The sequence below is a fragment of the Nansenia antarctica genome (genome assembly GCF_963989245.1).
Source record: "Nansenia antarctica genome assembly, chromosome: 7".
Taxonomy (NCBI): domain Eukaryota; kingdom Metazoa; phylum Chordata; class Actinopteri; order Argentiniformes; family Microstomatidae; genus Nansenia; species Nansenia antarctica.
In genome coordinates this window covers 46,471,547-46,543,492 of record NC_137677.1, presented here as the reverse complement: position 1 = coordinate 46,543,492, position 71,946 = coordinate 46,471,547, and the positions used below count along the sequence as shown (strand labels likewise).

Here is a 71,946-nt window from a genome sequence, read left to right as displayed (position 1 = left end):
CATTGATACAGTACAGGTACCAAACAACGAAATTTGGGAGGGGGGGCTCCCCTGGTGCTAGGAAAGAAAAAAACTAAAAAACAAGAAGGGAAAGGAGCTGGTTTACATAAATAAAGGCTATGTACACTATCCACTATACTATACAAATAAAACAGGCAGCAAGTGAACAGTCAGTTCTTGAGGTTGATGTGTTGGGTGCAGGAGGGATAGGCAGGAGTAAATACCTGAGCGACTTTGAAACGGGCCAAATTGTTACGGCCAGACGACTTTCAGAGCATCTCTGAAACAGCAAAGCGTGTGGGGTGCTCCCAGTCAGCAGTGGTGAGTATCTACCGACAGTGGTCCGGGGAGGGACAAACCACAAACTGGCGACAGGGCTTTGGGTGCCCAAGGCTCATCGATCATATTAGGCAGGCGGTCATCATGTTTTGTCTCGTCAGTGTGATGTCACATCCACGTCAGAACCAGAACACGTAGAACTCTTGCATGCCTGTTCATCTCAAGTCTATTCTGCAGCAGGGCACAGGCTAAACTCTGCATTTACAAAATCAATCTAATCTTAATCTTAATCGTAATCTCATCCTAATCGTAATCTTAAATCTAAACTCCACATTTACAAAATCAATCTAATCTTCATCGTAATCTTAATCTTAATCTCATCGTAATCTTAAATCTATATTTACAAAAATCCAGCTGATCAATTGCCTCCCTTCACCACCGTAGCGGGTATTGTGGGTAATGATTATACGGTGTAGAATGTTCAGTGTGAACTGTGACCATGAGAAGGTGAGGAGGGAAGGTGAGGACGCTTGCCCCTCGTCTTCACTTCCCCTCCTGAGTGACATGACTTTGACTCTACCTTGCCCAGGGCCTGTGTAGCAGAGAAGGAGAGCAGCATGGCTATTAGTGTGTGTGTGTGTGTTTGGGTGGGGTGGGGGCTGGTGGAGGGGGGCACTGTTTGAGCGTTCTGTATGTGATGCAGAGTAACACTGAGTGATGATGTCATTTTAAGACAACAGCTCCAGGGTGCTCTGGTCAACACTCACGGCTACATGCCCAGAGACCGTGCGTGTGTGTGTGTGTGTGTGTGTGTGTGTGTGTGTGTGTGTGTGTGTGTGTGTGTGTGTCTGTGTCTGTGTCTGTGTGTGTGAGTCAGAGAGAGAGAGAGAGAGAAAGATGGTTGAGATGTCATTCTTAGGCAACTCTGTCAATTCAAAACAAGTTTTAGGTTGGAGGGGGTGGGGGAAAGAAAAACAACATAGTTATTTATGTGCAAGGAACACTGCATCTGAAGTAGAGGAACACTGCATCTGAAGTAGAGGAACACTGCATCTGAAGTAGAGGAACACTGCATCTGAAGTAGAGGAACACTGCATCTGAAGTAGAGGAACACTGCATCTGAAGTAGAGGAACACTGCATCTGAAGTAGAGGAACACTGCATCTGAAGTAGAGGAACACTGAGTGATGATGATGTCACTGCCTTGAACCAACAACAGCCCCAGAGCATTCTGGACTGCAGACCTACGGCTTCATGCCCAAAGAGTGTGTGGCTGTACGTGTGCCTGTGATCACACACACACACACACACACACACACCTCACACTGACACCTCTCACAATTCGATATAAATATCTACTGTAAACTGTGCTTTTTTTCACCTCTAACCATTTCCATAATTCATGGTGAAGCGTCAGTGACAGCAGTATTGAGCTGAGGACAAAGACTCTCTGCGCTGCAGGCTTCACACAGACACACACACACACACACACACACATACACACACACACACACACACATACTGGATGAGTGATAGTGTTTAACACACACACACACACACACACACACGTAAGAGAGTGAATGTTAATGCTACTGTTTAGATCAGATACTGCACTGCAGATTGGATTGTTGAGCTCTCTGGGAGAAGTTATCTCTGGAGAGAGCTGTACAGTACTAAAGCCCTGCTCCCCAGGGCTGGGTTAAACACTAGCTGGTCTCTGGTGTGTTAGATTTGGGAGTCTCAGGGCTTATCACCATATAAGAGCTAATTCAGGGGCATGGTCTGAGGAGGTTCTCTCTCTCTCTCTGTTTTTTCTCTGTTTCTTTATCTCTCCTTGTACCGTAGTTAGCATGACTAAATGCAGTTAGTCTCAGAGAGAGGGAGAGAGAGAGACACACAAACACACACATGCACACACACACTCAGTTACAGAGACAGAAACACTGCAGGAGGCTGCATCTGACAGCGATACTGCTCATGAAATGAACAACAGCATCATATATCACTAGGTGTTAGGTGTTACGCCCCAGACAATTTTTACGGTATCCTGGCCCCAGTCTAAGCTGTCTCAGCCTTCACCTCAAACTACGACAGGGAGGATAATCAGAACTGTGAGGACGCCGTTAACTCAGCTTTGAGGAAGAAGACAGCCAGAGGTATGCTGCTTCAAATCCCATATACCAAGCTTTGTCCATCAAGTAGATAGAGACGCGTAACCAAAAGGATAATTGTGTAAAATGTTCAGCTAATGGATAATAATAATAATATAATCATAATAATAATAACTTTTATTTGTATAGCACCTATCCTGCAAACGTTGCAGCTCAAAGTGCTTTAATCATTATATAATCATCATTTAATTATTTAGTCATTTAAAGGCAATATAAAACATTCATATTATAAGATAGCTAAGGTAGTGCTGTGATGATTGACGCAAGGTAAAGCCAATGGCTATGCCTCATCTGTTTTCATCCGTTTTCACCACTCTTTCTCTTACAGGCTGAATGAAGGCCAAGTCTGACACACCGGTCCATCAGACCTTTCACACATGACCGTGAACAAGACGAGCGAGCGAGTGAGTGAATGAGTGAGCGAATGGGCGACTGAGTGAGTGAACGAATGAGTGTTTGAGGTGCCCTTCAGGTGAAATTCATGAGCAACAATGTTTAAGGTTAAATGAATGCAGTTGCCATAGGTGATTGCTGCCAGGGGAAACTGGCCTTTAGAAAGACGACTGTTTGTTGCAGCCAACCGGAGATTAGCTGATTAGCATATTTCCAATGATTGTTCTCATTAGAGTGGAAATGCCACGGTCACTATGGTCTCTGTCTCTAAGAGCATCTGAACACACACACACACACACACACACACACACACACACACACACACACACTATATGCTGTCCTATATATCTTTCTATGCTGCAACATGTATCTAGCCATGTGAGGACTTTGTGTCTAATTACACAGTGCAGTGAATCTGCCTCTCACTCTGTGTCTCCAGGAAATACCTTTGATCCCGAGACCCCCCTGCGTACATCATCCAGTATATTGACAGATAAATTGAGGGGAATGATCCTGATGGATTACTAATGAGGGCAAATTGCAGCCTTTTACTCACTCACACGTGCAAGTGCACTCGCACACGCACATGCGCACACACACACACACACACACACACACACACACAAACACACACACACACAAACGCACACACACCACACACACACGCACACAATCTTTCTTTCTCTCTCTCTCTCTCTCTCTCTCTCTCTCTCTCTCTCTCTCTCTCTCTCTCTCTCTCTCTCTCCCTCCCTCCCTCTCTCTCTTCCCTCTCCTCATGGTCGTGTAGTTATTGTCAGTAGCAGTAGAGGCAGACGTGGTGACTGAGAGAGAGGCTGCCTCGTCTTCTCCCCTCCCCCACACTGCAGAATGACCTTCACTAGCTCAGCGGGAGGATGGAGGAGGCAGGGAGCGCTGGGGAAACCGCCACACATAAACCTCTGCACATGTACAGAGCCTGACAGATGAGTTGGGTCATTGCAACAGCGTTATACTCTCGAGACTCTGTGTGTATAATGCTACTGGACAGCATTCCCTAGTTCTATAGCAGCCATGTTGGCTCTCCTGTCCTACACCATAATGGTGTAGCCCTCTTTGACCCTGTTTGACCATGTGACCAGCTCGGACCAATAGGATGAAGAACCTGAAGTTGTTAGAAAAGCCTCCTTTAAAAACACTGCTGGGAATGTCTTCAGTGACTCATTTTTACTGAAGCTCTAAAGACCTCAAATGAAAAGATTTTTTTTGTTGGGGGGGGGGGGGGGTTAGATTATGTAAATGTTGAATACATTCAGTTTCCCTGAGCCACAGCAGTTCTGAAGATGGTGACTAACTCCACATGCTTTCTCTCTCTGCTCTCTCTCTCTGCTCTCTCTCTCTCTCTCTGCTCTCTCTCTCTCTCTGCTCTCTCTCTCTCTCTCTCTCTCTGCTCTCTCTCTCTCTCTTTCTCTCTCTCTCTCTCTCTCTCTCTCTCTCTCTCTCTGCTCTCTCTCTCTCTCTCTCTCTTTCTCTCTCTCTCTCTCTCTCTCTCTCTCGCTCTCTCTCTCTCTCTATATATATATATATATATATATATTTATAATCTGTAGCTAATTAGCATTTCAAAAATACTATCTGTATGACTCATACAGAGGTTCTACTGAGTTTGTCACTGGCTTGTTATAACACTCACGTGTGTGCGTCTTGCCCTGCGGTGGCTATGGGCACGGGGCTCAGCCCACCCAAACCTGTGTCTTGTCCACACTTATCCTGTGCAGCAAAGAGAACTGCCCCCCTCCTACATGTAAGCAATGGTCAGCCCCCAAACACCTGCCCGTTCACTCCACTCTTCCACCTCTGCTGGCACCACGGCCTCTACAGGAACGCAGCAGTCGCGCTACCCGGTCACAACTTTTCACCGTCCTGGCACCCCGCTGGTGGAATGAGCTTCCTACTGCTGTCAGGACTGCAGTCATTCCCTATCTTCCGCCATAGACTGAAGACTGAAGATCTCTTCAGGCTCCACCTTAACTGTCCCTCTTGAAACCTCTCTGTCCCCTCTACTCCCCTGAGAGAGAGAGAGAGAGAGAGAGAGAGAGAGAGAGAGAGAGAGAGAGAGAGAGAGAGAGAGAGAGAGAGAGAGATGGAGGGGTGGACTATGTGTATCTTGTGAGAAGGTGTAGTAGTGTGTGGTTTATGTAGAGGTTTTTAAACCTAATTTCCAGGCAGAATATTATTTTCTAATACAGATTTCAAATCAACACAATTACAGTGACAACCCATGAATAACTTAAGCAGCCATAGCTGTGAAAGAATTGATAAGAAAACCCTGCTGATTCCACCTGCTCTCTTCAAGACCTTGTCCAAGTGATTATGTAAAGGTTCTAGACACACACACACACACACACACACACACACACACACACACACACACACATACACACACACACACACACACACACACACACACACACACACACACAGAAAGAGAGAAAGAGAGAGACAGACAGAGAAAGAAAGAAAGAAAGAAAGAAAGAAAGAAAAGCAGTGTCCCTGTGACATATGAAAAGCTTATTCCTAATACAGGCAGCAGGGAAACCCATGGAATATCTGTTTCAGCTATTACCATAATAATTGGCACTTGACTGCACAGAGGCTACGCCTGGCGGGATGGAGAAGAATACTAACACTCCACAACACTCTGTAGGAGAGGAGAAGAATACAGAAACAAGGCTTCTGGCAGTGGTTTGTGCCAGGTGGTATACCGAGCGGCCTAATACATTTCACAACAGACTATGTCTCGGAGATTCCTATAGTGCCGTGGCATCGCTGTCGGAAAATGGAACTCAGCTGCTCTGAACGGTTCCTTTAATGTGCCCTTTGATTGGTGGAGGCAACCTCTACTGTCGCCATGGTTCTCTCTATCATCCTGGCCTCATTAAAACATGCAGCTTGTTAAAGCCAGTCATGTTAACTGATGAGTCATTACCAGTCGGAGGGAGGGTACAGTAAGCACACCTTCTCCTTCACTGATTCCTCAGTTTAACGTTCCACAGGAGTCCCACTGTGCCAAGGCTGTGTCTGCTGAATCTGGCTCATTATTGCACTACAGGGGGGGAAGGCATTGCATACACATACACACGCCCACACGCACGCACGCAGGCACACACACACACACACACACACACACACACACTTATACTGTAGGTCTGGCTCTCTGTGAGGGAGATTTTAACAGGTCTTTATTTCAATTTAAATATTCCGAGCTAAAAATAAACTGTATGAAGATCGTGGTTGAGTTGCAGTTGAAACCGATGTCAGAGCTGTGGCTCTTGGTCAGGGGAGAGAGAGAGCGAGAGATTGAGAGACAGAACGCGTGTGAGGGTGAGAGAACATTAATATACTTTCTCTATGCTTCAGGTCTAAAAGGAGAGACTAAGCAGTGACAAGCAGGCTAGACAGGCTGACAGGCACGCGCGCACACACACACACACACACACACACACACACACACACACACACACACACAAACACACTTCTTCACATCCATCAGGCTGGCAGAGTGTGGCAGGACTAAAATGAGCTTGGGCCAGTGGCATAAACAGCCTATTGTTTATCTGAACCTGTGTGTGTGTGTGTGTGTGTGGGGGGGGGGGAGCGGATGGATGTGGTTGTGTGTGGGTGTGTCAGTGTGTGTGTCTGTTTATCTGTATCAGACAGGAGCAGATACACTCCACAGTGACACACGAGGGACAGCAGAGTCACAGATAACACGGTATGATGATGACAAATGCCCTGCTGTTTAAACTATCCCTCCATAAGCTGCCATTCATTTGGTTTTCAGTATAATGGTGAAGTGCGGTGTGAAACACGCAGGTCCGCCATGTGACAGAGGGGGGGGATACAGTCCCTTCAGTAACACAGCAAATGGAACGTGTGATGTGTTCGTCAGTAGTCATCAGCAGAGACGACAGACTAACAACAGGTACAAGTGGCACTGATGGCTTCACCCAGGTCACGGCTCGACATGCCCCTCCGTCTCCATGCACAGCTTGGGAGTAGTGGGAGTATACTGCAAGGGAGGCTGGTGGAGGCAACACATACACGTGTTTGATACCATTCCTCATTCCGTTTCATACATTACAATGAGCCCGTCCTCGAATGTGTACCTCCACCAGCCTCCACTGGTGTACTGTGTTTAAGCAGTGGTGGATTGTGTATCTTGTGTGTATATTGTGCACATGGGTAGTGTATTGTGGTGTCTAGGTGGTTTTAACTTATGTATGCTGCATACACTGGTGTGACCAGTGATGGTAAGTTTACTGTATGTACACATACATCACTATTCTGTTGCAATATTATAGAATTTAAATAGGCCAAATGGCCTACTGTGATGTCACAAAACCTCGTAACAACGGTGTCATAAATGACAATGACAATAAAACACGTCAAGGTTCCAGAACTATGGTTTTTGAGTCAGTCATTGCCAAAGTCGTACAAGGGTTCCACACTGGCCATCAATGGACTCTTCTCTGTTGTCCATCTTAAACCCAGAGACACATAGGTAGATATAGACAACTAAAGATTAGTTCTAGGCGATATTTAATCACAAATGGATTACCCCGAGGAACCCGAACAGGAGTATGAAGAGGAGGAGGAGCAGCAGATAGGAGAGAATGAAAGAGAAGTGATGGAGGCCCAAGAAGAGGGGGAAGGAGAGGAAGCATTGGAGGAGGTGGAAGAAGAGGACGAGCCAAAATATGGCTGGGCTTATCTCCCGGACTTGTGTCTTCGCCAGGTGTTCAGGTGTCTGAGGGACAAGGACCGGGCACGGGCCACCTTGGTCTGCCGCCACTGGTGCCACACCATGCGTTCCCCGTCCCTCTGGAGGGCCCGGACCTTCAGTTTCTCCGGCCGCATCTCCACGAGGGGCCGCTCCGAGCTGGATTCGGCCGTCTGCTACGCCAGTGTTTACGGCCGCTATCTGGAACACCTGGAGGTCCGTTTCTCCCACTCATTCAACTCCCTTATGTCACGACGCCTCCAGCAGACCATGCGGACGTTCCTGGCTGCTCTCCGCAAGACGGGCGGACGCCTGCGCTCTCTCACCATCCCCCACATGGAGCTGGACCATTCGGTCTGGTGCCGGAGCGTCCGGACCGCCTTGGTCCGGAGCCTGACCTTCTACCTGCGGAGGGAGGGCTCTCACCTGGGGCACCTGAGCCTGCGAGGGGCATGTCTCAACCTGCCCCAGGGCCTGGAGGTTCTGGAGGCGGTGGCGGCTGCCCAGCAGCATGTCCATCTGGGTCGGAGGCCCGGGATCGCCACCCTCAACCTGGAGGACTTCTTCTCACGGCCGCTGGCGGTGTACATTAGTCCGGGCTTCACACAGGTCATCAACAAGTGGGTGTGGGTGTGGGTGTGGGTGTGGGTGTGGGTGTGGGTGTGTGTGTGTGTGTGTGTGTGTGTGTTTGTTTGAGTGGCTCCTACATACTCTTGTTTATTAGCTACTCTTTTTTGACTTGTGTGTGTGCAACTGTGCATATGTGCCTGCAAACACACACATACTTTAAAACCTTGATTTGATTTTGGCCAGGTTCCGGGGCCTCTCCACCCTCACCCTCGACTACAGCTGTCTGTCCAACGAGCTCCTCGCCGGCCTGGCCGTGTCGTGCCGTAGCCTCTGCGGCGGCGGCTCCCTCCGCTCCTTCACCTTGCGCTGCCACATCCACGAGCCGCACGTCCAGGTGATCTGGGGCGACTCCTGGTCTCACCTGGCCCGGCACTGCCCAGACATGCAGGTCCAGATCTCTGTGGAACGGATCCTGAACCTGGACCCTCTGGGTGGGATCCTGCTCAGAGAGATCCCTCTGAGGTCACTCAGTCTCACCAGCTGCTACTTCAGCGAACAGGACTGGAGCGCTAAGCCAGCTCTGAGCAGCTTGGTGCCCTGGTACAGCAACTGTCTACAGGTAAGGGGATTGGGAAGGGCTCCATAGAAATAGAATGAGTAGAATACTCATAATGATAATACTGCTAGACTTTGTTAGACTTTGATTGCTGCTTTTATGACAAGGTTTTATGTATTTGTTTTGCTTTTGTTGTTGTTGTTTATTTATTTATTTTAAAAGCGCTTTATAAATGTAAACAATTATAAGCATTATTATTATTCTTAGAATGGACATGGTCCCTCAAACCGACAAGGCATTGTTATATATAGTTGCTAGGGTAACCATTATTGCTGCAGGTGTAGAACACAGAGAGAAGTTAATTCAGAGGCGGGACTAATAGCAAGCCTCATTTTACTGAACATTCCGATGTCAGTTGAGTTGAGTTGGTTGTTAATAAGGCTGTGAGATAAAACTTCCAAATGATGACCACAAGATGGCCGCCACTACACCCACCATGGAATGTTGATTTGAATGAGGATGTTTATTGTACTATATGGTATGCTCTGCTCTGTCAATACACAGTAGCAGTCAGCAGTGGAGTGTTGATAATGCTATAGGGGTGTTATTGAATATGTGAGCTCATTGTAATGAGGAACATGGGTTGTATACCATTCATTGTAATTCATGGAATGGAATGAGGACTGGTGTTTGATACCATTCCTCATTTTGTTCCATGCATTACAATGAGCCCGATTTCTACCTCCACTAGCCTCCCCTGATGTCCCTTTCCTGTTCAGGCTCCTAGGGGTCCTAGAAATGTATTTAATGTAGTGGTGTCCTTGATGTGGTGACCCTAACCCTTCAGAAGCTGACCCTGGACCTGAACAACAGCCATGAGTCGGTGGACGAGGAGCTGCTGGCGCTGGTTCTGATGTGCTCCAAGCTCACCTACCTCAAGGTCTGGGCTTTCCTAGACATCAGCTTCCTGGACCAGCTGCTGCAGAAACGCCTGGACAAGAAGACCATACTCAGAACCATCAAGGTGGGTCAGACCGCAGCTTGACCTGGGGGGTATTCCACCAACGTCGCTAAAGGAAAATCCAGGCTTATTTTTGATGAGTCTGGCGAGACCAGGGTCAGTGGTCTAGCGCCCGCCCTGAACACCCAGCCAGGAATGCCATCATAAGCTGTTAAGCTTGTTAAGTTATATTCTTAATCAATAGCTATATATAATTAATCTAAAAGTCTAACATTTGTTGTACCAATCCCTGATTGCCCCTTTAATGTAAAAACAGGCAAACTCAAACGTGATCTGAATCATTGCAGAATGTCACTGTGGGTTAAAACAACTGAGGACATTTGATGTGTTTGGAATATGTTTTATTGAGCAACGTCTGCCATGGTTTATACACTGCATGTGTATTAATGTAACCAGCCCAGGAGTCAGCTTCCTAAAGTAGTACTTTATCTCTTTTGACAATCCAGAGCCACTTCTCTCCTAGACCAGAGTTGTTAATTTAACCCATTTCGTTGGTTTACGCACAGAAGATTGACCTGCAATTGTTACTCTCTTATTATGGTTTTGTACTACTTGTGAAACTGACCTCAGTGTGGTTTATAAAACGCATGTGTAACAATGTGACCAGTTCAGGGTGGTTTATAAACTGTGTACGTGTGTTCCAGGTGAGGATCTACTACACCAACAACTACGACACACAGGCTGAGGACCAACAGCTGGAGGACATCTATTCTCGTTACAGAGAGCTCATCACCTCGGAGCTCAACTACTCTGCCATGTCTTTCCCCATGGTCTGAACGCACAGAACACACTTCTGCTGCTTCATAGAATCCTCCACATTGCTTTTACAATCCGTCAAAAACTTATTGTATTAAAGTTGCTATAAATATTGCAAAATGAACTCCAGGTGCCTCATTTATAGAAAGTACTTTGGATCAAATTTGATCTTACCCGTGTCGTACGTAGAAAACCACGTCAACGTAGTGATTTATACAATTTCAACGTGAATCAATTTCCGTGGAATTGATCGTACGCACATTACCTACTGGTATGCAGAGTTATTACAGGCATGTGAGCCGCACTGCCTACTGTAATTCATGCAAGTGGCTCGTAATAAAATTAACGATATTGTTATCAGCCAAGAAAATTTGTTTAATTCAAGATTTAAAGGGAATGTTTATGATTGTATTTCAGTCTTTTTTTATATTCCTCCGGAGCTGTCTATCTCCCCTTCAACATGCCTATAGTATAGTGCGTTCCACAACGGACCTTGCCCGGCCACACGCTAAATTATACTGGATTTTCTCTGGTGTCTGGGAGTGAAACATGGGAGTGAAACATTAATGAGAAGAGAGAAAATGGGTTTGAAATGGAAATTACCAACTGCCACTCTTTGAACAATAGCAATAGAATTCTGGGAAACCTGCACCGCTTACCGGTAGGTGGTTTTATATACTGTGTCTAGGTGGTAGATATTGGTACATCTAGGTAGTGGTATATCTAGGTAGTGGTATGTCTAGGTAGTGGTATATCTAGGTTGTGGTTCATGTAGAATAGATAGTGGTATATCTAAATAGTGGTATATCTATGTAGTGGTATGTCTATGTAGTGGTATATCTACATAGTGGTATATCTAGGTAGTGGTTCATGTAGATAGTGGTATATCTAGGTAGTGGTTCATGTAGATAGTGGTATATCTAGGTAGTGGTTCATGTAGATAGTAGTATATATAGGTATTGGCACAGGTGTATTGGATGTAGTGACCTGAGGCACAGGGCCAAATGAGCACTCTTCTCAACGATTGGGTACTTACCATTCATTAATGGAGGACTCTCAAACCTGACCCCCAACTCATCTCATCTTCCACTCCACTAAAAGACAATCAAAAAGAAATCTCATGACCCCACCCCCACCCCCCCTCAAGAGGAGTGTCACTCTATTAGAACTGAAATGGAGTGTCTGGATCCTGTCATGGATGAAATGAGGGAGACTAGGGCACGGTGTGTGTTGGAGGAGGGGAGGGGAGGGGGGATGTGTTTTAAAGGATGCTCAGGTACGTATTTCCCTCTCTCAGCAGTCTCAGCTCCAAAACAGTGAAAAGGTAGTGATACACTCAAATAAAGCCTATACTTCTCAGTCTTAATTCTTCTCAGAGAGATTTGAGACAGATTTACGTTCCACCAGTCAGCATCCACTGTAGGGTTGGCATGGTAAGAGTCTTAAACATTGAGGTGTGTGCGTTTGCATGTGTGTGTGTGTGTGTGTGTGTGTGTGTGTGTGTGTGTGTGTGTGTGGAGACATCTGATATATCCACATGAGGCTGAGGCTGGTGTATTTCTTCAAATACACAACCACCCACCCACACACACACACACACACACACACACACAGAAACACACACACACACACGCACACACAAACACACTCTCTTTTCTACTAAGTTATCTGTGGAAAGCAGCTGACAGAACCAATCCCACTCAGAGTTAGAATAAAAATGGGCTGTCCAAGAGGCGGTTAACCTTATTTTATCCCTCAATCAGTGGCTGAAACGGCTGTGCCAGCGTGCCCCAGGCCAGATGAGGTCTCCAAACCCAGGGGTACAGGGCTATGCTGATGGTGTCCACATGTCCTCCGGAGGGGAGCATGTTGTCAACGAGGTTTTCTTTGATAAGAAGAGACAATTTAACAAGAGAATTTCTGAGATGGCCAGGGCTGGAAGTAAAAGAAACACAATGTGCAGTAGTGGATGAGAGACGTAGCCGAGGCAACCGCAGGTACACATCCAACAACCCCCCACACAACTAGGCTTGAGATGATTGACATGTCCCCTCTGCCTGTGGTCATGAAGCTAGAGACGCTGTAAGAGAAGTGGCGCTAGCAAAGGTTCAGCATATTAACAATAATATGATCATATAATAATATGATATAACAGTGTGCATATTCCACAGAATGTTGATAAAGAACTGAATAACAAAACTGTTGTGAGAAAGGTTATGCCTAGACACGTATTCCACTCATGATGTCATATTCCACAGCGGGAAAGAGGGGGGGGGCTTGGGGGTCTCAAATGTTGAATGGACTACATTCACACTATGACAAGACTGAGTCACCTGAATATGCTTAACAGTGACGACGCAGCAGTGCAGGAGCTTGACATAGCTTCCCTGCTCTTGGACATGAAGGTCCCACGGGGCAACTCACACAGTGGACAACTTTTTGGGCTCAGAGAAGAAGACCAATAGGAAACTGGACACATGTGCTGCGGCCTTGGGAGTCTGGTCGTACTGGCCGGGGCTCAACAACCTATGCTACCGGATCAGAGTGTGTGTGTGTGTGTGTGTGTGTGTGTGTGTGTGTTTGTGTGTGTGTGTGTGTTTGTGTGTGTGTGTGTGTGTCTAGACAACTGTTACCTTCTTCCGATATCAGTGGCAGTATATCAGTGGCAGTGTGATTACTATGATCTCAGATTACGATGGCTCTGTCAGCTCTGTTGATGCTTGACAGTTCACACACTGGGCTGATATGAGTGTGGTTTATATCAGAGAGTATAGGGTCTTCCAAGATTGAGAGAAAACACATTTTGGTGATTTTATTGTGAAAAGCAGGACAGCCACTGGGATCCAGAGGGGTGTGACATCCACCACCTGGTAAACAATTAGTCATTAGTGATTGGTGATTCTCTACTTAACCTGTGTGTACCCAGTGTCCTACCTCTTTGCTCACCTGACTCTCTGCTTGTCCAAGCGCTCAGTCCCTTTCCATTCGGGCTAGAGGTATGTTGTTGTACTATCATTGCTCCTTAAGATGTATTAGGCTAGTTGCTGCTACAACCTTGTATTTTAGCACCACTAGGTATTAGTAGGCTGGTGAGCAATAGTGCTGGTTCCCACCGCCGAGGTACAGTGGATACAGAGGTATGGTGGATTGATGTGGTGCATGCTGACAGAGGTAGCACATGTATATGATATAATAGGATTGCCCTTAATTAAGGCATCCCAGGTAATTGTAATATTTGTGGTTATTGTGACATGCCTTCATGGATGTGCTCTGCCCTTATAGGTCGGTCCAAACACTAGCTGCTGTTTTGCCTCCGGCAAAACCTGCTGTCATTGAATCCTGGTTTTGCCTAGTTTAACGTGTCCCCTTTTAATATTTCTATTTCTGTCGCACCAACTGGTACCTGTGTACGTTAACTTTGTGTTACCTATTCTACTATCCTACGGGGGGGTTAGTTGGTTCAGGTCCTACCCATCACCAATTGCATGCGTGAGCGTGATCTTAATTGCACTGTGGTCACCCTTGCACTATTTGCAAGTGGATAGTGGATAGCCCCCAGCTTGATCCTCCCACACATCCTGGAGCACCAGCTATCCCTGCTGCAGGTGCCGGACTCCACCTGCAGGTGGATCACGGACTTCCTGACTGACAGGTCTCAGCGGGTGAAGCTGGGGAAGAGCATTTCCAGCTCCAGGTCCACCAGCACGGGCTCCCCGCAGGGCTGCGTCCTGTCTCCAGCACTGTTCTCCCTATACACCAACAGCTGTGTCTCCCGCCACCCCTCGGTCAAGCTCCTGAAGTTTGCAGACGACACCACCCTGGTGGGCCTCATCTCCAGGGGGGACGAATCTGCCTACAGGGGTGAGATCGAGGGGCTGCAGAGCTGGTGCAGTTTTAACAATCTGGAGCTCAATGCTCTAAAAACAGTGGAGATGGTGGTGGACTTCGTAGGAAAGCAGCCCTGCCCCCTCCCATTACGCTGGGAGGTACCCCGGTGGCCTCTGTGGAGTCATGCCGCTTTCTAGGCATGACCATCTCCCGGGACCTTAAGTGGGAGCGGAACACCGAGGCCCTCACGAAGAAGGCCCAGAAGAGGATGTTCTTCCTCCGGCAGCTGAGGAAATTCAGGCTGCCGAGGTCCATGATGGTCCAGTTTTACACGGCCATCATAGAGTCCATCCTCACCCACTCCATCATCACCTGGTTCCCTGCTGCAACGACCAAGGACAAGGCCAAGTTGCAGCGGGTGATACGTTCAGCAAAGAGGGTGATCGGCTGTCCCTTGCCCCCCCTCAACCCTGCATGACAACCCTGCAATCCCTGCATGACACCAGGGCTCTGAGGAGAGCAAGGAAGATCATGGCAGACCCCTTCCACCCTGGCCACGGCCTCCTCACCCTGCTTCCCTCTGGAAGAAGGTTGTGGCTGCCTAAGACATAAAAGGCCCGCCACAGGCTCAGTTTCTTCCCCTCAGCCGCCAGGCTGCTAAATGACTCTGGCTTCCCCCTCCCCCCGCCTCCAAGTCTGCCCAGGACTGAACATGCACTGGACCTTGAATAACTCTGCACTGCACTTTATATACAGTACATACAGCACTATTCATGCACTGTCTGTCCTGTGTTGTCCTGTTTTTGCCTGTCTTTGTATTTGTACTTGTTTTGTTCATGTATATGTGAAAAAAGCATAAATGCACCTTCTGTAAATGCCAAAGCAAATTCCTACATGTGTCAAGCATAATGGCAATAAACGTTATCTATGCAGCTATGCTGACGATACCCAAATCTATCTCAGCTCCACCCCATCCTCTCCGCTCCAGTATGGGCAGAACTCAGCTGCCAGGGTCCTCACCCACACCAAGCCCTGGCAGCACATCACCCCCACCCATATTCACCTCCACTGGCTTCCAGTCAAATCCCGCATCACCTACAAAATCCTCCTCCTCACCTACAAATCCTTCCACGCCTGCACCCCCCAGTACCTCACTGACCTTCTCTGTCAACACCCCTTCCCGGAACCTGCAGTCCTCAGACATGGGTCTGCTCTCCACCCCCCGCACCAACCTACGGACGTTCGGGGGCAGAGCTTTCAGTGTGGCAGCTCCCACCCTCTGGAACTCTCTCCCCACAGCGATTTGCAATGCCCCTACCCTGGACACTTTTAAATCAGCCCTCAAAACCCACCTGTTTTCTAAGGCCTTTGTCTTTGTTTCTTTGCTTTGTTTTTCTGTTCTGTCTGTCTGACTGTCTATGAAATCTGTTAAGCGTCCTTGGGTTTGAGAAAGGCGCTATATAAATCTTCTTCTTGATAAGTTGTACTCCATTGGTTTTTCTCAGAAGGCTCTTTTTTGGTTTAATGCATATTTGCATAATCGCCGTCAATATGTTTCTTTACAGGGTTCTCAGTCCGATTACTTAATTGTGGACAAGGGTATTCCTCAGGGTTCTACTCTGGGACCACTCCTCTTTTCTATATTTATTAATGATCTCCCCAAGTCTTGTTCTAACTCTGCTATTCATCTTTATGCAGACGATACGGTTATCTATACCTCTCACAGAGATCTAACACAAATTCAAAGCTCCTTGCAATCAGATTTTGCATCTGTTCAGAACTGGTTCTTTAATAATAACCTTGTTCTGAATATGAACAAATCCTGTTGTATGGTGTTTGGTGCACATTATCGGCGTCCCCATCTCTTAGATTTAAATATTGTTTATGATGATGGTTCACCACTAGAAAATGCTAAATTATTTAAATATCTTGGTCTCTGGGTTGACCCTGAACTCTGTTTCAAGCCACATATTGATAATCTTGTTTAAAAAGCCTATGGTTGCCTTGGTTCTTTATATCGTTCTATTGATTGCTTTACTTTTGAAATCAGGAAAAGATTAGTTTCTCAGCTTATTTTACCAATTATTGATTATGCTGATATTGTGTACCAGGGTACCTCTGAAACCTGTCTTCGTCCCCTAAATGTCTTATTCAACTCCCTCTGTCGTTTTGTTCTCAGATGTCATTATTTTACACACCACTGTCTAATGTATGATTTACTCAACTGGTTTTCACTTGAAGACAGAAGGCAATCTCATTGGTTACAATTTATTTTAAAATGTATTTACTTTAAGTATCCCATGTATTTAAAAGTTTACTTGGTCCCCCGTAGTTCTCCCTATCCACTCAGACAACATCAAAACCTTTTTTTCTGTGTTCCCAGATACCGTAAAAAATTAGGTCGTAAATCATTTGCCTACAAGGCCCCTAGTGATTGGAACAATCTCCCTTCCCCTTTAAGGTCCATCACATCCTTTCACTCATTTAAATCATCTTTACTTTCCTATTTAAAAAAGCCTTTCTCATGTTATTAATTATGTGGGGGGTTTGGACCGGCTAGTTTTCAGGTTGTTTGTATTTGTATTTTCCTTTAATGTGCTCTCTGTTGTTGCTCAATTCGACTACTTTCTGATGTCTTCTGATAATTATATTATGTATGTATCTTACTGTTGCATCTATATATTGCGGTTGGGTTGTAGTGGTGGGTTGTGGAGTGATGACGGGCTGTGTGTGTGAGTGTGTGTGTAGGTGCTTTGTATTGTTATTTGTTATGCGTTACTATTATGTTTGTATTGTTATATGTGAGGACCCCCTCGAAAATGAGAAGATTCTTCTCAAGGGGCTTACCTTAATAAACAATCTCAAATCTAAGATATTATTATTACTTCCTCAGTCTCAATAGATACTGACCATTCTCCCCATAGTTGCTTCCAGCCATACATTTTTCTTTACATTTTAATAAATGTAAACCATTTGATTTTGAATCACATCTCTGTCTTCCTTACATATAGGGACTATTGTAACTCAAGGTGTTTGCTTGGGTGTAATTCCCAAGGTGGCGTTGTCTGGCTAAGGTTTGTCCCCCAACCACACCCTCCTGTTACATAAAACAATATGATCCTTGATGTTGTGAATCTTTCAGTGGGGTCTTTTTCTAGCATAAAATTTGATCCAAAAAGTGGGATTTCATAAGCAAATGCATCTGATAATAAGCACAGAGCACTTGACAGAACGGTGCCATTGTCTTGCAACAACTTTTGAGAATTTACATTGTTGTGGTTGTCTAAAGTTGTTTCCACGGGTCACAAAAACTAAGGATGACAAAATGAATTCAATGTAAAATACTTTGAAAAGAAAAGGCTCGGGGTACGCTTAATGCTCATTGACATTTCACAAAGATACGCTTGTTTTTGTGAAAATCTTATATTAATTTTATAATGTTAAAATATGAATTTTGCTTTCATATAAAAAGCGTAAACTAGAATATTAATATCTTTCTCATCTCTGTATTTTTACGTTCTGTGGATTTGAGAAGAAAGACGAGTTCAATGAGAGTGAGCTTGTCAGGTAGCCTAATGCAAGTTACATCAGTACCCTAGCGCTAATTAGTTGGGATGCTATTTTCCAAATCTTTTACCACTTTTTCTCTCTGGCCTCCATTGATTTAGTCACCCTAATGTTGGTCATCCTTCAAGGGCAAACACTAACTTTTGAACAGATTATGATAGACATGGTTTGGATCATGAAAAGTTATAGCGAGTATAGAGTTATTATATGACTTATTTGTTTCAGTGAAGTGATGACTTGTCAGATCTGTGGGATGTCTCTCATGGCCATAGGTCATCTCTGTCCTCTCTTTCTCTTGGTTGGTCACTGTCAGTCAGCCAGAGTTAGGTGCTTTACTCTTGGCTGGTCACATCACTCCATCAAAAACCAGACTCCATCAGCTGGTCCTTGTCGTGCTTGTTCTGGTGTTGATCAGGATAACATTGAAGAGAGCGTCTCCGGGGTGATATACCAAGTTTCACAACGCTAATTAGTTGATGACATTGGCTTAGTGATAGTGACTATCAAAGTATACGCAACAGCCAAGGTGTATTGTGTGAGTGGTCACATCTAGGGGTGATGGGAGACCAGAGAGTCCTGCTCCCTCAAGGACGTTCGGCATTACAGATCCACCAATCTTTCCCCAAAAGATAAACAGACAAACTGGATTGTCATTCCGGAGGTGTGTGACACTCTCAGGGCTATGTGCTGCAGAGGTGACGCACTCTCTCTCTCCACAATAATACCCTCTTTCTCTCCTCTCCTCAGCTCCTTCTTTCTTCTCTGCTCCTTATCTCTCCTTCAGTCATACAGTCATTCTCTCCTCCTCATCTTCTCTCTTTCTTTGCTATTCCTTATCCTCTCTATTCTCTCATCCTCTTTCTCTCCTCTCTTTGGTTTCTCTCCTTCTTTCCTCTACTCTCTCCTCCACTCCCTTCTCTTCACATTCAACCTCTTTCTCCTCCCTTCTCTCCGCTTTGTATCTCTCTTGTATCAGCTGCTCCTCAGTGTATCAGATGAGTGGGTTAGTGAGAAGTAAACATGCTCCTGATATGAGGCATCACATTGGGCCTGAGGAATATTCAGCTCTAACCTTCACTCCTCTCCACAGGGTTGAGTGGGAGGAGTGATGCCATGTGCCCTTGAGGCTGTCGTGTCTGCCTCTGAGAAAGACCTGAGGGTGTGTGTGTGTGTGTGTGTGTGTGTGTGAGAGGGAAACCCACTGAAATGTGAAAAATGAATCTGGTCCCACCATCACGGCTGAATAAATTATTCCTGATATCAGCTCCTTGTTGTGATTCTCCCCATACATAAATCTTGTTTAGAGGTTGACAGCTTATTTTCTAATCTGAAAGTAGCTTCCTGCTTTCTCCAGTTATTCAATTCCTTACTAGATTCCTTCCACTGCAACAGAAAACCACCTAGCGAGGAGGCAAGGATCACCCCTATAACCCAGAGGACCACAAATACCGCACTGTAATAAAACACAACAATAAATCTGACATGCTGCTGTAAATCTGAAAATAGCATGAAGCGTTAAATCCAATTTGCCATTTTAGGAGAGGACAGACGGATGCAATTCTAAAGAAAGAAATAATTGGCTTTACAAAAATATTGACTCATCTGTAGGACATAACTAAATGAACAGATAAGTTCAATAAGTGGACAAATAATGCAATTACGGAATAAATGAATAGGAATACCAGTTCCTGCAGGCTTTTGTTCCTCCACATCCTTTCTCTAGTATTTTTCTTTCCCTATTTCTTAACACATTTGTTGTCCTCTAATTTGTGCGTTTGGCGGAGTACCGCTCACATGGGAGAGTGTTGACGTGTGTGTGTGTGTGTGTGTGTGTGTGTGTGTGTGTGTGTGTGTGTGTGTGTGTGTGGGCCCAACATCTCAGTATGTTGTTCAAGGCAGAAGGACAGTGAACATAAACACACACACACATCTTCATAGAAGGTGACATGAGAAAGCCAGTGGGAAGATCAGTGCAGAGAGCGCACTGAACACCTTACAGTATCTCTATGTGGTGAAAATAGTGAGTGAGTGACAGAGAGAGGGACAGAGAGAGAGCGAGAAAGACCTCAGGTAAGATGTGAGACAGTGCATCCATCACTGAGACAGAGGCCATGTATCACCACTAACCCTCACCCACCACCACTGTCTCATTACTGCTGCTGTGTGATTAATGACAGGGCTATTCAAAGAGCAGGCAGCAGTCAGATATATACGACAACAGACATATTTAGCCTGAGTAGAATAAGCAGTCATATCAACGTTACTTTTTTTGAATGAATATCTACCTTTCTAGTGAAGTACAGGCAGGAATATGATATGACTGTGAAAGAATCTGCTGGCTGCCGCCAACACGTATGTCAGTGTCATTGTAGAGAGGCAGCTCTAATGGTTCTTTAATTAGGGAGTATTCTTCACGATTAAAGAGGGGAAATGCTAATTAATTTGAGAGAGGAAAGGGTAATTCGTTTAGCCAACACACAGTTATGAGAACCACTCAGGAGTCATCCGTGATGAATGCGTAATTAAGAGCCCTGGCGAAACATTTTTTGTTGAGGCAAATAAGAAAATAACAGCTCTCACTGCGCTTTCCCGTTATTAGTATGAGAATAAGAGCTCTCTGAGAAGAGGTTGTGGTTTAGCTGTGTGAGTGTGTGACTGACGGATGGAGCCCTCTGCGTGGAGTACATATGTGCTTTAATGGAAGGATCTTTAAGCGTGTCTAAGCCTCAGATTGGAGTTCAGACACTCCCTCAGGCTCTGTCTCTAGTGGTGAAGAACGCTGTCATCAAACTCACGCGCTGAAGTCACGCACACACACACACACACACACACACACACACACACACACACACGCACACGCACACGCACACGCACACGCACACACACACGCACACACACACACACACACACACACACACACACACACACACACACACACACACGAAACAAAAGAGCAGGTTTGGCACAATATGTTTATTGAGAGGCTTTGGGTGTTAGAAAAGGAGGAGGCTGGAACGTTAAAACCACAGACAAACACAAACCTGCACACAGGACGTTGTCCTCATATTACTTAAAACACCCTATTACTCTCCACTACTCCATAAGGGCGACACATATCACAGACATGACATATCACATTTGCTACTATTTAAACTCCAAATTGAAAATTCACAGTTATACATCTGAGGGAGATTTAGGCACAGCAAAGCAAGAGATACAAGAGAGACCAAAAATACTTTTTTTTTTTTTTGCACATTTCAACATTTCAACATCCTCCACGGGGCAAGGTTTACTTTGCATTTGGATTAGTTTGCACTTGTTTTTCTAATGCTTAAAATGGAACGCAATGAAAGGCTTTTGTAAAGGAAGACGGTTTCATCTCATCTGGTAGCTTTGTTTTGGTGAGAGAAAAAGGGGTGCAAACTTTGGTGCACAATGCTCAGTAAATCTGGCCCTGTAACCGCTCTGTCCTCCTATAGGCTCTCTCTGTATAGACATTTACATTTACATTTACAGACTGATAGACTGGGACTAAACCATTTAATATAAATGCAATCCCAGGGGTTTCAGAGGGTGTTTAACTGTAGTGGTGTTGAAGGCTTTGGATCCCAGCTTAAATAGCTACTGAAATGGCCCTGCTTCTTAGCCTGAAAACACACACACACACGCACACACACACACGCAAACACACACACACACACGCACGTATATACTGTACTTCATCTTTGGAAGACAACATGTGCTCAGTAGGAGATTGTAGTTGGACAAATGCAAGGTTATACAAATTCCTTCCAACCAACTAGTCCCAATTGTATGGTGTTTCTTTCCGACGAAAAGCAAGTGCTACTACTTCAAAAACACATTTTTATAAATGGGGTGTGATTGGCACATTTAATAAAACCAGTGGAGCATCGTCTATCGTTATCATCTCAGTCTCACATGGTAGTGGCACAGAGAAACATGACTTTACCCACTATGGAACATTGGGATGAACATTCTGTCATTATGGAATGTTGGGATAGACATTCGGACACTATGGGATGTTGGGATGGACACTGACATTATGGGATGTTGGAGTACAGCTGCACAGCTCAGACAGTTTCCTCCATGCTCTGTGCCACTAGTAATCATGTTAATAAGCATTTCTCATTACAAACAGGGCATTTAAAGTCTCCACACCACAACATTACCTCCACAACGAAACATTGAATGCCATTAATCAGCCATAGTATTCAAAGCAACAGACTACAGACACAGTGAATGACTCCAATGGATATGGACTAGTGTGTGTGTGTGTGTGTGTGTGTGTGTATGTTTGATTCTTATCACAAACAAATTAGGTCAGGTTTAGATAAGGCTGTAATTCAGAGTGCTAATGTTAGTTCACAGTGGGCATGGCACAGCTGCATATGTGTGTATGGGTTAGTAGACTTTGTTTGTACTTTGTGTTTAGATAAGCCCATGATTGGATGCGGTTGGATATTGGATGATTGTGTGTGTGTGTGTGTGTGTGTGTGTGTGTGTGTGTGTGTGTGTGTGCTGGTGATTGCGCTCATCTTTGTCTTAATTCTGCAGATGGAGTCGGGCTCTCACCACTGGGAAATCTCAATCCCACAATGCACTGGGAGCAGGGCCAAATGGCTTGAGTAGCAGCCGAGAACCAATCAGCTGGTAGAAAAACACACAGAAGAGACTCTCCGATTATCTCCTGCTGCCATACACACTTCACCAGTCAGCCCTGGTTATTGTTGTGCTATCGATAAACCGGCCATGTTACTAATCATGTGCACACAAACACATTCATCAAAGACACAGACACAAAGACACACAAACAGCGCATACACACAGTGAAAAGAGGTTCGTTGGATCACTCCCTTCTGACAATGACAGAGACCAAAAAAACAAACAAACCTTGGAACAGGAGCTAAAGATGACTGAGGAGACCAGCGGCGGAACGCAAACCCAATCCTGGTTCACATGAACACACAAAGGAAGCCAAGTATGTCTGACAATATCAACAACCATCCAGAACACAGCCAACACACACTGATACATATACAGTATTATATATGCCATCACAGAGGGGAAGAGCGCCGTTCTCCGTTGTGGAAGGTTCTGGAAGATCAATTCAGTGTGCGAACCAAAACCGTAACTAACTCTATGGTACGAAACACTCATAACGCAGCTATGAACGTTCGTGGCTCTGCTAGGTCAGTGTGTGTGTGCGCTGACCGTGCCGCAGCGGGAAAGCTCCTTCCTTCCCATCGAGCCCTTCATCATGTTCAACACTCCAAAACAGTCACCAGTATCCAATCACAGTCCAGCGGTTGGAGGAGATTGTCAACACAAAGATAACGTCCGGATATGAGATGGTGGGGGGGTGGGGGCAAAAGGAAGAGAAGGAGGAGTGTCGCAGAAGGGGGAGGGGATGGGGGGGGAGGGGATGGGGGGGGGGTGGGGAGGCAAAAAGGAGGGAGGGAGGGAGGAGAGGATACTGGGTTCAGGGCAGTCCAGGGTTACGTCTTCTGTCCTAGTCCTGTTCTAGGTTCAGTGGTAGTCCTGGTTCAGACAGTGTTAGTCCCGTTTCAGGCCCACTAGCCCACAGGTGGCGTCCCACAGGCGGAGCTGTAGCAGGGCGTCGTAGGTCTGGGGGGATGTCATCTCCCTGCGCCCGTTGGACCAGTAGCCCGTTGGACCTTCCCCCTCCAGAGAGGGGGACAGGGCAGTGTACAGTACCGTCGACGCACCCTCCACAGGAGTCTGAGGAGACACAGAGACACACACACACACATGTATTTTACTATATAAGTACAATAGTCCAGCCTGGTGGGTGTGTGTGTGTGTGTGTGTCTAGGTTTGTTTGTGTATGTTGGGTATGTGTATCATAGTCAGAGTGTGTGCATGTGGGATTGTTTGTGTGTGTGTGTGTTTGTGTGTGTGTGAAGGCTCTCTGTGCCAGCTGAGACCAGCAGGTCTGCTCTGAAAGAGGGGGAGGGTATATCATCGTGAACAACGACAGTAGAATGGAGACATCAGTCTCCTGTCTCTGCTAGCGGGTCCCACTAAATATAAAAAAACCAACTGTGTAGAAACCGCCTTCAGGGCATCTGCTCTCCCTGTGCACCTCAGATGGTTTGTTTTTGTCTGTTTACACAATAATGTAGATATATGGGTGGGCCTGGAGCAGCCTGGGGGTGTTTGTGTGTGTGTGTGTGTGTGTGTGTGTGTGTGTGTGTGTGTGTGTGTGTGTGTGGTTGCGTGTGTGTATAAGACTTGAGGAAACAGACTGTCAGCCTGTCATTCACACACCCACCCAGCTGCTACCCGTCATGAGCATCATGAATATGGAAAGCTTGAATAATGCATCATTCTCCTCTTGTACAAAGGCCCTGTGCTGTGGTCTGTTGGTCACATGAGCAAGTGACTCTGCTCTGAGCATGGTTCGTGAGGTTCGAGGTGAAAGGTTTGTGTGTGATATGGTATATTGTGTGTTTTTGTGTGTGTGTGTGTGTGTGTGTGCGCGTGTGTGTGCGTGTGTGTGTGCGCACGTGTGCATGTTAATGGTTTGCCACTGCCAGCCTGTGATTAATGGTGCGTTTGTAGTTGCAGGGCATTCACATCCCAAAGGTCGTGTTCTGATGCAACTGCCCGACATGATTACACTCACATACACATCCATATAAACACAAACACAAACACACACACACACACTTGGCGGTCTCCTTCCATCTCCTCCTACGGACATTAACGCTGCCCCCGGGCCAAAGCTTTAAGATATGCAAAAAATATTCAAAAATAACCCCAAACTGCTCAAAACAGCGGCCGTGTTATTTTTGGAATATTTATCATGTTAAATCTTGAGTCTTGAATGCTACATGCTGGTAGTAGTGTAGAAGAAGTGTGTGTGTGTGTGTGTGTGTGTGTGTGTGTGTGTGTGTGTGTGTGTGTGTGTGGAGAAGAAGTGTACCCTGAAGAGCAGACGTGCTATAACCAGCTGGGCCAGGCGGAGCAGAGGACTGAGGTGCCGGTAAAGCGCCGTGTTCACCATCCCAGGGTCCACCGCACACGAACTCACTGGGAACCCTCCACTCGTCAGCTCCTGTTGCAGGTGGGAGGAAAATAACAGCAGCGCCAGCTTACTCTGACAGTAGGCAGCATGGGCCGAGTAACGCTGTCTGAGGAGAGAGGAGAGAAAGACACGTCTTATATAAAAGCGGCTAACTTCTCTACGCACGGTTAATTCAGACGTGTGCTGGAGTGGAGGGGTGTGTGTGTGTGTGTGTGTGTGTGTGTGTGTGTTTAGGATGTCCTACCTGTTCTGCAGGTCGTCCAGTCTGATCTCTCCGGCGTGGTGAGCGGAGGAAGAGACTGTGACCACGCGTGACCAGGAACCACGTTTCCCAGAATGCTTCAGGGTGTCCAGAAGGAGCATGGTCAACAAGAAATGACCTAGATAGTTGACCCCAAAGTGTTGCTCAAACCCGTCCTCCGTATGGCCCTCAGAAACCAACATGACCGCGGCTGCACGCACACACACGCACACACACGCACACACACACACACACATGGATATTTCGTTAGGAAAGGAAGGAATGAAATGATCTTAAACCCACCACAATTCATTCACACAGCTCATCTCAAAGGAAGACCTACTTACTGCAACAGCATCTAGTTCCATCTATTTCTCAAAGAAAAGACTTACTGCAACACATTGCCACATGATGCATAATGCATCGGAGGATACAGAGAACTCTCCTGGATGGTGACACATGGCTTTGTATTTCCTAAAACACATCAGAGAGCGACAACAACAACAACAACAACAACAACAACAATATGGCTGATTGGTCACTCACCATTGTTGACCAGGATGTGGAGCGGAAGGCCCCGCCCCTTGAAGGTCTGGACGAATCTGCGGACAGACTGCAAAGAGGCGAGGTCCAGCCTCTCAAACTCCACTGACAAAAAAAACAAACACACACACACACACACACAAAGGCTTGTTTATTTTTTTATCGAAAGTCAGCAGTGAAAAATCCTCAAAAACTCTCGTCCTATCTCACCGAGTCAGGTAATCAAATCCAATACAGCTATAGATAGATAGCGTGAGCAGTTGTGACAGTGATAAAGTGGAATATTCAAATGGGAATAGATATCAGTCTGTCACAGCAATGGCTGTCTTGTAGCTCTATCTGAGACTGACACACAACCGCCCCCCAAGAAACGCCCCGGGTCCCTCAGATGACTCTGCGCTCTCTCCGGGGGGGGGGCTGCTGGGAGGATGCTGTCAACAGCATCTAGTTCCATCTATTTTCTATCTGCTGTGAGCCCAGCGTTGTGTGGCTAATTAGGACAGTGATGTTATATCTCGTTAAGCGGGTGGTGCTGTGGCTAATGGGGACAGAGCTGTGTAATACTGCCGGGGGGGGGAAAAGAGGAGAGAGGGAGAAGGGAACGCGCGATAGGAGGAGGAAAAAAGAAGTGGAGGAGGGTAAGGGTGAGGGACACGAGGGAGAGGAGGCACAGTAGGAGAGGGAGAGGAGTAGGAGGGGGAGAGGGGGAGAAGGATGTAGTAAAAGGTCAAGAGGAGGGGATTAGAGGAGGGCTATCATCTCATGACCCGGTACGTTCTGACAGGCTGAAGTCAAACACAGCTGCTGGTAACATCAACCCACTGGTCTCTGCGCCGCGCGCTACAGTGAGCCACACCACCACACTGCGTCTGCCTGGTGGAGCACTCCCATGTCCTCTACTGCCGAGTAGAGTACGCCACATAGACATAGTCCCTTATCTGCGTTTGTCATGGACGCGGACGATCTGAACGGCAGCTACACACGCGCACACGTGGTCGTGCACGCACGCGCACACAGGCACACAGATACACACACAGACACGTGCACGCACGCACGCACGTACGCATGCACACGCACGCACACGCACGCACGCACACACACACACACACACACACACACACACGCACGCACGCACACACACGCTATTATAAAAGGATTATTTCTGCTAGCTATTTCAGTGCTAGAACATGAAAGCACCCTGAGATCATGTATTAATCTCCTACATAGGGCTCTGTGGGTCCTTACGCTGAAATACTACTGCTGCTACACTTCACTAAGACACATAATGAACCATAATACCTCCCGCTCTCCTCAGTGAGGGCTTACAGGCCGTTATATATGGGCTAATATACGATAGAGCATAAAGCAGCAGCATTGGTATGACCAAGAGCACGGCTGAGCTCTGACCGGGGGGCTGGTAGACTGTGTGTGTGTGTCTGTGCGTCTCTGTGTGTGTCTGTGTCTGTGTGTGTCTGTGTGTGTGTGTGTGTGTGTGTCTGTGCGTGTGTGTGTGTGTGTGTGTGTGTGTGCGCATGGGTAGAAGTTAGTTTCATGTCTCATTAGTGTGACAGTCTGAGTAATGCAGCGTGTGTCACGCTGAGCTTCAAAGCTCAACCCCCCCCACCCCCCCCCCCCGTCCTGTTCTGACAAGGGGGATTCTGTCAGTGGAGTGGGGTCAGAGACAGGGACAGGAAGGACAGACAGGACAGGGGACAGGGAAGGGACTGAGATAAGAGTGCTGTCTGCCTTTGATAGGGAGCCCTGATAAGCCCGTCTCATCTCCCCGCCACGCCACTCCTCCCCTCTCGGGAGTGTGTCTCCCTCACTAGAGCACCGTCGCTCCCGTCCTCCATCTGTCCCAAGGGCGCTCTCTCTCTCTCTCACACACACTTCCTGGTAGGACGCCCGCTGGGAGGGAGTGCCATGCAAACGGGCGCGTGCAGATGGTGCAGCGGATCGTCGCATTGCCAGTTTTCGACAATCGAGACGCCGAGGTTCCACACGCTACATTTTTAATTGGCTCTGACCGCCAACGACCGCTGGAGAGCGCGCTGCTTCCCCCCCCCCTCCCAACGGTCACGGTCTGCTCGATCACGGTATTGCATTGACGGAGCTGTTAACGGCATTGGTTTTTAATGACAACAACGATGTTGCGATGATTTACGATGATTTACGCCAGGCACGGTAAAGTAAACAACTTTACGAGAAAGAACTATACCTGCTCCACCTGCAATGGCAGCAAGGCTCCGGGCGCAGTGCCAGGGTGAGAAGTATGTTTTCCACCAACAAGCTTTTCATTCTGCTCAGGACTCAGGCCTCATACTGACCCCCCCCCACCCACCCTTTGATCCACACATCCAATACATCGACCGACAAGGCTTAAACGTAACCAAGACTAAAAAAAACATCTTCAATGGAGATTTTTACGTCGAAAGTGTGATTTAGTCCAGGACTAGGCTTAAGCCTTATCTGTGAAAGCGGCCCATTGACTCTGAACACCGTTACTGTTTATCCATGATATTATCAATCCACCAACTACTGCTTATAAAACACACACTTATCGGTGAATGGGGCACAGCATTTATAGTGCATTTGAAAAACAGCAGCGGTACACTGACAGTGTATCTGATAAGCAGTAGGGGTGCGTTTACCCTGCCCGGTCATGACTCATACCCACGCTGCCAACAGAGAGCTTCAACAGAGAGAATGTCTTCATCGACGCTGTCGTGACCAAAACACGAGTCAACGCAGGATCTACACTAACAGCGTCATATGTGGAATAATGTAGAGTTAGTACTGTACACACATACATGCACTCACTCACACACACACTTTCTCTCTCTCTCACACACACACACACACACACATACAAATCCACGCACACACTGGTCATTCACAGATGACCTTAGATCCGATCATTTCACACTAACCACTACGTTATTCTCCCGTCAAAAGTCACCAGAATTGCCTGTTTAACATGTGATATGCAACACAGCCTCCCCTTCACCCCCTCGCAGCCCCTTTAGGCAGCACCCCCCTCACTGTAGCCCCCTCACATGTTCTCCTGTCCTTGATACTGTATATTAGCTTCAAAACATGGTGTTACAATAACTGCCCGGTTTGGCTCTGAGATCATCCACCTTTCGCGATGTAGCGATTACAATTCACAATTTATCACATCACGTGTGAGCTCATTAGTGATCCAAATAATTGACAAAAACAGTTTCTGTTGTCAACAATGGGATGGTGGTTATTGATTGTGCGCTCTGTGGCAAACGCAAAACAAACACGGATGTTTGTGAGTGCAGGACGCATATCCCATCCTTCACAGCTGTTGTCGACGGGGCTTAGACATACCCCGCTGAAATGTCAACCTGTACCTATCAAACCCCTACCTGCTGTACATGGAATATTGTGTTGAAACAAAACACCCCTGGCTGAAAGTGGAGAGACAAAGAGTGTGAGAGAGAGAGAGAGAGAGAGAGAGAGAGAGAGAGAGAGAGAGAGAGAATTCTACTCTGGCATGTGTGTGTCAAGGGGGTGTACTGTACGTTTTCCCGCCAACACTCACCTTTCCAACAGACGTTAACCCCCTACACACACTGACAACATCTGGTTTCACATCCAGAATCTATAGGCCTACAGTTTCATGCATAGTACTTTCATGTATGATGACTATTGAGTGACTACATTTGGAATTTTGGAGACTCCAGTCAATACCTGTGGCAGTAATGCTGTGTATGTGTGTGTGTGTGTGTGTGTGTGTGTGTTTTCAGGCCAAAAGCCCTGAGGCCCCTATGACTAACACCACCTCCAGTCTAGTCATTTCCTGTAATCCCACTGATGTGATCCAGTCCAGAGGCTCTTGGAGCCACATTACCTCGCATGCAGCGGTCACCACAGCAACACACTGGCAGACACACACACACACACACACACACACACACACACACACACACACACACACAATGTAGGACTGACCTACCCAGGTTGGTTATTGATGTCTGGCATGTTCAGGTGGATAATCTGATCTGTCAGTCTGATTGATATTCACTAGGTATCTCTGCCTCAGCCACACACTTACACTCTCTCCTCCTCTCAGAGGAAGCCTTCCTAGAATCTCTCTCGCTCTCTCTCTCTTTGTCTGTCTCTCTCTCTCTCTCTGTCTGTCTCTGTCTCTGTCTCTGTCTCTCTCTCACACACACACACACACACACACACACACACACACACACAGACACACTCTAACTGTGCACAACCTCATAACAGCTTTCATTACACACATCTTGCAAAAACACACACACACACACACACACACACACACACACACACACACACCAGAAGAGAAGCCACGAGAATGTTTGAAGAGAAGCTTGTGGCTCACATACTAATGAGCTACTATCACATTCATCAACATCAACAGACACAGACACACACAAAGACAGAGACACATACACGTGTCACATTCTTATTCAGGGCACCGCCATATTCCTGTGTACAAACCCCCTCGCCTGTCTGTCTGCCTGAGTATGTAGTACAGTGTACAGTGTACTCTACAACCTAGCCTGAGGGACCTAGCCTGTTATAGCTTAAAAACTCTGATTCCTCTAACCAGTTTGTCATGCATTTCTTTATTCCAACACCACATAATTTTTTGTTTTTGATCTCCCCCCAAAATACAAGTAAATACTATTAAAAAATAAAATAATAATAATAATAGTAATAATAACAATAATAACAATACTATTTACTAGTATTTGTGATTGATCATGATTAATCTGATTAATCACTGAATATTATTGTGATTAACAGCACAGTTTTGGGGCATTTCGAGACAGTAAAGATTGACAGGAAGGATGGGTGAAAGAAAGGAGGGATGACATGGCCGGAATCGATCCAGGGACCCTGCGATTAGGTGGCATGCGCCTTACTGAGATATGCCACCCAGGTGCCCCATTCTTCTACCTGCTACTCCTAATGCATTAGGCTGATTTATACGCCTACATTAGGCTCCTTTATAATAGTAACAATAATAACAGTACTGACAGTGTTTACAGAGAGGGATGGCCTGGGATGAAAGGGGTGGCCTATGAAAGGGGTGGCCTGGGGTGGTCCAGTGGTCTAGCACTGTGGCCTACAGTTCACACACATGCCCATTGTCGGCATGGGTTCGAATCTGGCCCATGTCCTGCTGACATACCCTCTCCTCCTTACTTTCCTGTCTTTCTCCACTGTCTCTAGCCAATAAAAATGGAAAATTTAAGAGTGGGTCTGCCCCACATAGATAGATATATATAAAAAAAGAAATGATATACATAAATGTATGTAGGCAACTGTAAGAAAAACTGTAAGTGGCTAGTAATTGCAGTAATGATTTGGGGTTGCGAGAGATGGAGAATTGCCTATTTATTTAGCTGATGCAAATACTAAAAAACATAACAAAAGTTCAGGTTCGCAAAAAGAAAAACGTTGCAGCATTTGGATACATGCAGCAGGTTGAATTTGGCATGTCACTGTAGGCTTGTTGAGTAAATTATACTGTTCATATTTGTACAACTTAACATGGTTTCAATGTTGACGAAAATATTATCTTACTTGAAGATATATCACACATAGAACTCTAACTGTCACATGTAAACTTCTTCCACTACCATACCTTTAGCCAGTTGAGCAAGCTGTGTGTGTGTATGTGTGTGTGTGTGTGTGTGTGTGTGTGTGTACCTTTGGCCTCTCTGTTCGCCTTACATATCCTCCTCACAGCTGACAGACCCTCCTGTTCATTCTTTCCACCTAAGAGAGAACACAGAGAATATTCATGGAGTCTGAGCTCAAAGCTGCTGAGGGAGAGAGGGAGAGAGAGAGAGAGAAAGAGAAAGAGACATATTGGCATATCTACTGAGTAAACAAAATGCAAAACTACTGTAAGATTGGGAGATGCAGAGACAGTAAACACCCAGAGACATAGCAGAGACAATACACACTAATCTTAGATTATCACACACAGGCCTTTTCAAGGGCAAAGCAACGTTTAACTTGTTGTAGTGACGCAGGGCTGAAAACCAAAAACTATTGTGACGGAGAGAGCCCTCGGGGGCTCTGAATCTTGTGCGCACGCACACGCGCACACACACACGCGCACACACGCACGCACACACACACACACACACACACACACACACTCTCTCTCTCAAACACAGAGAAAGAGGTGTCTGAAAAGTGATAGGAGACGACCCCCACAGAACAATTTACCCCCCTGTCAACCTCCATCGACACACTCTCCCCCATCTAAAATACACCACAGTTACCACATTACCCCCCCCATATATCAAATACACCTGCTGTCAGACTCCCCCCGCCCCCCCCCCCCCCCCACCCCGAAAAGAGTCTTAAACCGCTACCTGTGACCTCTGCAAATCTGTTACCCAGATAGAAGTGAGAGTGAGGAGTGCTACACACACACACACACACACACACACACACACACACACATGACTATGACACATTTTCATTAAGATGTTACATGAGTACGGTGAGTGCGCAGATGGCTTATGAGGCCAATCGTTGCAAGGGCAAGGTGTGTCTTACTGGACAGTATGTGACACGCACACACACAAACAGGCATACAGGCACACGCACACGCTCCAGGGCAAAGCTTTTTTTTCAGCCACTTAAAAATCTGCCCCAAGGAAATAATTTGTACATATTATATAGGCCTACTTTGGAATGTGGGTGAATAATAATAAAAATAAAAATAAATGAATCAATAAATTATATTAATTAAAACAGCTTACATTAAAGGTGGCCCCCAGTACCGTATATTGGTGTGCTGTGACAGATGGGGGTGTTAAAAGGGTGATACCATACCTATGATGACATGCGCCCCCAGGCTGGCCATGTGTCTCGCAATCTCATAGCCGATCCCCCGGCCTCCTCCCGTCACTATAGCAACCCTGCCATGTTGTTTGGGCAGCACTGGGAGAGGCAGAGAGAGAGTCATCAGGAATAAAAAACATGTCATTTATTAAATATAGTTAGTAGCTGGATTCCATATCGGCCCCTGGCACCTACTCCAGGGATTGAATTGGATTAGAGCACATAGTATTATCAGAGGATTATCAGAAATCCTTTCAGATCTTCAGGAGTGCCTTGGGGGTAGTAGAGGGCTCTTCGGAATTCAGAACATAATGTGCTTTATGGCCTGGGAGGTTTTCCTGACCCGGTAAAAATCAGTGTGAATTTCTTACATTACTACTACAATGACTCAACCTGGTAGGCGCATCCCTGACACTTTTTCTTTTAACACAGCCGACTGGAAAAAATAAACAGATTTTTTTTTTTTCAATCTAACTGTTGCTCAAGGTTCGGGAAACCGATACGACCATTTAAAACCGTAACAATAATAATAATGATAATAACTAACTAATGACAACGACACTGGAGATGCGCTAAAGTAAGGGGCATGCTTGGCTGCAAAAAGAGCGCGCAGTGTCAATCCCCCTGAACGCGCGCTGTTTATAGCGTTGTAAGAGTGTCAACTTGTGTTATTATCGTGTCCCACGGTGGCATTTGCTCCAACAGACATTGGGGGATAGGCTAGGGACGTGTCTATGTCATGCACATTGTAGTTTTAGCTGGCGATCTTAGGCCCACGTTAGAATAGATCATATCAGAGAAGTCAGTGGATCGCTCGTTATCCTGTTTCACATGCACAGTACACACAGTGGTACTCTGAAACGCGAAGGTTGAACCAACCTGGTAATATGAAGGGTCTGCTGAGCAGCTGACACAACAGGACCCTTAAACCGACCAGGTAGATCCTGATTACGGGGAGAATACACGCCAGAAACGACATCGCCTGGAAGTAGTGCCGCGAGTGTGAATCCCTGCGCAGTCCGTATGGAGGTGTCCCCGTTCCAACACTGTGAAACACACACTCGTTATTGCCTCCTCGCCTCCTTATCTCGTTCCCTCCTCAGGGAGGGCGCTTGCTTGATATGGCACCGATGACACATGGCAGTGTGAACCTGGTTTTGATACCAGATCAGAGAATCTAAAAGACTCGTTAGAAATTAATTCAGTAATCTAATGTGCTCTTATATGGAGAGTAGTATGGGTTTGTTTGATGAGAACTGCCTAAATTGGGGAGATTTCATAATCAAATTGAATGAATGAATGAATGAATGAATGAATGAATGAATGAATGAATGAATGAATGAATGAATGGTCTTTATTGTCATTAATACAGTACAGGTACCATACAACGAAATTTAGGAGGGGGGCTCCCCTGGTGCTTGGAAAAAGACTAAAAACAAGAGGGCCAAGGGTAAAATAAAAAAGGGAAAAGAGCTGCTTTACATAAATAAAGGCTATGTACACTATCTACTATCTGAAATTACTCTTCAATTAAACGCTGTCACAACAACCAGTTGAACAGTGTCAGATGGCCCTCTCGGGGGAGGCTGGTGGAGTTGGAGGACGGGCTCCGTAAGGTGTGGCATGGAATGAGGAATGGTATCAAACATATTTCTACCTCCACCAGCATCCTCTGGTCTGGTGGCACTGATATCATCATATAATTAATATTATGTCAATGATCTGACATTGTTCAAAATCAAATGAATGTTAAGACAGCCTTTAATTGGATGGTAATCATTCCTATAACACCAGTGACCTCATCAAGAGCGTGGAACTCTAGGTGTAATGTTTTCATTACACTAGCAGATGTCGGGTCGCAGGCTCCAGCCCGTTTGGGTTACCCTTGCTGCAGGATTATACAGTCATGCCAGGTGGGCCTACTGTCACTGTGAGTGTATACCTGGTGCATAACAGGCTCTATCTGTGGTAACTTAACTTGTGATGATAAATGAATGCCGTCCCGGATTCAGGTTAACCGTTTAATGAAGAACTTAACAATAACAATAAATGTCCAACTCACATCACGCGCGTCACTGTCTTTTCTCGCCAGTCTCTTCTGGTACCCAAAATACTATATTATAGGTAACTAATGCCCAACACTTATGATGGTACCCTACTGGCGTGGGGTGGTACTTCAGGTAAGTATTAACAGGATATCACACTATCTGTGAGTTGTGTTTCCATCTGAGGAACTGCAACAGCAGCAACCAGAAGTCTGATAAATAGAAAATTTATGTTTTTTCATTAGGTGCCATATCGGTCCATTCAGCTGACTGAGACCCTCGAGTCATTACTCACGCATTGGTCCAGATGAATCACAGAGGGCTGATGTAGAGGAAGTGGTAGACCTATGCTACAGGATGCTATCATAGCAGAACGCTGCGCGCTTCGACGTCACCCTGCCTGTGTGGTGTCCTTCCCAGCCCAACACGTTCTGAACGACGCAGCTTCAGTGTGAAAAGGTTTCCCACCTCTGAACGCGCAGCATTCACACCTCAGATCACTGACACGCATGACTGCCTCTCAACCAAAGTTGAGACTGTACTTAAAACATTCACTCAGCCAAACTTCATACGTGTATATACTTCATATATACTGTATTACATATTATATTCATGCCTATTTGGCCCGGTAGCCTTGAGAGTACATTTAGTTGAAATGTTTACACTGAGACTCCCAGATGTTGCCTACTGTCTGTCACTTCAGTTTGTGAGCGTTAGTGAGTGTTACACTCAACCGTCATGTCTCACTCTCTCTAAACACTGCCCCCGTCTCTCCTCCAGCTGTTTTCCCTGTCATCTCCAATGTTTTCCACCAACATAAAGATCTCTCAGCAAACTGGATAAGGCAAACATATGCTGAGTTCATTTGATCCAAGTAGAGCTAAACTACTAGAGCCTTTCGGGGAAAAAACCCCGCTTTAAACCCATTATAAACAGCCCAAAACATTGTATCTAATCTATCTAACCCCAAAACCAGGTCATTCTATGGAGCTTCTGCGATCTTCTGAGGTCGTACTGAGAGATTACAGTTGTGTGTGTGTGTGTGTGTGTGTGTGTGTGTGTGTGTGTGTGTGTGTGCATGTGTGTGCGTGTGCGTGTGTGCGTGTGTGTGTCTATTCACAGGCCGAGAGGTTGAGGGTTGTACGGGTGGTGAGGCGTGACTCCTATTGTTTGGTGGAAATCGCATTTCACGCCTGGCTGTGGGATTATTTATCATGATTGGACAGTGAAAAGACAATGTTTCTCTCTCTCTCTCTCTCTCTCTCTCTCTCACACACACACACACACACACAAACACCACACACACACACACACACAGCCATAGTAAAAGCCTTTCTTTAGTAGCTTTACAGAATGTATTGAGTTATCTGAGAATTAGCACAGTGGGCGTGGGACATGACAAGACATGAGGGTGTCTGCTGCTCTTTGTAGTCAGAGAATGAACCACTCAGATATGCCAGCCTCTCTCTGTGAAGCCTGCTCTGCTTTCCTCACCCACCTGAGTAGAGCAGAGTACAGGTGTATCCATTGTTAATAAGAGGTGACTGTAGCACATTGTATTGTAAATGTTTCATATGTTTAAATCCTCTCACAAGGCATCCACTTAAGAAGCAGCGTGCCATGGATTTAAGTCCAGAGTGAGTCTCCTTCAGTGGGCCCTCTCTAATGAGGTGCCTGTGTTTGTGTGTGTGCGCACGTTTGTGCGTGTGTGTGTGTGCGCATGTGTGTGTGTGATTGTGTGTCTGTGTGTGTGTGTGTGTGTGTGTGTGTGTGTGTGTGTGTGTGTGTGCGCGTGTGTGCGTGTGTGTGTGTGTGTGCGTGCTTGTGCCTGTGTGTGCACAACTCATGCTTTTCTTTCTCATTACTGTTCTCACTGAGCTGAATGCTTTTCCATTAGCAGATGTAAAACATTGAGCAGAGGGAGGGGCACCCCCCACATGCTAATTAGCTCTATCATTAACCACACCCCAGGACACAGTAAACAACAATGACGCAATATCTTACATATTTCACGATGCGTCCGCTAAAAGGGGAAAGTACTGAATTCGGAACAATTCTGACAGAAAGTATGAAACATTTCAAACACTGATTTATTCTCTTATCTTTTGGCACATTACAGGTATCCCCTTGTATCTTCATCTGATACAGAAATGTCAGACATAATAGAACGGGATTTCACAGTCAGTGACATCCTTTGAGGCCGAGAGAGTTGATTCTTTATGGCATGGAGGCCCTCTGTATGCCCTGGTTCATATGCCCTGGCCCTAACCCAGCAAAGATAACATGCGCCCTCCACCCCACAGAAGAAAATGAACAGAGCCTTGTGATTCCCTATCCCTCTATGTGAAGTGACTCTTGGGATACAGGGATACTCTGGGGAGTTTCCAGCTAGTTTACCTCATTACATCAGTTTATTCCTTAGAAGTGCATGAAAGCAGTAAATGAGTGCACACTTTAGAGGGAAGGGGGGGGGGGGGGGGTAATGAGGAACGGGAGGTGCAGCTGATGTGAGTGTCACACAGCCGTAGCTCAGCCACAGCAGACACACGTCACCTCAGTTCCAGTCCATCAGACTAGACTGATAGAAACAGCCCCAAGCCGCCCTATCAGATGGACTTTACATAACGGCTGAGTCACACATGATCTATTTTTACTGCTTAGAGGTGTGTGTGTGTGTGTGTGTGTGTGTGTGTGTGTGTGTGTGTGTGTGTGTGTGTGTGTGTGTCTGTGATGGTGATGATGATGATGATGATGATAATGATGGATCTGGTGGCTGGTGTTCAAGTGTTACAGCAGTGGATACACACACACACACACAAACACACATACACACACACGCACATACATAAATCCAGGCCACAGAGAGTTACAGCATGAGGTACTGGTCTTGATGGAATAATAATCTGATAGCTGACAGAACTGAATGTAGCACTTCTCACTCTCCTCTATCTGGGTAACAGATATGCAGAGGTCACAGGTGGGGGCTCATGACTGTAGATATGTGTGTGTGTGTGTGTGTGTGTGTGGGGGGGGGGGGTTGGGGTCTGACAGCAGGTGTATTTGATGTTTAACAGAGATGTATCTTAGATAGGAGAGTGTGTGGGGGAGGTTGACAGGGGAGTAAATTGGTCTGTAGATGGGGGACGTCTCCTATCACTTTTCAGACACCTTCTCTCTCCTTCTCTATGTGTGTGTGTGTGTGTGTGTGTGTGTGTGTGTGTGTGTGTGTGTGTACACCAACCTCACATACCAGAACATGCTTTGCATTATCTATTGTTTTTACAGGCTTTGTTTCAATGTACATGGAAATTGCAGTTACAGCCTTATGTTTATGACACCAAATACACTTTGAGATTGAGATGGTGGAAAACAATATGAAACATTTAACAAATTCAGCATATCAAATTCGGGCATTGGCAATAGTCATCTGGAATTGTCCAATAGGACCCATGACATGTTTGTTTGGTAATAATACGTGCCCAGTCTGCCCACATACGAAAACTAGGCCCACTGCCTGAGCTATACATGTGGTTCGTGTTTTGGAAAAGCTTAAATAAGTCAAAGTCGATAGTAAATTGAATGTTGAAATGTAGGCTGTAGGTTCACAAGATCATGGCTGACCCCTTCCACCCCGGCCACGGCCTCCTCACCCTGCTTCCCTCTGGAAGAAGGTTGCGGCTGCCTAAGGCACTTAAGGCCCGCCACAGGCTCAGCTTCTACCCCTCAGCCGCCAGGCTGTTAAATGACTCTGGCTTCGCCCCCCCCCCCGCCCCCAAGTCTGCCCAAGACTGAACTGGACTCTGTAAAAAAAAAACTCTGCACTGCACTTTACTTTATACTGCACTATCCAATGCACTGTTGTCTGTCCTGTGTTGTTGTTGTGTTGTCCTGTTTTTTGATATGTGAAAAAAGTATAAACGCACTTGCTGTGGTGACGAAGCAAATTCCTATATGTGTAACGCATAGTGGCAATAAACGTTATCTCAATCTCAATCAATCTCAATCTATCTCACAGCACTGTGTCCTTCATATGTCCTTCCGAATCTCGTGTTAGAATTTGGGCAATTTGCTCTGTTTCATTTGGGGTGGAGAGAGATGGATGACATGATCTTCGAAGTCATATTCTGCGGGTTAAATAAGAGCCATAAAAACCGTGCGAGTGTGGAATAAAGCCCTGATTTGAACAGTTGGATGTGGTTAGAGTAGGTCAACGGAACTGCCTGTCTAACACGATGCATTGATACCCTTCGCGTGTGCATAGCCAACATGGAGTGTCGCCTGTCCCCCGAGGGGTACAGACAATAACCTGTCCTTATAGGATGACATCTATGTTCATACATACGAGAGTGCGCAAAATCGTGACGTTAGAATGATAAGGTTCTATCTCCATTTTTGTCAGAATTGAGTTTTTTACATAATCTGATCCATTAGGTGGACTCAGATTGTTTAAATCTTGACATTTTTGAGTTAGCAATTAATAAAAATACAAATGTTCCATCTCACAAAACATAATGGAATGTAAAAACTTTGACGCTCAATATCTCTGAACTGCCCTAAACGGAGATAGCACCTTATAATTCTAAGCTCACGAAATGGCATTGCAAAGACGCATGCTTGCTATGCGTAAAACGAGCATTTTATCGAATGTTATGATTTGGTGACAGACTAGCAGCGACACGTTGTCACAAGAAAAGCAATAGGATCATATGGCGGGAGGGGACAATCCTGCTGTTCTTTCTTTGGTTCAATTTACGTGCCAATGCAGGAGGGCATCCTTTGAGACGACCTGAACTGAACATGACCTAACACTGCAGCTCTGGACAGAGAGCGCGCATTTCTCAAATACACACACACACACACACACACACACACACACACACACACACACACACACACACACACACACACGCAAAAACACACAAGCGTGCGCAAACACACACACACACACACACACACACACACACACACACACACAGGTTAACTGATGAGATGCTATTGGCACAGCAAGTCTACATCTCAAATCCAACATCAGCACCACAGTGTCCCCTGCGCAATGTCATCGGAGGCTATGTCCTCGCGCTCTAATAACCCGTTAATGACAATCATCAGTAGCCGATAACGTTCCGTTTCTCACTCGATGTCCCAGTATCGATGACATTGTGTAACCTTTAGACTTGCACCGTCCACAGCGACACTGCCTTCTAAATGGTTGATATGACCTGTTGAGGCATTTTTGGCATGTGTTAACAACTGATTTGGAAGCCCACCGGCAACCGGATTACACGCGCGGGACATCATTCTGTCATCCCGGTTGGCATGCAGAACCCCTTTGACAAATGCATGCATGCGCGCGACAGAGTGCATAATAATGCACGTCTTATTATTAGTTTAAAACACACACACACACACACACACACACACACACACACAGAGAGAGAGAGAGAGAGAGAGAGAGAGAGAGAGAGAGAGAGAGAGAGAGTGATCGTAGAGGCGACGTGCTGACTTACAGGGTGACCCTGGCTCCTCTTTGGGTTTCCGTGCGGCTCTTTATTGGCTGATCCGTTATTCCGTTATTATTGCAGATCAGATCCCGTGGTCACAGTCCACGTCTCTGCAGATGTACCACAGGATCACATAGAGGATGAGGAGGATGGCGAAGATAAACAGCGCTACTAGGATGGCCTTGGTCACAGGGGAGATGAACGACTGCATGTCCATGAGTGCCTCCTCCGCGCTCCGCGTCTGTCTCAATAACACACCAGACTTTTGTTATCCTCCTCTCTGCTCCTTCTGAGCGTCAACTGTTGAGGACGGATGTGCGTGCGTGCTCGTTTCTCACGCAAAAAAAAATCAAAAAAATCCACTCACACAAAACAACCAAACAGACACACGCGCGGCGCGCAAACAGCGTTGATCGAGATGTGCATGGGAATCCCCCTCCAAGCTCAATGTCTGAAAGCAGAAATCAATCTCTGCTGCCCGCTGGCGATGTATCACTCTCTGTTTCTATAATGTTCTACAGAGAGACAGACCCTCCGTGCACACCCGAGATACACAGAAACAAAGAAATCCGGTAGAATCCCAGAGTGGAACCCAAACGGAGAATTTCCAAGTTGCGCGCGCTGTTGCTGCTGCGCTCCGCGGGGCTCGTGAGGGAAACAGGTTGATGAGCATAAAATCAGACAAATATATATATATTGCAACATACTTCCATATTCCTCTCGGTGGAGCTCGTGGTCAACTCGATTAAAGGTGCCCGAGGGCGAACACGCGCACGGTTTGTCTCAGTTTCTGTGTAACTACGAGTAGCCTATCATCATCTAGCGATTTTTTACAACAGCAGGCTGCAGCAGGATCCTGTAAATGCAAGCAATGAGGTACATTCATTAGAATAACGTGGTTTGATCTGGCTATTAGCAAATAACCAGTGGTGTAGTCTAGTTTTTTCTAGTGGGTACTGTGATTTTTCCCTCCCAGCCTCATATCGTTCATTTCGGAACGCCATAAAATAGAATTTGCGCTCCCTGTCTAACGTTATATATCTAACATTACATGTTATAAGGCTGATCTCATCTGTGCATGATAGTGCTGCATTTTGACATATTTCATGTCGCATCTCCCCACGTTGACGCTATAGTCAGTCCCAATGGTCCAAAATTAAAGTACTTCGTAACACAGACGGGGTGAATTTTATGAATGAAAGTGAAAGTTCTGTCACAAAACGCTGTTACGTATCCTCACACATTTTTAAGTGGGTATATGGAAATCCTTGGCCTTTGAATATTATTGGAAGTTAGGCTACTCCTATGGTCCACGTGGTCAGAATGGATATAGCAAAAATGATCGGGTTTTTGGCGTACTAAATGAAATGGACTGTGGTCAAGCACTGTATTATCCACGTGGAGCGGAGCCCATACCTAGTGACTATAATGCCTTGATGTGTGTTTCACTGTCACGAGCACAATTCATCTGGGACACAATGGGCTGATTTCACAGACATGGTTTAAGACTAATCCTAGACTGAAAAGCATCTTCAATGGAGATTTTACATTGAAAGTGTGATTTAGTCCAGGATTAGGCTTAAGCCTTGTCTATGAAACCTACCCTAAATATGACCGTCTTATTATAAGCGCGTTCTGCGCACGGAGCATTCCACACAGTATTACCTGTCCTGCAGTAACACCTTATTCCACCAGGTGGCGACAAACACCCACTTTTGGGCAAAGAAGACAGACACATTCCGCAATCAGCTCGGATGCAATGTTGTTTCTCTCGGTCGGCGCAGCCAAGAGATGTAAGGCCTAGTACCCTTCCGAAGACAACCATGATGACAACAACACGGCTTTAGTGGGAAAACTCAATACTAAATAGGTAAACTGCATAGCAGTTATTGTTCTGCATCACTTTGTGTTCGAGCAGAGACCCAACCAGTCAGTAAATCTGCATGTTCTTAGCTTAGCTATCTAAGGTACTTGTGCTACTCGCTAGCTTAACCAACGCGAAGGGAAATTCTTGTTGTTGTGTGACGCTGATCAGGCCTAGAGCTAGCTAGGAGTTTGCTAGCTTTCTGGGCTATTATAGCCAACGTTATGCATTGCATACATTGCATGCATTTTTTACTGGCTAGTATCTAGCAAGCAAGCTGCATGCAAAGCTACAAGTTGACAGCTGGCTAGCTGACTTGCTACCATAGCCTGCAGCTGAGTTAGCTCCATGCAGGCAGCTACCACCACTAGTTGCAGACCAGCAGCAAACAAACTGCACTGTGGTTTTTGGCAGTTTCTTGGCAGCTTGTCAGTGAGTTCGGTTACTACAAGTGTACATAGCTTATCCAGGCAGATAGCGATCTTATCATGGCAATATGTAACTGCTTAGCCCTTCCAGTAATCGACTGTGATACTGAGGCTGTAGTCCTGTGTTATGGAGGCTGTGGCCTAGCTCACGTTGCAGCTTAGCTAGTCAAACATATTCGAGAAGGTAGCCCAAAGATAAACCTTTGTCTAAATTAACCTGAGTGTTGGTAAACGACAGTCCTTTCATTTAGGCTACTGCAAGCTTAGGTTAGTGGGTCTGATCTGAGCTGACACATAATATAAAGTACACTGAGCTGTAGCTCAGAAGCTGACACATAAAGAAATACATACAAATTGTATGATGTAGTAATGATCTATTTGTATTGTTTTGTCTGTCTTTGACTGTTGTTTCCTCTTGCTTTTACAGACACACGGGCCACTCTGGTAAAGATGAACATCGATGACAAAATTGAAGGGATGCTGCTGAAGTGCAGCGGAGGGGTGGACGGGAGGGGAGGGATAGGGGGCGGGGGTTTGGTGGTGATGACCCTCGGAGAGCGGGCGTTAGCCCACCACCCCCTATTGGCAGAGGATGATGATGATGATGATGATGATGATGACGATGACGACGAAGACCTGATTGAAGGGGGTTCACTGGTCTCACATGACCTCATCCCTCCTGATGATCTGATGGTACACGAGGAGACGGTGAAGAATGATGCAGAAGCGGGCCCCCAGCGACTCTCCCACAAGCTGCCGTGCACGCTCCACATGCCTGTGAGTCCATATCATCCATCTGCCCTTGGGGCATGTGTAGCACCATATCAGACTGTCAGTCTTGTCAAATGAATTCCCTCGACTAATGTTTTGCAGGTGAGCATCAAGCAAGAGATTAAGCTGTCCGATCCACTTATGCATGCAAAAAAGGAGAGAAAGCAAGTCCGCGACCTCACAGAGTGTCACAAGAAGAAGAAAAGGAAGCAGCGCTCTCCTGCCAAGGTGCAGATGAATATATTTATTACAGGTTTATAAATTCACAATTGTTAACTTAACAATCAACTAAAATTATATTTAACTGTATTATGATAGTTCAGAATTAACAAATGGTATGTCTCCCATTCCCTCATTTATGTTTCCCCTCCCATCAGATTCTGACTATCAACGATGATGGGTCACTGGGTCTCCAGAGCCCAAAATGTCACGTGTGTGGCCACTGCAACGCAGCCTTTCGAACCAACTACCACCTACAAAGACATGTCTTCATTCACACTGGTTTGACTTCTCTTTCGTGTCTCTTGCTTGAAATTAAAATGCCATGAAACTATTTGCCTTTCCTTACTCTGGCGTTGTTTCAGGTGAGAAGCCGTTTCAGTGCAGCCAGTGTGACATGCGCTTCATTCAGAAGTATCTTCTTCAGAGACACGAGAAGATTCACACTGGTAAGAGATTTCCCCACGCAGCTGATGATTGAACTATGGCAGCACAGCAGCAACATTGAATACAGGATGTTAATTAACATTCACAGGAAGATGAGTGGAAAAGTCGTTTTCTAAATGACTATAATTGCCAATATACCATAATATGCTTTAATGTGCCGTATGAAAATAACAAATATTGACATTTTCCCCCCTTTGTACAATGGTACTTCAAACATCTCTCATATGAATGTTAACAGGCTAATACAGTAATCCTGTGTGTTGTTTTATGAAATATTGTTCTCTATATCCTTCTGTCTCCTTTTCTTTCCCAGGTGAGAAACCTTTTCGCTGTGATGAGTGTGGAATGAGGTTCATTCAGAAATACCATATGGAGAGGCACAAAAGGACCCACAGCGGAGAAAAACCCTATCAATGTGACTGCTGCCATCAGGTGGGACTTGTTTTGGGTGAAAAATGAAGTTACATTAAGGGATAAAAAATATGTTTTTTGTTATATCATGGTATTGGTAAATCTGTGTATTTAAAGTCTGTTATCATCACATGGTTCTGGTGTTACTAAAAGGTGGCTTTCTCTAATCCTCTAAAATGAAGCACTAAATGTATTACCCTGTGCACTAGATTTATTTTAATACACACAGGATTAGTGCAAGCAACATTTTGGTTCCCCCAACACTAGTGATAATCACACACTCTTAGTAAATGAGTCTGAACTGTTTCAGATTGTTATTCAAAGATGATCAATACATTTGTAGTTATCTATCTATTAACTAATTATATGTAATTCCTAAAATGTGTGATTTTATAAATTACACTGGACAAAAAAAATGAAACGCAACACTTTTGTTTTTGCTCCAATTTTTCACGAGTTGAAATCAAAGACCTAATACTTTTTCTATGTACACAAAATGTATCTCAAATTGTGTCACAAATTTGTTTAAATCTGTGTTAGTGAGCACTTCTCCTTTGCTAAAATAATCCATCCACCTGACAGGTGTAGCATATCCAGAGGCTGATTAGACAGCATGTTTATTGCACAGATGTGCCTTAGGCCGGTCACAATAAAAGGCCACTCTAAAATGTGCAGTTTTATCACACAGCACAATGCCACAGATGTCGCAAATTTTGAGGGAGCATGCAATTGGCAGGAATGTCCACCAGAGCTGTTGCCTGTGAATTTAATGTTCATTTCAAACACAGTCAGCATTCCAAATCCACGCTCCCTCAAAACTTGCGACATCTGTGGCATTGTGCTGCTTTATTTATTTATTTTAAGCGCATTTTTCTGCACTACTTGTGGAAAGTGTTTGAGCAGGTTCGTGGAAAGGATATGGCTTTGGTCCACCTTTCGCCAGCCGCCGTCACAAATTCAGAATTTGAAATTGGCGGCTCCGTCAAAGCCCTAAAATGTTATTTTGAATACCACGGTAAAACCGTAAACCGCCATAACATTTGGGGAAGGTTTTACAGTATAAAAATGTGGAAACCGCCCAACCCTACTGTCAGGACTGCAGAGTCACTCCCTATCTACCGCCGTAGACTGAAGACCCATCTCTTCAGGCTACACCTTAACTGTCCCTCCTGAGACCTCCACATCCCCTCTACCCTCCTGTACAGTTTCTCTTTTTCTTTATTACTATAAATAATGCTACAAATAGCATTTCTTCCTTCTATCATTATGACTGCCCTGGCTCGAGCGTAGATTACTTGTTCTTGCTATGACTGATGGATAAATGAGTCATTTACTTCTGACTACTTAGTCAAATGTATTTGTTGTAAGTTGCTTTGGATAAAGGCGTCTGGTAAATGCCGAAAGAGTGTAAAATGTTATAAAATCAGAGCATTGTCATTTTCATGCACTTTCTCAAACATGCTTGTCTGCTTTGTTCCCCCAGTACTTCTCCAGAACCGATCGGGTTTTGAAGCACAGACGCATGTGCCATGAGAGTAAGGACCGGAAAGCCCACAAAGCTGCAGGGAAAGATGGACTCTCACGCAACACAGAATCTCTGGGCTTCTCTTTTCCCGCCAAAGAGTGCACACTGCCGAAGAAAAAACGCCATAAGTCCTCAAACAAGTTTCAAGGCTCAACTGCCATCACCCAAATTGAAGAAGAAGATGCAGTCACTGTTGTCGGCAGTGAGGAGAAGGTGGAGCAAAGACCGAGTAAAATTGAATGTCTACCTCTCTTTGCTGTTTCTTCCAAGGTCAAAGATGAGTATGTGGTAACGGATTATTCGGTAGAACTTCCTGACTCGTCCAGCAGCCGCCACATGGTTGGTGAGGTATCTTCTGAAGAGATCTATCCCCCTAAGCTGGTCCTGAAGAAAGTCCCCAAGAGGAGTCTTAAGCAATCCACTGAACCGCCTCAGTGTCTGTCCCCTTTGGCCTCTTTTGAAGAGAACAAAGTCACTAGATACACATTTGAGATAGTAGACAAACAAGGTATTCTGGATGTGGAGAGCAACTCTGACTTGGAGCCTGTTGACTCCCTCCAAGGAGGACAGGCCAAACCAGCAACAAGCAGCACTAATTATGATGACGCCATGCAGTTTCTTAAGAAGAAGAGGTATCTGCAGGCTGCTCTAGCCAATAATAGCCGGGATTATGCCCTGAATGTAAGCAGCATTGCATCGCAGCCTTCTGTTACACAAGCCGCCGTGGCTAGCGTCATTGATGAAACGGTCCCTGCTACTATTTTGGAGCCCCAGCCCCTCAACATTGAGATCAAGTCAAACCATGATAAGAATGTGCTCCCAGATGAGGTTCTTCAGACTCTACTTGACCACTACTCACACAAAGCCAACGGTCAGCCAGATATCTCCTTCAGTGTTGCAGACACAGAGGTGACCTCCAGCATATCCATCAACTCCTCCGAGGTGTCTGAGAGCAGCCCAGTAGAGAGCCTGGGGGCCCAGGCCCCACCAGCAGAGAAGGCTAGCCTTCTTCAGGAGTATTCAAAGTTCCTCCAGCAAGCACTGGAGAGGACCAGTCAGAACGATACTTACCTGAGCAATCAGAGTCTTACTCTTGTAACGGAGAGCCCCAGCCTCTCCGGCCAGCCATTGTTTTCCACAGAAAAACAGTTCCCTTCCCCTAGCAGGTTTAGGTCAGGGATGAGCTCTCCCCTGCGGTCCACTTTGGATAAACCCCACTTTGGACTTCTTGTGGGGGATACCCAGCACTCGTTTTCATTTTCTGGTGATGAAACCACCCCTTCTGCAGTGTCACCAACTGAAGACTTTCTAGAGCAAGTTACATCCTCAAAAAAGGCTGATGCTCAAGGGATGCTTCAGACCTTTCAAATTAGCACCTTTGATCAGAACTTCAGATCTCACTTCCAGACATCACGATCTGGAATCTCCTCCCAATTTACAATTGCCAATGGACAAGTCAGTCTTCGAGGCCATGGCACAGACTTCTCAGAATTCCCCCTAACTGAGACAAGATCTCAACTGAACTCCTCCCCAGATGTTACACCCAGTCAAACGTTCGGGTGAGGGGGGAAAAACAAACATTTTATTTCTGCAATCATTTGAAAGGCACTTTATATCCACGTCCTCTGTTCGGCCAAAATAGGTTATTCCGCAAAGGTGACTGTTGCTCAAGGCATTGTGATTGAACAATAGAAAAATTACCTTTTTTGTTCTATTACTTTCAAAATGTGTGAATCGTAGAAATGGAAAAAAATATCTTAAGCACTTTTCCAAAAAGAAAATGGAATGGAAAGAGGCTGAAAAAGCACTCGAGGGGCAAATCAGAATGTAAATTATGAATGGTGGTCAACCAAAGTATAAAGCAAAAGATTTGGTGGAATATTCACTCATCATTCTCATTTTTCATGAGATCATTTTTTATATAAATTTCATTATATATCTATTTTCATTTTCTGTTCCACATGAATCCTGTTGTCTCATCTTTTCCTTGCACAATCAGGAAAATATTTGTCTTGTATTTTACCAAAATTTGACCCTCATAAACATGCCCTCTGCTTATCTGGTATAGTAATTGCTTTTAGGCATTTTTATCTCATCGTTGGCTCTTTTTCTCTCAAAAAAGTCAACTAATAAAAAAATAAAAAAGGAAATAATTTGTCATTTAAGTGAAAATTCAGTAAATCTAGCAGATTGTATGGTTGATGGTATGGAACCTAGTACTGTATTATCACCAATCAACATCATTGGCTTGAAATGTATTGTTTTCAATACCCAAGACAAATCAAAGCAAAACAAATGAGAGTTTAAATATGATTGTTATGCTTTAAGTAATGTTTTCACAATGGACTGTAAAGTGCAGAGAAACTTTCCCCAATGATGTAATGATTGTAAGTGAATTTCAGATTTAACATCTAAATATGGTTATATTGTGAAATGTGAAGAAAAAAATACATTTTGCACATCAAAGTATTAGTTCTCATCAGTGCCTTTTCAAAGATCTCCTGCCATTACTGTATGTTCATATATGTTTTCATTCTTTTTTAGTGACAGTCAATGAAATTAACTAGTCTAATTCGCACTTTCTGAACTATGGTATAAGCTATCAGTTACTCAACTCATTTTGTAAGAGTAGAATCTTTTACACTTTTCTAAGCACTTCATATAGACTTGAGTAGCTCTTTCTCATATTTTAGTCCAGGCATTAAACTGATCACTTTATTTTTCTCCCCAATACCCTGTTTTGTCACAGATATGTGAAATCTGTTATTCTTCCTATGTTTTGATTAACTATTAGCGCTCACATTGTGCATTGGACAATGCTTTCCTATGTTAATACAATCGTTATTATTGCCCCAAAAAAGTGCTGATCCTCAGAATTAGTCTTGCGAAGTCACATGTTTGTTTCCTACTAAAGATTTTACTGTATCACACAAACACACAGCATCACATTTGGTTAGTTGTCCATTGTTGGGCAGTGCTTAATGCCCTCAGTTTCAAGATAAATGGTTTGCGATTTATTTCTTTTATCTGAATTTGAATCTTTTTTTCATGGTTTGGTTTATTGCGTTAGTTCTAACAGAACATTACTGTATGTATTGCTTGTGAAGCATAACTCAAATAGCAGCCACATTAGAACAGACCATGCGGAAATGAAGTGTGGCTTCAATGTGTATATTTCTGTTTTTGTATTGCCTTTAATTTTGCTATGTAATAGCATCAGATTATCTTATCTCAAAGTGATGTTTTTATATTGACTGCAAGTTCCTCCACTTTCATTTCTTCTGACAATCAGGGACAGAATCAAACAACTCCTCTCCTCTGTTAACATTCCCTCTAGGATGTGTAGGACGTTCTCTGCTGTAAATAAGTTGTATATTTTTATTTTTGTGTATTTTCTGCTTTGAAAAAAATTGGTATTCATGAGTGGGGATTTGTGCAAGATGTTTTATGGACACGTTGTCATCAGAACACTTTTTAATGCATTTTCATGGTCCGGTTCATGCAGCCACCTTCCTCTCATGTGCAACATGGCATTCTGCCATATCTTCAAAAAGCCCCAGGGTAGGGTTTTGACCACAGTAAATGTATCCCCTCACCCTTACAAGAAAGAGTAGTTACTGTATTATAGAGTGGACTATACTTTTCACAGTCTTACCGCTCACAAATAATCAGTTCATCAGTGGTCATGGAATATCATTATGTGGGATGTAGCTGAAATGTTGGTATATTTAGTCAATGAGATGTGGTATTATCAGTTTGTTGTTGATGTCGTTTGCACTTCCTTACTGTGGGCACAGTTACCCAGATGGTTATCTGATCATATTGCATGGTTTGTGTCCATACAGCAAGACCTCCTCCAGTAAAAGCACTTTCAAAAAGCACAGTGTAGTTGCATGCATATTTCTGACTATCTTCAAAGAGAGATTGCAACCACTTCTGCAGCATCAGTCCCTCTCCCGTTTAAATATACCCCACTTTGAGATGGGAAACGTAGTTAAATCGGAACTGAAGGTTCTGCTCCAACTGGACTCGGAAAAGCAACCAAGTTTAACACCATCACCACCTACAAACCTACCTTCTTTTTTTTAATGTAACCTCTATCCATAAACTGGCCGTAAGTGTCCTTGTATAAGCTGGAGATGATGAAACTTGTTCGTGGCAAAAATGTCTAAATGTAACTTTTTGATAAAAACGTGGTTCTATTTTTGGAGACATGTAATGTTGCTTGTAAAAAGGCTCTTCCATATGTCATGCAGTCATTATTCGATTCTTAGGCACTCAAGGAAAACGTTTTCCTCCTTGAGACAAGTACTTTTTTTGAGTCATTTTGACTCTTAGATTTTCACTTTTTTGTTTATCATTTAACTAAAGGAGATACTAAACCAATTGTTAGTCAAGTAATTAATTAACAAATTATTCCACTTTGTAGAGGTGATTGATCAAAGGCAAAATTAAGGTTGATTTGCATGGTCTCTAAGTTGTTTGTTCGAGTGAACTGGTCGTTTTATTAATATATATTGCTTTAACTGTAGATGATTAATTTCTATAAAGTACTATTAGATTTCTGCAATACATTATGATTTGTAAAAAAAAATCTGAATCAATTGTTGGTTTTTGATCGTTGTGTGTTACCATGTCCTTCCAAATAAAAATCATTCTAGGCTACAGTATTACTTTCTTTTTGTACATTTCTTGGCCTCATTTTTTTGATACACTTTTTGGCCTAATTGAAGATCACTAGAATCCAAACATCCTGATCAGAACGTATATAATAATTATATATATATATAATACATAATATAAAACAGACAAATAATACTGTTAAATCATACAATTGCTGCCAAGTGTCCATTTCAAGGTTGGCCAAAACTAACAAGTCCTTTTTCCAACACCTTTAGTGCCATTGGTCAAAACAAACATTTACTTACTGACGTTTGTGGAACACGTAGCATTATAATAATGTGTAACAAGCAGCCATGCACCCAACCCACCTGTGACCTGACATATCACAGGTTGGATACTTTTATCCCTCTTCACTATATCACAGGATAGCAGCAATTGAGCTGACATATATACTCAATATTTTTCAGAGAGCTGTTTTTGTTGACAATATTTTGGATTGGTCAGATGGTTCTTCATTTCTGAGCAGGTAAAGCATTCATTACTCTGCTTAAATGTGATCGCATTTGGTCAAGCCAATCAATACATCGCGGAGTTTGATTGATTGAAAACTTTATTAGAAGATTTGCAGAAGTAGGTACATGAAAGTACATATTACATACAAGGTCAACTAACAGGATAAAAACCCAAGAAAGCCACTGGCTTATTTCAATTGGGGTCCTTGATTCTCAATTCATCGTTACATGTAAGACAGACAAAAAAGCTAGTACTATCTACAAGATAATACAGACAAATAACTATTACTATCTACAAGATAAACACACATCCATCATGGGAAGAACAATACAACAAAACATAAGGTATGTACAGCGGGTAGGACAGGTGGGGACATACACCACAGGTGGGGGCGGGGGACAAAACACAAAGTATGTACAGTGGGTAGTTCGGGTCTTTTAATCTGATTTTTGATTTAGAGGGTCCAGTTACGGATTGCAGCCTCCTGTAAATGTTTTTTGAGAGTGGTTTTGAAGGTGGGCAGTGTTTTGCACTCCTTTAAGATTATAGGAAGGGCGTTCCACATTTTTACTGCATAGTTTGCAAACGAGTTTAACCCCTTGTTTGTGGTGCAACGCGGTTGAACGTGGTTCGTGGAGCTTCCTCTGGTGTTGTATGTGTGGACGTTGTTCACTTTTTGGAAGTATGTTGACAGGTACTTGGGTGTCTTTGTGGTGTAGCGTATCTTGAAGACCAGGCCCAGTGCAAGCTGCTGCACTCTGTCAACTACTCGTAGCCAATCAAGGCTCAAAAAATGAGCAGCGGTTAGATGTGTCCTAGGGTTGAGGCCTAGCAGAAGCCTAACCAGTTTATTTTGGGCTGTCTGGAGTCTTGTTTTATGGGCCTTTGTGGTTCTATAGTACCATGATGTTACGGCATAGTCGAAGTGACATTGAATGAGAGCTCCTGATAGGGTCCTCAGTGTGTTTTTACTGACAAGTGAGGATATCCTGTACAAGAATCTAGTTCTATGGTTAACTTTTTTGATTACTTTTGCTGCCATTTTATCTCCGGAAAGATTTGCCTCTAAGATGGAGCCCAGGTATGTAATATCCTCTTTTCTTGTGATATTAATGTTACCCACTTTTATTTTAAAATTTTCAGCCTTTCTGAGTTTAGATGGGGATCCGTATAGGATGGTTTCAGTTTTACCTAGGTGTATTGATAGTTTATTGTCAGCTAGCCAGATGCAGATTCTACTCAGTTCAGTGCTTAGCGCTTTTTCCACCTGCAATATGTCCCTGTCAGAGACCAGCAGAGCCGAGTCATCCGCGAACAGGAATAAATTGCAATCACATGCTGATGACATGTCATTCACATATATTAGGAACAGTAAAGGTCCCAAAATGCTTCCTTGTGGAACGCCGCAGGTCACTGGGAGGGGGGGGGACAGTGTTCCGTTCACACTAACCACCTGTTCCCTCCCCTCTAAGTAGGATTGCATCCAGCTCACCGATGTTCTATCGAACCCAATTGCTTTCAGTTTATCTAACAATATGTGGTGATCTACTGTGTCGAAGGCCTTCTGGAGGTCCAGCATGACCATGCCGCAGTACTTGCCCGAGTCCACCTCATGGTTGATGTGGTCGTTCAAATAGAGAAGGCATGTGTCAGTGGAATGGGATGTTCTGAATCCTGATTGAAATTCATACATCAGCTTTTTTTCGGTAAGGTACCTATCGACCTGTTCATAAACTATTTTTTCCATAAGTTTCGAGATGGAATTAAGAATAGAAACAGGTCGGTAGTTGCCTGGGTCTAATTTGCTTCCTTTTTTATACAGTGGGGTTACCCTTGCTATTTTAAAGTCAAGGGGGACGTGTCCCTGTTTGATGGAGAGGTTTATTATGTGGGTGATGATTGGGGTAATGGAGGCAGCTGAGTCTTTTAGAAATCTGGCTGGAATATTGTCATGGCCCGTGGCCTTTTCTGAGTGTAGAGCGCCTAGCTTTTTAAACACCTCATCGTTTGACACCATGGAGAGTTTAAAATCATCATTGCGTACACCCAGTTTATTGTAGAACTCACGGATGTGCTCTACACCATAACGCCCTGAGTGGGGTGGTAGATTGTTAACTAATTTAGTGGCTATGGTTGTAAAGAAAGTGTTTAAGCACTTAGCCACATCCAGCTTGTCTGTAAGGAGAGAATCACCAGATTTGATGCTGATGTTTGTAGACCTGGTTTTGAGTTTTTGACTGCAACCTAGTTGGCTATTAAGTAGCTTCCAAAGGTCACGTGGTTTGTTTAAGTTTTCTTCGATTTTGTTATCGAGGTATTCTTTCTTAGCAGATTTGGTCATGGTAATTACCTGATTGCATAGTTTGTTGCATTGTTTTTTAATTTTCTCAAAGTGGGTTTTGTGATCTTCGTTTAAGTGTTTCACTAATTTTGATTTGCATTTTTGAACTTCAGAGCATTTTAGGTCTCTGACTTTCATAGCATTTAGAATGTCCGAATTCATCCATGGTTCCGATCGGGTTTTAACCCTGGTGGTTCTCATGGGGGCTATACTGTCAATAATATTTAGGAATTTGGTTTTGAAACCTAGCCATGCCTCTTCAACCTGTGTGCATTTTAGTTCATCAAACCAGTCTTGATTCTCCAGTTTATGGTTTAAGGCCTCACTAGAATAGGATTTAAGGGATCTAGTAGTTATAGTTTTATGACCGCCAGCCTTGGGTTTTTGTTTTTTACGAGTGCAAAAGATCATGTAATGATCACTTAGCCCACATACAATAACCCCACTCTTGGAGATTTTGGACTCATCCGATGTTAGAATGAGATCTATGGTGGTTTGAGTAGAAATACACACCCTAGTGGGTTTGGTAATTTGTTGACGGAGACCGTGTAATTCAGAAAACCTAGTGAAGGATTTGAAAACGGATGCTTCATTTCTGAGCATGTCCGTGTTCAAATCTCCAATAAGAATCTTTTCCACACAGTCAACGTCATCCAAGCACCCCTCAAGAATATCATAGAAATCACTCTGATCGGGAGGTCTGTAGATAGAACCAACCAGCACCGGTTTTGCTTTGTTAAAGATAATTTCAACCCAAACAGATTCTAATTTGTCATGATTCAGGTCATCACGGGTGTTAAAGATAATATCGTTGTGAATGTACATACAGACACCACCCCCATACCTGTTTCTGTCGTTTCTGATGACTGTGTAGTTGACTATTTCAATCTCTGGGTCTTTGATGGATTCATCAAACTTGAGAAGGAGGACTGATGGGAATATGCCAGCCGACTGATTTTAGATCTGCGCTTATCGACTGCTGTTTTTACATTCACAACAACCTCAGGGATTTATTGATTGGAATGTGGGGGAAAAAGTTCAAAGTGCTTAAGGAGAACTACGCAATTGTTTGTGTTATGCCAGGTGAATGTAACAGTTTGTTGTGGACTAAATTAATATTCATTCGAATCGATGCTAAAAGCCTGAGTCGGTAATTTTGTATATAAAGTATTCCACGATTTGCTAACTTTGACGTAGGCGCGTAGTTATTGCTGCTGAGTAATCACCGCACGCATTGTTCCACCTGGGGCATCCGGGTGTCGGTGTTCAGCTCCGGACACACCTCTGTTTGATTCTAGGTAGGGTTCACTTTCCCTCTTCAAATATTTCGAACACATCTCAGCAGATTTCTGTTATGCACATTTAGTCTGTAGCCTTTAGAAGTACATAAATTAGGCACTCTGTTAATATGTTCCACACCACTTTCCTGGGAAGGTTAATGAATACACAAAGATTAACATTACATTGATGACATTGTTCAAGGTGAATTACAATTTAAAACTCTACACCCATTGCATTTACATTGACATTTACATTTTTGGCATTTAGCAGACGCCTTATTCCAAAGCGACTTACAATCAATACATTTGAATACTAAGCATGTGAATCAGCAGTCCACCATTCGTTGCAGGAAGACTAGTAATCTAGCTCGGGCCCGGGGCCACTGATAGAAGGAAAACCCTTCTCCCTATCACCTTCTTCTAAAACTTGTTCATTGCGACTGGTCTACCCTCTTACCTAGCACCCATGCACTCTAAGGAACTGGAGCAAGGACAAGTTTTATCAAACCAGTTGGCATGGAGGCCCCGCCTTTTGGCTGGACTGTTCACAGGTCTGACTTTGAGGATGGATCTGAACTTTTCAAGTCTAGGGCCGGTGGCAGCCAAGTCCCGCATGTCCAGGATCTATTCCACGAGAACGCACAGGTAATTATGTGTCACAGTTGCAGTGACTGCATTCTGTCATTCCTGCATTGAAAAAAAAGAGACAAAGATAATATCTGTTTATTGACCCACTGGGCAGGGGTCCCAGCGCCACACTCAGCCATGGTGGAGGGTCAAGCTGTTCGTCTGGGAGCCAATCCTCTTTGGCACATGGGACGGGGTCTTCACCACCTGCATGATCAACATATTTGGCGTAGTCTTATTCCTCCGTACTGGCTGGCTTGTGGTGAGTGAGTGAGTGAGAAGGTTATATAAAAGAACAGATTGACACTAGGGTGCATCCGAGCTACTAAAGAACCTACAAGGACCTCTTCCATATCCATTTTTTTTTTACAAGAGATTTGTTTTTTCTTTTGGTCATGTCAGGGGAACACAGGAGTGTTGTTGGGTATGCTCCTGGTATCTGTCGTGGTGCTTGTGGCCCTGGTAACAGTGATGTCAGGGATTGGCGTATGCGAGCGCTGTGTTGTCGGCAATGGTGGAGTCTACTCCATGATATCCACTGTGCTGGGAGGCAGGGTCGGAGGGACTGTGGGCCTTCTGTATGTTTTCGGCCAGGTGAGTGTGTGTGCATGTGTGTGTGTGCATGTGTGCATGCGTGAGTGCTTGTGTGGGGCTAACACACTGTTTGTATTTTTCCAGTGTGTGGCAGGAGCCATGTACATCACAGGGTTTTCAGAGTCTATCGCCCAGCTCCTGGCCCTGCAGAGTGAGTGGGCCGTCAGAGCGATGTCTGTGTCTGTTCTGCTGGGCCTGCTGGGCATCAACCTGGCTGGGGTCAAGTGGATCATCCGACTGCAGCTGCTGCTGCTGGCTGTGCTGGCTGTGTCCACACTGGACTTTGTTATTGGCACATTCTCCCACCTCGACCAAGGTATGTGTGACATGTATTCTAAATTAGAAAATGGGCTGTTCTGTTTATTGAAGCTATAGAATGGCCCATAGAATGACGACTCGGGACAGAAGTTGCTTCGTGGTGGTTTGGATAAGCACACATCATAAGCAGTCCTTTACTTGATAGATTAAAATGATTTGTTCTATCCAGTAGATGTCACTGTGGCATTATATATTTTGTGGTTTACTGCATACATACTTCTATGACCAGTACAGTGTTAAAAATAGGCTATAGATTTTAATAGCATAATTATCTCCTTTTAAATGCTCTCACATCTAATTATGATTGTCATTAATAATGCACAATACAATTTTGTATTTGTATATATTTTTATGCCATAAAACAGATATATGTTTCAAGGTGTGTGTGTGTGTGTGTGTGTGTGTGTGTGTGTGTGTGTGTGTGTGTGTGTGTGGCTTGTAGGCAAAGATACTGCACCATCTTGCAGGTTTGGTGCTAAGTCTCGTTTACTGTTTACCCAGTAGTTTTTCTGTGAATAGGAAACGGTATGCCTTTTTTTGTTTGACAAAGCCAGAATGTATTCTATTGCCTTCAGGAAGTTGATCCCTGCTTTTCCTGTTCTCACTGATTATCAACTTCCTGTCCAGGGGAAGAGCAAAGTGTTCCAGAAGGGCTGTGCCTTTCTCCAACAAACCACAAGGAACGCTATCAAATTGTGGGGGTTGGTTCATGAAGCCGAAACCTCCCCCTTGCTTTGCCCATGTCTCTCCAAACCTCTCATCCCTAACAATCTCCTCCTTCCCAGAGCTGGCATAGGCCCACATCTTGTGGGCTAGGGAGAACCAGGCAATGGATTGCCCAGGTTTTTCCAATTAAGAGTTGCTGTGTTGGGGTGACCTCATGGTTGGCAGAAAGCCATCAGGTCCCTAGCCTAGGCTGGGCAGGCGCCGTATGGCCTGGTTACCTGCCAGTGGCAGCAGGAAAAATGAGCTGCTGTGCAGATGTGTTTATAGTTTGATAACACTTTTAATCAGTCAAGGCCAACTGGGGAGCAAAGATTTCAGAAGCAGTACACTATACACTTATCAGAAGCAGTACACTATACACTAGTCTGTTCAGTGAAATATGAATACATTTGAAACATCTCCTAAATCTCTCTTTAACATTCCTGCAAAGTTATCCTTCCGCTTTGATGTAAATTCTGTGTGGAAATATCATTATGAGTTTAGTGGGAATACGCCCAACCGTTTAAACTAGAGCCCTTTTTAGATTTGTGGGGTGATAGTTCCTCCTTCCCAACTGTTTAATGATGTATTCTGACAAGTCCTTCCTGCGGTAATGTGGTCTCACATAGTATAGAATAGTCTGAGACTGAGATTTCAATGAGAGTAATATGAAACTAATGTGAGGAATTTTCTCTGTTTTCCTGTCTAAGAGTTTTTGCATTAGACAATGCTGCATGTGTAAGCTTGACTTCTAGAATGTTAACGTTTATCTCCTGAAGGAAAACTATTTGAGCATACGGTACAATGACACCACTGCTGTTGGCTCTATGTGTACAACACAATCTGACCATCTCTCACCCGCTGTGAGACTTCCAATCTTCATGTAAAATCCTTTTCCAGATTGAATAGGAAACTGTAATGTGCTTCATGGTTTGGGGTTTAGGGTGTTAGCACATTTTTGGACAATGACAAAGAAAAAAAAAAGGCCGGAACTAGATCTGAGCACTGCTCTTGAGACCGCCACATCATCCCTTCCTGTGATAATATGAATCTCTCCCAATCAGATCAGCTCCTCCCATGCAATATGGCTTGTGGTGACTGCTGCAAAAGCGATGTCATCAGGGGTCATTCACAACACTAATTCTGTCTCTAGACACATCTCTCTATCTGAAGTGTGAGTGTCACTCACTATAAACAGATTAGATGGTCTCCTAACATACTTAGCTGTATTGAATTCAAGCAGGTTTGTTTACCTTTTGACCAGTTTGCATGAATGCTATGAGTGGGAAGAGCTGTGACCTCTACTTGGCTGCTCAACATGATGTTATATTAAGGGCGGGGAACCTGCTTTTCATGGACATTCTACCACCACAGAAATGAAGCAGACGCAGAGTAACATTAGGCCTAGTATTGTTTGGATAGAGGGTGGTCTCACGGGGTCAGTCAATGTGGAAGAATTTGGACTAATGCTTCTCACTGGACTCTTAGGTCAATAGTGATTGACCTTTTGTTTTGTTTTACCTTGTTATACTGTAGATGCCTTTCTCAGAAAAAGCAAGGCCAGTGCACCGGCCAGCTTTGTTTAGTGTGAAAATGAAGGAACATGGGGAGCCGTTCTCTCTCTCTCTGTGTGTGTTTCATTCTTCTGGACTTGGAACCGGCTGAGCTTCTGAAAAGGGTGGCGACTTCCTTTTGGATAAACATGTCATTAATCAGAGAGAACACATTCTTTCCCATCGCAAGATAACCAAGGGGGAAATGGTTCATGTTCTAACATAGGCGGGCCCTTTAGATTTTACCCTAAGGATTAAACCTCGGCCCCACCAGCACAGGCCTCTCTTACTGCATATTCACTGCACATGTACTGAATCTCAACCTCAGCAACCAAATCGTAACTTAAGTCGAAACACTCCGTTGAAATATTCAACGTTATGTTCCAGACTTTCACAACTCAAAACACCACTTGGTGTGAATAAAGCAGTCTTGTCCTGACTGTCCGGCACAATGGTGACATCTCCTAGTGCTTTCAGTACTAATGTTCTTCTGGCGCCTGTGTGAAGCTTGTTGTGTTTGCCTGTGAGCACGCCCATGGCCCTGTCCAGACCTCGCTCTCTCAGATCCATAGTGCAGCACTATTGAACTTGGCAAGTTTTCCCGAGAACCAAAACCCGGCCTCTTGATTGCACGCATCTAGGCGGATGCTGTTGTACTCCCCCAGAACAGTTACATAAGGGTCTGTGGTTGTCAGGAGCAGACACCTTTGGCCTGATCCCTGGAGAGTTCTGGAGTCCAGCCTGACACAAATACTTACTATGGAACCTATTAGGGAGTGAGGTAGGGTTTAAAGTGCTCTAATGTTTCAAAGACCTCAGTATATTGCTGCATCCCATGTCTCCACCCTACCCCTGAAGTATGCACATGTGCACTTTCCCATGAGTTTAGATGGGCCTAAGCATGGGTTTAATTGGACCATTCCAGTGTGGAGAAATCAGTATTACTCAGTAGTGAATATGACAATTACTGCAATTTTTTCTTTCTTTCTCAGAGCATGGCTTTGTTGGGTATTCTGAGGAGCTTCTGCGCAAGAACCTGCTGCCAGACTACACAGCTGGAGAAACCTTCTTCACTGTGTTTGGGGTTTTCTTCCCCGCTGCAACAGGTGAACCTGTCCACTCTCCTCCTTTGACCCCCCTTATTGTGTCAAGTCAGATCAAGACATTAGAGGCCAGGCCAGTTTCACAGACACAGATCAAGCCTGTACTAAATTGTCCATGAGAATCTCCATTGAAGATGCTTTTTAGTCTTGTTTAGTCTAGTTTAGTTTAGTCCAGTTTAGTCCAGGAATCCAGCCCTAGGTCCAATGAAATGTGTTAGTGCAGTCCATCTTTTCTCGATTCTCCAATGAAAATCTTCAACATCTTAATAATACTCTTAGGGCCGGTTTCACAGACAAGGCTTAAGCCTAGTCCTGGACTAAATCACACTTTCAATGTAAAATCTCCATTGAAGATGCTTTTTAGTCCAGGATTAGGCTTAAGCCTTGTCTGTGAAACTGGCCCTTAATGTCCTTGTAGAAAGCAATATGAGGCCACTGTACAAGGAGGGTTTGGAATAGAAACTCATCTGTGATTGATTGACTATGACAACCAATCCTCCTGTCCTGTCGCTGGTGTGTAGGTGTGATGGCAGGCTTCAACATGAGCTCTGATCTCCAGAGGCCCGAGCACAACATCCCTGTGGGAACCCTGGCTGCAGTCTGTACCTCGTAGGTGCCCTGGTCACTTCTGACTGCATCTCTGCTTCCCATCCCCTCCCAATATGCCATCCACCATTTTGGATGTTGTGATTCATAACTTCCTATTAATAGTCAGATAGATGTGTCACGGATCATGAAAAGCTGTGTGTTGTTGGACTCCACAGGTGGTTCCTGTATCTAGTCTTTGTCTTCCTGCTAGGAGCTATCTGTACCAGAGAAGCACTACGGTACGACTTCTTAATAGCGGAAAAGGTAAACCCTGTCCATCTATTCAATTTGAAAAGGCTTCACAAGGGGCTCCCCTCACACACTGTCAAGTTCCTTTTTGCAGAGGTTACTTATTTTCTTTTCAGTTGATGGCATGTAGTTCAATGTGAGGTCACACGTTCTGGTCTTGTACAAAGTGTCGGAATAATATGCTTTACTGCATGTGTATTGATGTTTTGACTGTCCCCTCACATTCAAAAAATGTAATAGATAGAAATGTGATGAATGGGTATCTGTTCATCAGTATTATAGTGTTAACAGCTTGTGTTATCTTAGTGGTCCTGACTATTGATGGGTCCCTTAACTGACCCTTATTCCCTGAACACCATTTGTACAACTGGGGTGAATGAGCGGAACGAGAGAAGCCAGTCCAGTTGAGGTCAGTCCCCCACACCCTCCCTGCCTGCTCACAGCTGTCCTTACACGAAGTAAGGAGGGGGACGGACGTGTTGTGCAGGGTTGATCCACTGGACAGGGGGTGCAGTTCAGCTGTCTGGAGCCACAGGAGTGGGTGGGGGTGGTTGCTTGGAGCGGAGTTGGCTCTCCATGATGCTGTGTCCACGAGATATCTACAACAGATGGGCAGAGATAATGGAGACATTCAGTACATATATGCCTAAGTTCTTTGCAAGAATGCTTATATATTACAACTTCTATGAAATTATTTTTACAGAAAGACATTCTTATGCACTTTTATTTTATTTTTTTTAAACCTGTTTTCATAAGGGTTGGTTGAGCGGAACTGAGCTGGGTGTAGTCATCTCTTTCCCTCTGTTTGTTTTTTTCCCAGGTCTCCTTGGTGGGTTTCCTGTTTCTGCTGGGGCTCTACATCTCCTCCTTGGCCTCCTGTATGGGCGGCCTGTACGGAGCACCCAGGATCCTACAGTGCATTGCCCAGGAGAGGGTCATTCCCGCCCTGGGCTTCCTGGGACAAGGGGTGGGTGGATGATCCGCTGAGTGAAAACATGAGGGAGTGTAGTCACTTTCACTTTCAGACAACAGTCCACTACACACCACAGGCCACATCTCTGATACACATGCACTTGAATAGTTATTTGTTTTCCAATGCATGTGTTCGAGCTAAAATGCTGCTCCTATGTGACTTTGGTACAGTACATCATTGTCGGAAACATGAACAGAGGTACCACATCTTCTGTCCGATGGTTTAACTGAAAATGATTTTGCTACTTTACAAATGATCTCATCTGACACAATCTGTCTGTCAGGGTGTGGTGGGTGCGTTCAATGGGAAACGCTGAGAAGAGTGCCTAATTATAGCTCTGTGAAGTAAACTCCAAAGAAGTGAGGGAACTGAGGGCAATAGTTGTGCCTTACAAAACACTGCATACTCGCGTCTTCCTGACCCCTTCACCCCCCCCCCCCCCCCCCCCCCCTTCCTCAGACCCCACGCCCCACAGTACTGTCTGACCTCTCAGCAGGCTGGAATGAGGCCCTAGACATCTCGCCCTGAATCAAAGCGTCAGAACAAACGCAGGAAGGGAGGCAGGCAGTGCCGACCTAGGTTGTCCTGGCGCTACGCCAACCCAGCAGTTCAGCCGTGGCTGCAGTCAGAGCAGCCTCAGCCGACACTTAACAGTCAATAGTAAAATAGCAGTTTATTCACAAAATCCTTTTGTAAGAGGAGCTCATCAGTAAAAAAAAAATATGTCTGAGTGAATGACCAATGTCATCTTGCAATGTTTGAATTGGTCTATTACTGTGTTGTATATACTACAGTATGATACTGTACAGTCAGTTTGAGGAATTAGGTTTTCCTTTGAGGAATTAGGTTTTCCTTTTTTACAAATAAATGACGACTTATCACTAGCTTTATATGTGCTGTATGTTTGTTTTATACAATTCTGCTGTAGTCATCTCTCCACTCTCTCTTCTTAAACAGAAAGGGCCCAATAAGACTCCGGTAGCAGGTATCTGCCTGACAAGCCTCCTCACAATGGCCTTCATCTTCATCGGCCGGGTGAATGTCCTGGCCCCCATCGTTACCATCAACTTCATGCTGACCTACAGCTTCATTGACTATTCTTACTTCTGCGTGGCCATGACATACAACCTCCAGGAGAAGAAGACGACTAGGGTTGGCTCGACCAAGAGGACTAGGCTGTACTCCTCTGGACAGAACCGTAAGGCCCTAATGGCGGTCACGCCCCAAGGCTATGGGACCAAGGGGGACATGGAGCTACCGGGCAAAGGAACCCTGCTGGAGTTCACCAGGGATATGGATCAGATCTTCCCTCTGCCCAGTGTTGGACAAGAAGAGGCGGAGAAGGCCTCCATGCCAGGACTGAGATGCAATGACAGGAGGTCAAAGGCCCCTGCCAAGCAAATGTTGATGGACAGCTTTGGGTTAGATCTGAACAGCAATACCTTCGCTAATGATAGAGGGGAGGAGATGGATCCAACTCCCCCAGGAGAGGCTGTGCACCCCCAGGAGAAACCTGGAGAGCAAAGCCTTGACCCTGAGGAAGTGAGACAGGACAAGCCCCTCTCCAGACGAAGCTCCATATATCTAGATCATCCACCTGGGTCACAGACGCAGAGCACTGGTGAGCTGCTTTACCTGGGACACTGAGGGACATTAGTGACATTCATAATAGAGCGGTTCTAAAGCGTAGCCTATCTCCTGTTACTTATGCTTTGATTTGAAGCTTTATACATTTCTGAGTTATATTCTATTCCTTTCAAATATCAAACAGGTGCTCAGTGTAAACCAGAACATCAGGGGTCAGGGGTCAAACCAATGCCTGATTCATTCTACGCCGTGTTCTGCAACCATTGGATTGCTTTGTTTGGTGTAAGTTAATTAGTTAAACATATCACATTTCTGTCCTACTGTGCTGTAGCTCTTTCAAGGAGTGACTTTTTCCTGAACAAGTGCATGAATAAATGTTTTTGATTTTTGAACTTTTACCTCCCCTCTGCAGGCGATATGCTCCATCCTGATAATGTTTGTCATTCAGTGGGTCTACGCCCTGGCAAATATAATATTTGCTCTGGTCCTCTACCTCTACATTGGGAACGCAAGCCCTGGTCTTCCTATAGGTGACTATCCAAGTCATGACCTTCAGTCATTCTTCAACCCCAAGTATATACATAGCTTATCGTTAATCGACTTCAAAGCATTTAGGTAATTTGCAAGTTTTCTCCTGATTTGCTGTGTTATTACATGATGGTCCCAGGCTTTAATGGCACTACTGAGGCCTTCAGTAACACACAGCTTCGCCACACAGCTGTTTCACTGGATTTTTTAAATAGCTGAGTAAAGGATTCTGCAACTGTGTGTGATATACAATCCCCACACAATGACATGCTTTGCTCCCCTGACTCAAGACTTAGGCACAGCTCCAAAATGCTAGCCACTTGTGTCACAGGTGCTGTGGTTGGTGAAATGTAAACATTTTTCTTTTTTTTCGGTCCCACACCGATACTGTATATCAGAGTAGTTATTTACTCTAGAGTGGCAGAGTTATCTAAAGGAACACATTTTAATTACAATATTAATTAAAAGATAATGTATTTTTTTACTTTTAGCTGTTTACACCATAACTATAGATTTATCAGGTTTTCTCTGCTTGTTGTGTTGAGATGTGAATCTTATAATTTCGGCAGAACATTTAGATCAGCTTAACTTGGTGCATGTGTCTTTAGAATGCTTTCAATGTATGGTTGTGTTTCTTTGTGTTTTTAAACAGGAGCTGCAGCACGCTTCAGCTTTTTCAAATGGCTCAAGTCAACATTAAGTAACATTGGCAGGTGTGTTAATCATCAATCGAAGTCATGAATAGAGCTCTAGAGGTTCCATGATATTCAGGACCAAATGCATAGTTGATTTGGAATGATTGTTATGTGTTAGTACAGTGTCATCTTAAAATGAGCATTTCTTCATGAGAAGAAATGCTCTGCCAATTCAGGAAATACCCACAGAATATCAGCTCTGCCAAGCAACAAGAGAGAGCCTCCCAACACTGTAACTTTCCATGCACAAGGTCAACAGCTTTTGATATGCTGAACCCTCTGTGGGACTGCTGTCACTAGTTCTGGCATCAGGGTAGGGAATTATCCTTGTAGAAGTGTCATGTAGCATTTATGTTGAATTGATTAGGATTATTCTAAAACGCATGATGTATTTATAACTTTCAGGAGAGAGTCTGCTCCTCGGGACCAGATGGTTGTGACACCCTCTCTGTCCGGAGTTGGCATGGAAACTAGGCAGCTGACAGAGGAAAATGCGGACTTCGCCTCTCGTGACCGTTACCACCAGTCGTCCTTTATTGATGCTGACAGAATGGCACATCTACAACTCGACACCTCATATTGCAACCCATAGTGTCCCTCATTCAATGATGAAAGCAGTCAGATTGAAATGCATCCTCTCAATGGCAGTTATGGGGCCCCTATTTATTGTTTCCGTTATTGTGGATTCTGATGTCGTTTATTTAAAAAGGAATACATTTAGGCCTACAATAAATGTGAATTCTCTTCCATTCGGTGTTTGACCTCTTATTAAGATGATAATGATACCGAGTGTAGGCTCTGTCTTGGGCCTTTATTTAACGGTTGTGGGGTTGGTTCCTAGTATGCAGAAAGTTGTCTTGTCTGAGAAGATCATTGAAGTTGATGCATTGTAAAAACGTTTCATATGCTTAAAATGAATCTTGCCATGAACAAATCATTATACAACTGGAACAGATTTTTGAAGTTTCTAGACTAGGGGTACTAGTGAACCCCTGCTGGGTGGAACACTATCATAGCTGCTGTGTGTGGGAGGAGCCAGGCGCCTCGGATGTGATAACAGGCTTCTGTTTCAACCTCACTTCACGGACTCCAAACGTATTACCCGCCATCGCCCTCAATGGATATTTGGGGTCTCCGAGGGGATTCAAAATGAGAAACTAACTAGGGGGGAACTGACTTCCTGAACTGATGGTGGCCTACGGCAACTTACCGTTAGTTATTTGGAATAGATTCGCTGCCGTTTTCGGCTCATTTTGATTTTGATCATGGAAACGTGTTCGTTGATTCACGTATTCCGTTTCTCTCTGGCGGTGGTCCTGGTTGTGAGACCCCGGAGTGCATGGACTTACACCCCAGGCAACGACATGGACAGGACAGGGGTAACGGGAGGCTTCTTTTCTTTCAGCACTTTTACCAACTCTGAAGAGATAACTGCCTTGCCTAAAAACGTTTTTACTCCGGGAACAACTTCTGACTTAAGGGAGTTATCCACTGGGACAGATCGCTCGCACACACGTCCTGATGAGACACGGTCGTCAACTGGAAGAACATTAGGTAAGGTAATGGGGGTCATTCGCGACACACACTGTCCCGTCACACACTGTCCCGTCCGATAACGGGATCGGTAGGTGAGATGATCGATATCCTGCAGTCTAGGTGGGTGAGATTCTTTACGAGTATTGAACCAGAATTTCTTTACAGAACAGAATGAAACAAATATATGGAAATGCAGCATTGCGACATTTGCTAACACTCAGATACCTTTCTGTTTGAATGAATTATAACTAATTCGTGACGTTAGAATTATAAGGTTCTATCTCAATTTTTGTCAAAATTGAGTTTTTTTTTTTTTAACATAATCTGATCCATTAGGTGTTTATTAATGCCTGTGTGGTGTTAGTTTTAACATGTTGACATTTTTTAGTTAGTAATTCATAAAATACAAAGGTTCCATCTCACAAAACATAATGGAATGTAAAAACTTTGACGCTCAATATCTCTGAACTGCCTTAAACGGAGATAGAACCTTATCATTCTAAACGGAGATAGAACCTTCTCATTCTAAACGGAGATAGAACCGTATCATTCTAAACGGAGATAGAACCTTATCATTCTAAACGGAGATAGAACCTTCTCATTCTAAGCTCACGAATTGACAAGAGAGCTCTTCCAATGAGGTCTCTCTGGTGATCATTCTAGTGGGCCTGCTTGGAAATCCAGATCTCACCTTGCTGCCCACGTCACACTGAGATTGAAAAAAGAAATAACTCTCAACGCCTGGTTGAATTAATTTATGTATGGTATATATTCATGCATTGCACTGTTTTTACACCACCCATGTTAAATAATTCAAAAAGAATAAATTATTCATTCCCAAGCATTTATTTATTTGGAATAGATTCAACATAGTGAATAGGCCTAATAACTTGAGCCAACATTTCAACAGAGCACTAATCAACTTTTCTAAAGCGTTGACACCCACTTACCATGAATAATTAAACATAAGAGTTAACCTATGCTTATCACAACATCTACCAATCACTACATTGATGGGGTAGGCTAACTCTTGCTATAAGATTGGCCCTAAAACTAGCCTAAGGTTCCTATGACCTATTAACATAAATATTAACATGTTCGCATCACTAGTACTGTTCATTACTCCTACACACATGCTCAACTCCATTACTTTGCAGTTACAGAGTGAATACTAAACTACTATGTAGCCTGAGGGAATGCTATTGACATGTTGCTACTTCAGTAATTAGTGTTACTACCACATGGGTAGCCAGAGGCAGTTTAATGTCAAGTGTCAGTGACATAAGTGTTGTAATCCTGCATTGTCTCTCTTAGGTCTTTGTTGGAAGTGCCCTTAGGACGTGTGAGGGCCATTTTTCAAGAGAGAGGGGGACAGTGTAGCAACCTCTCTGAATGAAAGTGAAGGATGGATAGATAGATAGATAGATAGATAGATAGATAGATAGATAGATAGATAGATAGATAGATACTTTATTGATCCCGAGGGGAAATTCAGACGTTACAGCAGCTCCGACCACAACACAACAACATGATGGCCTTTTGAAAGAGGTCTTCACAGTTATGGTACACGAGACAGACCACAGTGTTGTTGCTGGATTAAGCCCAATTTTGGCTGTTCCCCCTAAAATGTTATATTCCTCAGTGTCAGTTAGCCTGTAATGAGCATGAACGGAACGTTCCCTCCATTGGGACCAAAATAGAGTGTGCACAATTGTGTATTTTATGTAGGCCTAATGGAGATGTGCAGTCATTTTAATTGTAAATATCTCTCTCACGTAGTCTATACTATATGGACTCAAATTATTGAATGAACAGTATCCATTCAAGTAATAGCATAGGGCATGATATGGGAGCCACAGAAGTGGTGGCACTGGTTTAGAAGAAAAATAAACAGTCTTTCGTATGGCCTGTGCCAATACATGTTCCAGTCTGCATTTGATTACAGCGCACAGGCCAGTGGATTTGGTCCAGAGCTTAGAGGCGAATGGCCTAATTCTCTACGCCCCTGTGGACTGACTGTTCCATTGCTGAACTCTTCCCTCCATTCACTTTTTACCGTGGTTGCTATGTGTTACACATGTATGCAGGATGTTGTCCAGCGGCTCTTCCTCTCTAGTATTGTTTCAAAGCCCCCAGCAGCAGTGCTTGAGTTGGGGCTGATGGAGCCAGGCCAGCCTGCTTCCCTCCCTACAGGCCGTCAGTGGCCATACAGACATGAACACCACACCCAGGGAGTTAGTTTAGACACTTTGTTCTTCCTCCGTGAAAGTGGTCAAAGTGTTGTCTAGGCCTAGAGACATTAGAGACATTAGAGTTGTCTAGGCCTAGAGAAGACTTATCATTTTAGTAGTCCGAAAAATTAGACTACACTACATATTAAAAGGTTAGTTTAGTTAGTCAAGTGTCTGTATGTCTTGGCCTGGAGATCTCTTGTTGATCCTAATTATGGGTCAGAATTGACATTGATATTAATGATAATAATGGTAGCAATGACTGATCCTTTGACCACTCTAAATACAACATGATGCACAATCAACTTGCTTGATAGATTTGACACAAACTGTCAGTTGTTTACTCTATTGTGATACTCACTGTTTTTGTAGGGAAAATCCAAATATGTTCCACAAAAACAATGAGCCAGGGCCAATTCTGCCTCAATGTCACATGTGTTGCCTGTATACAGTCTGTATGTACATGCACACGCTAATGTCTGCAATGACAGTATTTTAACATGGGCTTCTGCTGGTCAGCTTTAGGAAGGAAATGGCATATTCCCAATGGACGCAATCACCTCCATATTTAGGGCCTAAGCTTTTGTTAGAGTAGACAGACTTGGCTGCCAGTTGTTCTCCACCCAAAATCGTTACATCCGCCGCAATTTCTGACAACATCTTCCCACTAACGGTTTGAAGCTAGACAGGACCTCTTGGGTGCTCTCTGCTGGCATGATATGCACATTGCAGACCATTGGAGTAATTGTCTCGGGGTTTCTCCTATGAGAAGTCCTTCAATACTGGAAAAAGTAAATAGAACATATTGATACAGTGTTTTTCGGTGGTTATTGAACCTATGCCTGTGCTATGGTAATCTAATTTAACTTGGTTATGTATGTGTTTGTTTATCTGTATTTGTGTCACTCACAGCTACCAAGGAGAGCACGCACATATCCAAACATCTAAACAACTGGACATCAAAAGGAACCACTGGCTGGTCCACTGCGCAGATGAGGTCTACGATAGTTGTGGCCGGCGAGGTCGCCAGTGAGATCACCAGCAAGACCACCACAGAGATCATCAGCGAGGCCGCCACAGAGACTGCCGTCGGGGCCACCAGCAAGGCTGCTAGCGAATCCACCAGTGAGGCCACCAGCAAGGCCGCCACCGAGGCCACCAGTAAGGTCACCAGCAAGGCCGCCACCAGTAAGGTCACCAGCAAGGCTGCTAGCGAATCCACCAGTAAGGTCACCAGCAAGGCTGCTAGCGAATCCACCAGTAAGGTCACCAGCAAGGCTGCTAGCGAATCCACCAGTAAGGTCACCAGCATGGCCGCCACCGAGGCCACCAGTAAGGTCACCAGCAAGGCTGCCACCGAGGCCACCAGTAAGGTCACCAGCAAAGCCACCACCAAGATAACCAGCATGGCCACCACAGAGGCTGCCACCGAGCCACCCACCGGAACACCAACCGAGGCCGCCAGCGAGGCCACCACACAGTGGGAAGAGCCTACACCAAAACGCCTCCCAGACGTCTACATCTCTGGGCTCTCAGCAGAGACACCTTCAACTGGAGGCAGACTGGCTCAGGACAGCTCTGACAGCAGTCCAACGGTCCGCGAGGGGGAGGGGGAGTCCACAGACATGGGCAATGTGGCTCTCCCTGTCCACACCGACAGCACCTACATCTCCTCCACCATCAGCCGAGCTGGAGAAAGGACTTTGCTGTCGCTGTCTGTGACTTCGAACAGCACCTCCATGTACACAGAGGACTCCAACTCCTCCCAGGCCTCCACATGGGGTCTACAGACAGGAAGCACAGGGGCCGGAGACTACACTGATAGGATTTCCTCCACGGGGCCAGATAGCATGGACACTACATCGGGCTCTCACCTCCCCACCAATTCCTCTTTCCAGGGTAAACCCGCAGAAGAAGAGTGGCCTGCTCTTTCCAGAGGCACCCACCCACTGACGGGACCCCCCAACGTGACCCAGTCTGACCTCACCTCGGCATCTGAGGACGGAACCCCCAACTCCACGCCCCCTCTTAGCGTGGTCGATAACAGCAGGCGGGAGAAAGATACCACAGACCCCAGCTACGCCTCTGAAGGCAGGACAACCCAGTCAGAGGACGGGGTGTCTGTTTCCTCCGTCCCCCCTATCCTATCATCAGAGAATGGCCCGACCAACACCTCTCAGCAGGGCGGAGACCTTTTCGTCAACACTGGGACCTCCACTGAGTCTTCCACAGGCCCTGTCAGCACCCCGGGCCAGGGGGAAACAGAGGGAGTCCCATCCCAAACTGCGGAGGACAGCACCAGCCTCGTTCTAACCACTGCACCCCCCCCCACCATGACAGACGTTGTCACTGCGGTGGACGACTCCCTGTCCAGATTCCTCTCAGGCCAGCCGCCGTTCATCCCGAAGACAGAGAGGCCAGCGGTGGCGACGGAGGTCCTGTCCACCCCACCGGTGACTGTCACTGAGAGGTCACAAGTCACAGAGGACGAGACCTACAGAGCCACCACCGAGACCCGCGCCACTCCCACCCTCCCTCTGGCCACCACGCAGACGGTTCAGCCCAGCACCACGGTAAAGGCCCACCACACCACCCAGCCCACTATGCCACCCGCCACCACAGAAACCACCCCGGGGCTCCAGACCTCCGCCTCTACCCCTCAGCGCCCCTCTCCGGCTCAGACGACTGCCACCCAGACCCAGAGACCCTCAACAGGTGTTATCTCCACCGACGTCACCACGCTGCACCTGGAGACCAGCACCGCTACGCCAGGCAACACCACAACACACAGAGGCCATGCCACCACCACCACCGCTACCATCACCACCACCGCAGCCTCCTACAGCAAGAGCACCCCCACCAGGAACACTGTGGCAGCACACACCACAGGGAAGCAAACAGATAGGGGAACCACGGAGATCCAAGTCACTACACCTCAAATGGAGAGTTCGACAATCAGTTCTACATCTGCACCAGGTTGGTGAACTTTTTTGGCTACTTTGGGTCCTTTGTTTAGGACCCATTCCAGAGGAGGTTCTACAAGTACACTGTGATTTCGGGTGATTTCTCATGTGATTTACCTGAGAAAATGTGTGTTTAAGTGTGGGTTTCCTCAAGAGCAAGATTAGGTTTGTCTTTAGGAATGTTTATTATCTGGATTCGCCTCTACAACATTGTTTGTCTCGTAATGGGGAAATCAAGGCATTCTGAACCTAATCAAAAACACTGTGTGGATATAACGGAGTACAGTAGCTCTTCAGTCAGTCTAAAACCTTCTGTAACCTTCAGGGAATGCATGCGAGTCAAACCCCTGTGTGAACGGAGGGGTGTGTGAGACAGAGGGAGGGAGTGGATTCACTTGCCACTGTCTGCAAGCATGGACAGGACCTACCTGCAATGATGGTGAGACCTGCTTTCTATCTACGGTACTCTGCTCCAGTTGTGTTGGAAATGGGAAACCATGTACTGTATATTCAGCTGCTTCTCTTGTATGCTGAGTTGACGTGTGTGTGTGTGTGTGTGTGTGTGTGTGTGTGTATGTGTGTGTGTGTGTGTGTGTGTGTGTGTGTGTGTGTGTGTGTTGGGTCAGATGTGGACGAGTGTCAGAACAACCCCTGCCCCTCGGAGTCCAGATGTGTCAACACCAGGGGCTCCTTCAGCTGTGAGTGTCCGCTGGGCTTTGACCTGGAGGACGGACGCACCTGTACGCGAGGTGAGGACTCCGCTGCTGGTTAAAGGGATGGTTCGCTATTTGACACTAGAAGGCTGCTGCACGTAGCTAAATAACAGCGGTCCACACTTACCGATCATAATGTTACGGATAGATCGACAACATGAGAGACGCATCTCATTCACACCAGTTAGCAGACACTTTTATCCAAAGCAACTTACTTAGATTAGAAATGAGAAATGACAGGGACAGTCTCCCTGGAGTACTTACTCAAGGGCACACTAGTGGTGGTGTTTCCAAATGGGATTTGAACTCATGACCTGATCACGAGTTCCGACTCACTATTCGCTAGGCCACCACTACCCATCAAAAAATAAAAAGTGTAGTGATTGTGGG

At 45.0% G+C, this 71,946-nt stretch overlaps 5 protein-coding genes across 5 annotated transcripts in view; 4 read left to right on the top strand and 1 right to left on the bottom strand.

Annotated features, from left to right (window-relative positions):
• Window positions 1-7,430: 7,430 nt before the first annotated feature.
• On the top strand, window positions 7,431-10,524 carry LOC308162665 (F-box only protein 39-like; the record flags this gene model as incomplete). The annotated part of the gene is made up of 4 exons (XM_080536809.1): window positions 7,431-8,221; window positions 8,415-8,790; window positions 9,575-9,751; window positions 10,393-10,524. 4 exons carry the CDS (start codon window positions 7,431-7,433, stop codon window positions 10,522-10,524), a joined length of 1,476 nt encoding a protein of 491 aa, XP_080392935.1.
• Window positions 10,525-23,473: 12,949 nt separating this feature from the next.
• Window positions 23,474-33,604, bottom strand: LOC308162664 (polyprenol dehydrogenase; the record flags this gene model as incomplete). Its single annotated transcript, XM_080536808.1, has 7 exons — window positions 23,474-23,659; window positions 24,867-25,074; window positions 25,213-25,420; window positions 25,756-25,857; window positions 31,474-31,542; window positions 32,617-32,724; window positions 33,505-33,604. 7 exons carry the CDS (start codon window positions 33,602-33,604, stop codon window positions 23,474-23,476), a joined length of 981 nt encoding a protein of 326 aa, XP_080392934.1.
• Window positions 33,605-42,913: 9,309 nt separating this feature from the next.
• znf148 (zinc finger protein 148) lies at window positions 42,914-50,482 on the top strand (the record flags this gene model as incomplete). The annotated part of the gene is made up of 6 exons (XM_080536219.1): window positions 42,914-43,240; window positions 43,337-43,462; window positions 43,612-43,735; window positions 43,819-43,902; window positions 44,214-44,332; window positions 45,795-50,482. The coding sequence occupies 6 exons, from the start codon at window positions 42,914-42,916 to the stop codon at window positions 47,397-47,399; spliced, it is 2,385 nt and encodes a 794-aa protein (XP_080392345.1). The 3' UTR covers window positions 47,400-50,482.
• Window positions 50,483-55,109: 4,627 nt separating this feature from the next.
• On the top strand, window positions 55,110-64,705 carry slc12a8 (solute carrier family 12 member 8; the record flags this gene model as incomplete). The annotated part of the gene is given in 13 exon segments (XM_080536807.1): window positions 55,110-55,238; window positions 55,336-55,482; window positions 55,623-55,814; window positions 55,899-56,130; window positions 59,383-59,496; window positions 60,015-60,102; window positions 60,258-60,345; window positions 61,151-61,297; window positions 62,261-62,924; window positions 63,075-63,172; window positions 63,303-63,420; window positions 64,071-64,132; window positions 64,526-64,705. Coding segments are annotated over 13 exon segments (2,259 nt in total).
• Window positions 64,706-68,872: 4,167 nt separating this feature from the next.
• Window positions 68,873-71,946, top strand: part of heg1 (heart development protein with EGF-like domains 1) — a gene marked incomplete at its 5' end in the record, with an annotated part of 6,675 nt that continues 3,601 nt past the window's right edge. The window contains 3 exons of the mRNA XM_080536805.1: window positions 68,873-70,856; window positions 71,169-71,282; window positions 71,470-71,592. Coding sequence (XP_080392931.1) covers window positions 68,873-70,856; window positions 71,169-71,282; window positions 71,470-71,592 — 2,221 coding nt within the window. The remainder of the gene's footprint in view (window positions 70,857-71,168; window positions 71,283-71,469; window positions 71,593-71,946) is intronic.